A 72,089-nucleotide genomic window follows, 5' to 3' on the forward strand; every position below is an offset into this window, starting at 1 on the left:
AATCCATAATTTAATAAACAAACGTAACACGAATCTAAATACAAACACTACAAAAAACGTAACGAAAACCGAAACAGCCTATACTTGTGTACACTAACACATAGACAGGAACAAGGACACTAAGGACAATCACCCACAAAACACACAAAGAATATGGCTGCCTAAATATGGTTCCCAAACAGAGACAACGAAAACACCTGCCTCTGATTGAGAACCACTCCAGACAGCCATAGACTTTGCTAGATCACCCCACTGGCTACAATCCCAATACATACCAAAACCCCAAGACAAAACACACCACAATACAAAAACCCCATGCCACACCCTGGCCTGACCCAAACATGAAGATAAACACAAAATACTTCGACCAGGGTGTGACACTTTCCTTCTTAATGCGTTTTAGCCAGTCAGTTGTGTTGTTACAAGGTAGTGGTGGTATACAGAAGATAGCCCTATTTGGTAAAATACCAAGTACATATTATGGCAAGAACAGCTCAAATAAGCAAAGAGAAATGACAGTCCATCATTACTTTAAGACATGAAGGTCAGTCAATACTGGACATTTCAAGAACTTTGAAAGTTGTGCAGTCACAAAAACCATCAAGCGCTATGATGAAACTGGCTCTCACGAGAACCGCCACAGGAAAGGAAGACCCAGAGTTACCTCTGCTGCAGAGGATAAGTTCATTAGAGTTACCAGTCTCAGAAATTGCAGCCCACATAAATGCTTCACAGAGTTCAAATAACAGACACATCTCAACATCAAATGTTCAGAGGAGACTGTGTTTTTGTGAGATGCAGAGTGAGTAAATGGATTATCTCCACATGTGTGGTTCCCACCATGAAGCATTGAGGAGGTGGTGTGATGGTGTGGGGGTGCTTTGCTGGTGACACTGCCAGTGATTTATTTAGAGGCACACTTAACCAGCATGGATACCACAGCATTCTGCAGCGATACTCCAACCCATCTGGTTTGCGCTTAGTGGGACTACCATTTGTTTTTCAACAGGACAATGACCCAACACACCTCCAGACTGTGTAAGGGATATTTGATCAAGAAGGAGAGTGATGGAGTGATGCATCAGATGACCTGGCCTCCACAATCACCCGACCTCAACCCAATTGAGATGGTTTGGGATGAGTTGGATGGCAGAGTGAAGGAAAAGCAGCAACAAGTGTTCAGCATATGTGGGAACTCCTTCGTGACTGTTGGAAAAGCATTCCAGGTGAAGCTTGCTGAGAGAATGCCAAGAGTGTGCAAAGTTGTCAAGGCAAAGTGTGGCTACATTGAAGAATCACAAATATAAAATATATCCTGATTTGTTTAACACTTTTTTGGTTACTACATTTTCCATATGTGTTATTTCATAGTTTTAATTTCTTCACTATTATTCTACAATGCAGAACAGAGTAAAAATAAATAAAAACCCTTGAATGAGTAGGTGTGTCCCATCTTTTGACTGGTACTGTATATTGAGGCAGATGGCAGGGAGAGGTGAAGGGAGTGATGATTGAAGGGAGATATCATGCAGCCCACTGGCTCGACCCTCAAGCCTTATATGGACTTCCTGCCCCAAAGAGGCAAGCCTGTGGTTCATTAAGCCATGAAGTGCTTGGGGATAAAAGAGGATATGGGCTGCACAAACAGGGAGAGGACTGTGAGGGAAACATGTGTTATGGGGAGTGTGAGAAGCGAGAGAATTATCTGTGTAATTATCTATTGTGACCTGGACTGTCTGATTACCCCCACGGTGTACCGAACCAGTTTGGCTGTTTTAGGATTACCCCTGGAGAATGGAACGGACAACGAGAATGGATTATGAACTGTGAACTGGTTGCTGAATTCCCCCCTTCCCCACAGTGTGCAAATCTCCCTAATAAATTCCCCATTTGTATTATAGTTGTGCTTTGTGTGGGTCTTTGGTTATTGAGCTTGGTGACGTGGAAACCCTAACCTCTTGAGCCTGCAACAATATATATTATGCCCCCCCCCCCACTTCTAAAACCAAAGTTCCGCCCCTGGAAATGGAGAAGTACTGCCAATCTACATGTATAATTATGTCTGATATGAGTTGCACATATAGGTTGTGCCCTATGATTGACATAAGAGTACATCTTTCTCTACCTCTCCCCCCTCGCTCTGTCTCTCTGTCTCCCTCTCGCTGCCTGCTGAGTAAATCCCTCAACCCCTCGGACAGTCATCCGGACATTGTGTGGAGGAATGGAAAAGAGGCAGGAAGCACTCTCTGCCCCCCTCCCTCCCCCCGGTTGGTCTCTGCAGAATGTAGGTCTCTGCTCGCCTACAGCCATCAGCAGCAATCAGTTCTGCCCCAGTTACTGACGCATCACAGAGACCAAAAACACACACACACACACACACACACACACGCACGCACGCACGCACACACACACACACACACACACACACACACACACACACACACACACACACACACACACACACACACACACACACACACACACACACACACACACACACACACACACACACACACACACACACACACACACACACACAGAGAGAGACAAGCAGCAGACACAAATATATAATCATTAACATCCTGTGCACACATTCATGCACATGGCCTAAACTTATTCATATATCACACATCTAGCAGCGCATAAACTCTCATAGACACACACAGAGACACAACACAATCACTCACACACTAGGAAACTGATGATGCACAGTCAGACAAAACCACAGTGTCAGAGACAATATCATGTGTTCATGTGGACAATATGCATATATATATATATGTATATATATACATATATATACACACACACACACACACACACATATATATATATATATATACACACGTATATATACACTGCTCAAAAAAATAAAGGGAACACAAACAACACAATGTAACTCCAAGTCAATCACAATTCTGTGAAATCAAACTGTCCACTTAGGAAGCAACACTGATTGACAATAAATTCCACATGCTGTTGTGCAAATGGAATAGACAACAGGTGGAAATTATAGGCAATTAGCAAGACACCCCCAATAAAGGAGTGGTTCTGCAGGTGGTGACCACAGACCACTTCTCAGTTCCTATGCTTCCTGGCTGATGTTTTGGTCACTTTTGAATGCTGGCGGTGCTTTCACTCTAGTGGTAGCATAAGACGGAGTCTACAACCCACACAAGTGGCTCAGGTAGTGCAGCTCATCCAGGATGGCACATCAATGCGAGCTGTGGCAAGAATGTTTGCTGTGTCTGTCAGCGTAGTGTCCAGAGCATGGACGCGCTACCAGGAGACAGGCCAATACATCAGGAGACGTGGAGGAGGCCGTAGGAGGGCTAAATGGCCGTCTGCTAAATGGCATATATTATTATTATTATTATTATATTATATTATAGAGAGCAACAACCCAGCAGCAGGACCGCTACCTCCGCCTTTGTGCAAGGAGGAGCAGGAGGAGCACTGCCAGAGCCCTGCAAAATGACCTCCAGCAGGCCACAAATGAGCATGTGTCTGTTCAAACGGTCAGAAACTGACTCCATGAGGGTGATATGAGGGCCCGACGTCCACAGGTGGGGGTTGGGCTTACAGCACAACACCGTGCAGGACGTTTGGCATTTGCTAGAGAACACCAAGATTGGCAAATTCGCCACTGGCGCCCTGCGCTCTTCACAGATGAAAGCAGGTTCACACTGAGCACATGTGACAGACGTGACAGAGTCTGAAGACGCCATGGAGAACGTTCTGCTGCCTGCAACATCCTCCAGCATGACCGGTTTGGCGGTGGGTCAGTCATGGTGTGGGGTGACATTTCTTTGGGGGGTCGCACAGCCCTCCATGTGCTCGCCAGAGGTAGCCTGACTGCCATTAGGTACTGAGATGAGATCTGCTGCCCAATTGATGCAGGTCATACATTTCAGAGTAGTAGATCAATCATTCTAAAGTATAATATAACCATCTGCCTAGGCTTTAGGCTACAAGAACATACTGGAGAATATGCACTCTTTTCCCCAAAAGCATAGAATATTCCGGGCATCTGTGATTTAGCACCATTATTTAAGCAAATCACATTTATTTGAACGCTAGATATTGCGTCACTATCTCCGAGGCTTTGCTCAATGCAAAACACATCACTTTGGCAGATCGAAAGAACTGCTGTTGAACCTCTTAAGTTTGAGCCAGGAACAACACAGTATTTACTAACACTGGCTCTGTACAGCCACCTCATAGGGAGTGTGAGTACTCTTGAGTCAGAGAGACAGGCAGCAGTTTGGGGGGGTCAGTGGACGCAGAGACAACACAAAGAGGGGGAGAAGAGGAGGAAGAGCATTGCAGAGGAACTGCACTCATTAATCTTTCACTTTCATTCACCCTAAATTATTTAACAACCCCCAGTCAGTTGATTTATGTTGCAGTGCAATCTGGGCTCCTTTCTTTGATAAAGCAGCCCCATCCAGCCCTAATCTGGATGGGCCACTCCTGAGGTATCTCTCCTGGGAATCAGCCATCTCAGATGGGATACGCTGCCTGCCTGCCCCCCCCCCTTACTCGCTCTCTCTGTGCCCCCATCTTACTTGAGCAGATTAAAGGGTAAGAGGTGTCAAAGCCACCCCCACACACACACCACATCCTCCCCCAAATTTTGACACATCGTTATATTTTGAGATGGTTATTCGTTCTGATAAATAATATATGTGATGTATATTTTTTACACAGCAGCGCTACACATGTTTAAAACACACACGAGGTCATATCACGTTAACGCAAAGCTCCCAGAGCAAATCCGTCAAATGATATTCTACTCAAGTTCCACATTATTAGACATGTATACTAAACGTGTCGATTCACTCGTCCGCATGCATAAAAACCCATTCTGTCAGTTCTGCAATATCGTAAAACAGATATTCCATATGGCTCTTGTGATTGCGTGTCGACTCGACATACCGTAGGCCTGTCCATGGAGGGAACATGTCATGACCTGTGGTCTGTTCAGATCTCCGTCGGTGGACTGTCCTATGATGTCACGCTCGGCCTTCATACAGTCCTTATTACAGTGAGTTATAGCAGGGGAGACCCCCATCTGTACCAACCTCAACTTATCTTACACATGCATGCACACACACACTGTACAGGCACACACACACACACACACACAAGAATATTAGAATACATAAAATAGGATGAGCATATAGACAGGTTGGTTGCTTAGTAACAAAACTGATGCGTGAGCAGCCAGGTTGGCTCAGATTTTTGACAGCTATATTTTGTCCCCAATGTTGATTGACAACACACTCTAACTACATTTGCACAATAAGCACTTGTCTCTCAAATACAATGTTACAGTTGTTGGTTAGCTAGAGAGTGATTTGTAGCCACATAGCATTGACATGAAATCAGTCAAAATACCTCAAAACAAGACAGGGTATCAAGATCAAGCTACACCTAGCTGAAACTAGCCACTTACGATTTAACACATGCTGCTAGCTATCTGTCCATCCAGTATCACAACATACAGATTACTGCCCCATTGAAGCGTGTGCATTGTTTTCGTGACATTGTCAGGTAATCCATCTATGAGACAGAGAGGACAGAGAGAATAAGATGGTGATGAGAGAGGATGAGAGGGTATCTGGCAGACCAATGCCCACTGCTTTTGTAGGCATTTGAGCAATATTGTCATATTTCTTTTGACATAGTCATTTGAACCGATCCACAATGTTGTAGAAGCTAACATTGTATAACAGCCTCTTTTTTTTTTACCATCCCCTGCAGCATTTTGGGATAGTGTGTGGGTTGTGATGCAGAAACGTGTACAGTTCCAAGAAGGCTGTAGAATTAACAGCAAAAACACCTTGCTCAGATGTCTGCAACGTGGCCTAGATAAATCTCTGCTTCTTGATATCAAATGGGAGCATGGGATCTGATCAAAGTATTCTGAGAGAGAGGGGAAAGGAGAGAGAGCATACAAAAGACAAAGAAGAAATAGAGGGAGAAAGAAATGAAAAGTTGACAGAAAGGGCAGGCAACATCATAAGAGTGAGAGAGAGAGAGGGAGAGAGAGAGAGAGAGGGAGAGAGAGAGGGGGAAAAAAAGGGAGATCTAAAGGGTGATATAGAAAACAACAGGCGAAAGAGTAAAGAGGGCACGTATAGTCCCTGAGCACAACTTTAAAGGAGCTCTCAAGTTTGGAACAAAGCCTCCACCTCCGTCTCTCAGTCCATCACAGCCATGTTAATGAGCCCGGCTTGATGGCCTGTGACATTCCTCCTTGTTCAGTCAACTAAGAAATGAGAACGCAGCAAACCTCCAACCTTGGCCTATCCTCTTCAGTCTTCAGTCTCCCTCTCTCTCTTAGTGTGAGAAAACCTGAAGCATCTCTATGTGTCCACTCAGGAGAGGAGACTCTATTTAGCTTCCTGAGGGCTGGGAGAGGGGACTGCTCTAAGTTGGTCCACAGAAAGAACGTTATTCTCTCAGTGTATCCCAGAGAGGAGTCTAGAGAGGAGGACCCTTTCACTGAATGAAATCCACAGGGAAGTACAGTTTAATTAGTGGAACACATCTATTTCAGAGTAGAGACAGATTATCCCAGGTCTGACTCAAAGCCAAGAAAGATCAGGAGTGGGAGCTGTTTTGTTTAACTTACCAGTATTGCTGTATTCTCATTACCTGCTAATATGGAATGTATAAATCAGGGATCACCAACTAGAGTCAGCCGCAGGCCAATGTTTTCTTCACCGCAGGGTTGGGGGGCTGGAACATAATTGACACACCAGCCTTTGCTTTGGCTCCCCCTCCTGTCCAGCTCAGGCGTTCGGCATGGCCGGCCTTCTAGCTGCTGCTGAACCTACTGCTGGCAAACGCCCTTCACTCATCAACCCCAGGCTTGTCTAGTCATCATTACACAAACATGGTTCTAATCCCCACTCTATCACTGTATGTACAGTTGAAGTTGGAAGTTCACATACACCTTAGCCAAGTACATTTATACTCATTTTGTACACAATTCCTGACATTTAATCCCAGTAAAAATTCACTTTTAGGTCAGTTAGGACCACCACTTTATTTTAAGAATGTGAAATGTCAGAATAATAGTTGAGTGAATGATTTATTTCATCTTTTATTTCTTTCATCACATTCCCAGTGGGTCAGAAGTTTACATACACTCAAATAGTATTTGGTAGCACTGCCTTTCAATTGTTTAACTTGGGTCAAACGTTTCGGGTAGCCTATCCACAAGCATCCCACAAGAAGTTGGGTGAATTTTGGCCCATTCCTTCCGACATTCCTGGTAAACACTGATATGACATTTCCCACTGAAAAGGCATAGGTGAGCCCACGTGGACACCACATATTTAATCTTGAAGTATTTTATCCATCAACTTGATTGATCTGCAGAGCCCACATACCAGGGAAGGCTCAATGATTGACCTTAGGCTTCTCCAGCGTCCTGGTGTCCTTTGCGCAGGTGAAGAGCAGGTTATATGCAGGCATCAACTATCTCCTCCTGGATACACTCAGGGTCAGACTCAAGTCAACGTGACTGTTAGTAAGACAGCATCCAGTATGATGTCACTCCATACACACAATCCCTTCCCGCTAGGGAGTGACTGAGGGTTCCTAACCCTATGTCACGCCCTGATCTGTTTCTCCTGTCTTTGTGCTTGTCTCCACCCCCCCTTCAGGTGTCTCCACCCCCCTCCAGGTGTCTCCACCCCCCTCCAAGTGTCGCCCATCTTCCCCATCATCCCCTCTGTATTTATACCTCTGTTCTCTGTTTGTCTGTTGCCAGTTTGTTTCGTTTTGTCAAGCCGACCAGCAGGTCCCCCTCTGTTCTTGTATCTCGATTGTTCCTGTTTTCTATCTTTTCCCCCCGGTATTGACCATTTCTGCCCGCCCTGAGCCTGCCTGCCGTCCTGTACCTTTGCCCCAGTTCTCTAGATTATCGATCCCTGCCTGCCTTGACCTGTCGTTTGCCTGCCCCTGTTGCTGTAATAAACATTGTTACTTCAACACAGTCTGGATGTTGGTCTTACCTTGATAATAATAATAATAATAATAATAATATATGACATTTAGCAGACGCTTTTATCCAAAGCGACTTACAGTCATGTGTGCATACATTCTACGTATGGTTGGTCCCGGGAATCGAACCCAATACCCTGGCGTTACAAGCGCCATGCTCTACCAACTGAGCTACAGAAGGACGTGATACCCTAACCAGAGACCATGGGAAAGAGGTGACACAGACAAGGACTGAGAAGGCTTTGGCCTGGGACTTAACTAACCTGGCTGCTGTGGCAACTCTATGTTCAAGCCTAGAACACATGGAAGAACCCCTGGAGAAGCAGATGAAAGTAACTTTAGTTTCTAATGGTAAAACGTTTAAATAAAGGTCTCATTAGGAGTTGAAGTCTCTTATTGCACAGTAGAACCTTGAAGCATAACCTCGGCAGAGGCCACAGGCTTTATTTAACTGAGAGAGGTGTGGGCTGCTGACTGTCAGGGGGTGGAGGAGCCTGCCCTTTCCAGTCTCTTCACAATCTCGTTCATCACATTAGTAGTTGGTTCTATGTAAAAAAATAAAGAAGAAAAGTTAGGATAAAGACGGGATGCTCAGGGATAGAAAGATTAAAGCCTGTATGTGGATACATTCGTTAAGGAAATAGAGAAACAGAGAATACTAGAAGCAATGAGTCAAAAAAAGCCACTAAATGCCATTTAAGAATGAGGAATTCAATAAACTTACCAAACTCTCTATCAGAGCCAAAGCCTTCACTAGGAAGAGGAAAAATATGTCCTTAATCAAGAGTTCACATTTCGAGACATGCTGTTTTCCTGTTTACCCGTACACCGTCTCCTATTTCTGCTCAAAGTCACTCTGACCTCAGAGTTCAAATATTTAGCAGGAGTGAGACCTATTTACTGCACTCTGCACCACAGACAATGTAGATAGGTGTTTTTAAAAACTGTCTGGGATGGGATCATCCCCAAATGAACACATCTCATGGAGATACAGACCAATTCAGACAGTGACAGGTTGAAAACAACTGCCTGCAGAGAAGAGCAGTGCTCTGTCAAGGAACCGGTAGCATCTTCTGGGGATGAGAGAGAGAGAGAGAGAGAGAGAGAGAGAGAGAGAGAGAGAGAGAGAGAGAGAGAGAGAGAGAGAGAGAGAGAGAGAGAGAGAGAGAGAGAGAGAGAGAGAGAGAGAGAGAGAGAGAGAGAGAGAGAGAGAGAGAGAGAGAGAGAGCAAGAGAGAGCACCAACAGAGCAAGGTCGACAGGAACATCTTAACATTCCTTGGGAACACAGCATCAACTGGGCAATCAACATCAACGTTCAGAAAACCAAAGTCGTGATCTCCCGAAGAAGTCCAGGAATCAGAGCAGCAGACACTCCTTCAAATGAGGAAATGCCATGGTTGAACATGCCCAGTGGTACAACAACCTGGGACAAAACAAGCATGTGCCTCTGGTGAGTTTGTTCTGGCAGTGTATGCAGTAAAGAAAAAGCCTGCAAAGCATTTTACTCCAGAAAAATAACATTCTCAAACATAAATATAAAATATGAAGAAAAAAAAAACATCTGCAGAATAATCCCGAATGTCTAAAAGACAGAACTCAGAAGATTTCCTTTAATTGGAAATATAAAGAAAAGGCCCCAAAACATCCTTATACTTCAAAGCACTAGAAACCCAAGAGCTGAACCCTGAAAGGAGTCCCATATGTCCGCTGTTAAAAACACTAAACAACCATGTTATCCAAAAACAAAGGGAAATCAATCAAATTGTTACAGAAATGAAAACCTCCTGTTTGACAAAACAAATTGGGATCCTGAAACAAAAGAGAATAAACTACATTTCTATTTGGCCCTCAAAGGAGAATACAAATTGGCATAGAAACTCTACTCAGTCAGAGATCTAAAACCCGAGATAGATCCTGACCAAATACAGGCTCAGTGACCACCAATTGGCTACAGAAAAAGGGAGACACAAAAAGACATTCCTACCCAAAGAGGAGCATCTATGTGGTCACTGCACGACAGGGGAGGAAGAGACAGAGATGCACTTTTTCCTCTACTGTGAGAAATACTCCCAAATTAGATCAACATTTTTTCAAGAAAAAATCTCAATCAATTCCCAACTTCTGTGCATTTACTAATGACATAAAGCTGGGAATTAGTCTGGGTGAGAGAGAAACCACAAATATTACTGCCAGATATGCGTATGATTGCCATAGCCTGAGGGACATCCCATGACCATTATTTCCTTCAAGTGTTTACATTGTATATAACTTACAAGTAATATATGTTTAAAAAGAAATGTTGTTTATTTGTAAGCTATTCTTTCGTTTTCTGTATCTAATCTTTTTCTTTAATTAAATGTATCGACCGAAGATTACACAATACTTACTGTACAACAGCAGTAGTGTTATACCTGTATACATAATTATATGTACTATTATTATTATTACTATTACTTCTACTGAAATGATTTGTATTTCATTAACTTCATTGCATTGTACTGTATTTACTGATATTCTGTACCAGAAAACAAAAGTGTCTTCCAAAAGGATTCTTCTTTTTGGTTCCAGGTAGAACCCTTTTTGGTTCCAGGTAGATCTTGTTTGGGTTCCATGTAGAACCTTCTGTGTAAAGGTTTCTACATGGAACTCAAAAGGGTTCTGCTTGGAACCAAAAAATAGTTATTCCAAGGGTTCTCCTATGGGGACAGCCGAAGAACCCTTTCAGGCACCTTTTTTCTATTAGTGTATACTGCTTTGGAAATATAACAAAATGGATTTTATGCCAATAAAGCAATCTGAATTAGAGAGAGAGAGAGAGAGAGTTAGAGAAATAGAGACTGTTGTCAGATCAGCTCCTTGTGGACAAAGAGAACATGGCTCTGGGTAGATCCATGGGGAAAGTGTCATGTTTTGTCATATATTGTCTTGTCCTTGTGCTTTCCCTTCTGTTCGTTTCCCCCTGCTGGTCTTATTAGGTTTGTTCCCTTTTTCTATCCCTCTCTCTCCCCCTCCCTCTCTCTCTTCTCTCTATCGTTCCGTTCCTGCTCCCAGCTGTTCCTCATTCTCCTAACTCACTCATTTAGTCTTTTCACACCTGTCCCCTATTTTGTCCTCTGATTAGAGTCCCTATTTCTCCCCTTGTTTTCCACTGCGACTTGTATGCTCTAGTCGGCTGGCCCTCACTACATATTCGTCGCCAGACCCACTGGCTCCAGGTCATCTACAAGTCCATGCTAGGTAAAGCTCCGCCTTATCTCAGTTCACTGGTCACGATGGCAACACCCATCCGTAGCATGCGCTCCAGCAGGTGTATCTCACTGATCATCCCTAAAGCCAACACATCATTTGGCCGCCTTTCGTTCCAGTACTCTGCTGCCTGTGACTGGAACGAATTGCAAAAATCGCTGAAGTTGGAGACTTTTATCTCCCATCACCAACTTCAAACATCGGGCATATCCGAGCAGCTAACCGATCGCTGCAGCTGTACATAGTCTATAGGAAAATAGCCCACCCATTTTCACCTACCTCATTCCCATACTGTTTTTTATACTGTTTTTATTTATTTATTTTTCTGCTCTTTTGCACACCAATATCTCTACCTGTACATGACCTGATCATTTATCAATCTGCAATACTGTATTATTCGCCTACCTCCTCATGCCTTTTGCACACATTGTATATAGACTGCCCATTTTTTTTTTCTACTGTGTTATTGACTTGTTAATTGTTTATTCCATGTGTAACTCTGTGTTGTCTGTTCACACTGCTATGCTTTTATCTTGGCCAGGTCGCAGTTGCAAATGAGAACTTGTTCTCAACTAGCCTACCTGGTTAAATAAAGGTGAAATAAAATAAATAAATAAAAAAAAAAACTTCTGTCCTTGTCGGATCCTTGTATGATGTTCGCTGTGCTGTGTCCTTGTCTCGCCCTGTCGTGTCTTGTCTCCTTCAGATGCTGCGTGTGAGCAGGTGTCTTAGTCTGCTACGGTCGGTGCCTTCCCGAAGCAACCTGCAGTCAATGGTCGAGTCTCCAGTCTGTCCTCGTTACTACGAGTGGATTTAAGTTTTTTCCTGTTTTGTTTTCGTCTTGAGTTTTCCAGGATTATTACTTTTGCCATTTACTAAGTCGCTAAGTCGCTAAGTCGCTTTTGGGTCCTCATTCACCTGCATAACAGAAAGATCATTGCATGTGTAATAATGGCTGTGGGCCTAAACACTTAAAAGACACACCCTATCCCCTCAGCCCTCAAATTAGGGCTAGGCATCCTGCTAGCGGGACAACTTCCGGTGAAACTAGAGGGCGCGCAATTCAAATAAATAATCATAAATATTAAGGATATTAAACAATTAGGTACATATAAGTGTCTTACATCGGTTGAAAGCTGAAATTCTTGTTAATCTAACTGCACTGTAGCTATTACAGCGAAAGCATGCCATGCGATTGTTTGAGGACGGCGCCCCACATCAAAATATTTTTCCACTGGCACAGGTTTCATAAATTCACAAACAGCGATTAAATATTCACTTACGTTTTTTAAAATCTTCCTGTGATTTGTCATCCAAAGTGTCCCAGTTATAACATGTAGTGTCGTTTTGTTAGATAAAATCATTCTTTATATCCCAAAAAGTCTGTTTAGTAGGCGCCGTCGATTTGAGTAATCCACTTGTTCAACATGCAGAGAAAGGAATACAAAAATCTACCCCTAAACTTTGTTTCAACAAGTCAAAATACATTTCTATTTACTCCTCAGATACCCTAAAATGTAATCAAACTATAATATTTCTTACAGAAAGAAGTATGTTCAATATGAAACCGATTTTAGCAGCTGCGTCCTGTCTTCATGTTGCGGCGCAAACACGAATTTCCAAAACTGTGTCCTTATATTAAAACTGACATTTCTTATTCCTTTTGAAAGTCACAAGCCTGAAACCTTGAACATAGACTGCTGACACCCTGTGGAACCCATAGGAATTGCATCCTGGGAGCTAATTTTCAGTATGCCTTTATACATGGTCTCTCTCCAAGAAAAACATATGGTTGGTTTTTCTTTGGATTTTCTCCTACCATATCTATTGTGTTATATTCTCCTACATTATTTTAACATTTCTACAAACGTCAGTGTTTTCTTTCCAATGGTAACAATTATATGCATATCCTGGCTTCAGGGCCTGAGCAGCAGGCATTTCACTTTGGGTACGTCATTCAGGCGGAAATTGAGAAAAAAGGGGCTTAGCCCTAAGAAGTTAAGTGGACACTTCTGATGACGTATCATGGCGTCTGATGAGTATACACTTGCAGGTCAAGGGGCGAGGGGAGGAAGGAATGATTTTTAAATGGACCACCCTTGGACCACCCATGTTCGGAAATTTGTCACTCGTTCATTCCGTGATGATTGTGCTTTATATGCGCTACAGTCAATTATGAGTGCATGTCTACTTATATTAAATATATTCAATTATTAATATATGCCTACTGTATGATAGCTAGCAATTGAATTAGCTAACTAACATTAGCCTGAATCGCTGGAACTTCTGAAGAGGAAAATGTTTTATTTCTACAATTTCCATAAGATAACCAAACAAAAACATAGTTATATTTTACAAGATGTGTTCGTGACGTCATGTGTACTAGAAGAACATGTTTTAACTTATTTGCAATCATTTTTACTTATGTTGACTTCTCCATTGATGTTGTTTTTACGTTTTCGCTGACTTTTCCTAGAGGATGAACAATCGTTGCACATTGATTTATGGGGAGTTTCAGGCCCCGGAGTGAACATAATTGTACACTCGCATAGCCGACTAAAATGAGGGCTGAGGGGCTTACGTTGCGAACTTCCCTTGCTTGGCTAATCATTTGGAGCGCCCTCCAAGAACGCGACAAGGATTCCCCAAGGGCATAAGGCGAGGGTAAGTGGCAGAGGGTGTGTCTTTTAAGTGTTTGGACCGCAGCCAATGATTCACAGATATTTTGAGTTTGAATATGTTTCCTGTGCTAACATGGCCATGATGTTTTAATAAGTCCTCTGCATTTCGTGGTAATGTTTCACTTTAAAGGATAGTGAATATTGAATAATTCTCACATTTGCTGGGAAGGTCAATAGGTGGGTCCAAAACACGCAGTTTGTTGCCACACACACGTAACAGTATAGCTTCCATCCCTCTCCTCGCCCCGAACCAGGGACCCTCTACACACATCAACAACAGTCACCCACGAAGCATGACTAAGACGGGAAGAGAGGTGGAGGCCAACCAGCTTTCTGCTGGAGCCAGGATTTCCTTTCAACCCCAGCTACATCATCCCCTCCTTCTCCTCTCATCTCCCTTTCATTCACTTCCTCCCCATCACACTCTCTCTGTCTCTGTATCAGCTCAGAGAGGATGGCGAGGGATGTGACTTCTTTCATAAGAACACCAACACTCATCTGCACCACGAAAGACCAGAAACACTGCTGCTCAGTGCTCAGTTTAACATTCCAACCAGCAGACCCTCGTAGAACAAACACACAGTGTCTCTCATGCGGCCAAGCACTTCCTCTCACCCTGACACACACACATCGTACCACATGCAGCTAGGCCAAGGAAGCAGTACAGTGTCGTCATGACAACTGGCAAGAAAGTGAAGGCCCTCATCAGCATGCATGTCCACGTCTCTGTATCTATATTTCTCTCCCTCTCTCTGCCTCTTGGATTCCTCCATGTACTATGATCCCTCAAGCCTTTAAGAGCCTAATAATATGTCTGTCGGATGAGGACTGAATATTGCTTGTCGATGTTTCTGTGTGTTTAGACATGTGCACTGAAGTGAATTTGAGTGTCCATTATTGCCCATTAGTGTGTGTGTGTGTGTGTGTGTGTGTGTGTGTGTGTGTGTGTGTGTGTGTGTGTGTGTGTGTGTGTGTGTGTGTGTGTGTGTGTGTGTGTGTGTGTGTGTGTGTGTGTGTGTGTGTGTGTGTGTGTGTGTGTGTGTGTAGAGCAGAGCCCCCCCACAACCTGCCCCCTTATTCCCACAATCATTTAATGGACTCTTTTCTCAACTGCAGTGAAACACTAGTGAACTCTGAACCCCTTTGCCCACCACTTCCTACCAGAGCTGAAGTTTGCAAACGAGGAGTTGAGGAGCTGGAATTAGGGGCACTTCCACAACACAGCCATCCTTTCCTTCTACCCTACAGAATGCAAATACCCATTTTGCATACGCATGCATATTTCAAATATGTTTGAGGCGGGAATATAATAAAGATGTACAGTGGTTCTTCTTGTAAACGTAAGGACAGAATTCTATGGTACGTTATTTAAGAGTCAGCCAATGTTGCCATTAATGCTAGTTAGTGCTAGTTTGACCCCCAGAGGGCATCTTTGAGAAGCATTTGACCGTTTTTAATATTGGCTGTACTAAGTGGAATTTCAAACATTTTTTTGTAAGAACATAGTATATGGTATTGATTTTAAGAAATGTAGCTTAATTAATTTGATTAATATTATGGTGTTTCTAGTCCAAGTAAAACAACAAATGACACCCTCAGTGTTTATGTCACTGTACAATGTGACCAGTCGTGAGTAGGCTACAGTTATAAGAGCAGAATAATGCTAACATTTCCACACCCTAATTGTCATCTATCCAATACCCAAATGGAGATTCAGTGAAAATAAAAATCGCATTGATTTATCAAGACCAGTCCCCATGCTTGCCTCAGAGCAGCGTGAAACAGTGCGGAAATAGTTGACCACATGCGGGTAGGCTATTACTTCAAACCCTATTGCTTCTATTTTCAATATGCTTTAACCCCTACTGGATCGGTGTCTCCCCCAAGGGGTGGTTAAGCCAACGTAGGCTAATGTGATTAGCATGAGGTTGTACGTAACATGAACATTTCTCAGGACATAGACATATCTGATATGGGCAGAAAGCTTAAATTTGTGTTAATCTAAATACACTGTCCAATTTACAGTAGCTTTTACAGTGACATGATACCATGCTATTATTTGAGAAGAGTGCACAATGATGAACTTGAAAATTAATGAATTAACCAATTAAGCACATTTGGGCAGTCTTGATACAACATTTTGAACAGATATGCAGTGGTTCATTGGATCAGTCTAAAATGTTGCACATAGTCTGCTGCAATCTAGTGGCTTAAATCAATAATACATTATGGCATTTCAAAGATGATGGTACAAAAAATACATGTTTTTTTATTTGCATTATCTTTTTCCAGATCTAATGTGTTATATTATCCTACATTCCTTTCAAATGGTATCAAGCATACGCATATCCTTGCTTCAGGTCCTGAGCTACAGGCATTTTAGTCGAAAATTTAAAAAAAGGGGTGGAGGCTTAGATGCCACAATGTCACAAATAATTGAACACAAACTATTCTTAAAACTCTGAGAAGGGTAATACAAGGTTATCTGCACTGCATAGACACAGACATTCTTATTGCTATATTCCATGTCTTACTGTGTGTTCCGACTCTCTCTCTCTCTCTCTCTCTCTCTCTCTCTCTCTCTCTCTCTCTCTCTCTCTCTCTCTCTCTCTCTCCCTCTCTCTCTCTCTCTCTCCCTCTCTCTCTCTCTCTCAGCTCTCTCTCTCTCTCAGCTCTCTCTCTCTCTCAGCTCTCTCTCATGCACATGCACATGCACACGCACACGCACATGCACACGCACACACTTGCTGTCTTGACCTCTGAGTGCTCGGCTATGAAAAGCCAACTGGCATTTACTCCTAAGGTGCTGAATGGTTGCACCCTCTATTACCACTGTTTATATTATTTTACCCTGTTGGTCATCTATGAATGTTTGAACAGCTTGAAAAATGATCTAGTCTTTATGGCCATGTACTCTGATAGTCTCCAACCAGTTCGGATTTAAGTATAACTTTTGTATGACTGACGCCTTTAGTGAGAGGTCTGATACTTTAATATTTAGTCATTTCTGCCCTCCGAAATCATATTCATTATATAAATAGGCTCATGTGCACCTTGATGTTTGGGGTGCACCATGCGGCCATGCCTAATGGGGAAAGGGGGGATGGAGCCGGTCGGGCGCAACCCAGGCGTCATGGAGATGTTTCGCTTGATACAGTTATATATGTGTTCCCGTTTATGTAGTGTATCTTATTGCCAGTTTTACTATCGTCCTGGGCTCATAGATTGAGTCAATTCTTCATCAGATGAACCGCAACATGTCGGATAAAACAATTTAATTCATGAATGCATTTTAAGTTTTTAATATTGTGATAGTGAAGAGCAAAATTCCTCTCAAGAGAATTAACATTACAGTTACCCCAACTGGTAGGCTAATCATACAATTATTCAAAATGGTGAGAGAACTGGTGGAGAAAGTTACACCTCCACATACACAAATTATTTTACCGGAATCTCTAAATGAAAAAACTGTCAGATTCATAAAATGTCCTTGTACAGTAGTAGATCTAATTAAATTTAGAGGATTCTAAATTAATATCTAATTGTACACAATTATAATGCAGGGTTAATTTTAAAAAATGTTTTAAAATGTATATGTTTATTAAGTAGTCTTGCTTGTCTCAGAGCAGCGTGAAACGGTGCCATAAAGTTGACCATAAGTTGACCATAAAGTTGACCATTGTTGGAGGGGGATTTTCACACAGTAGCCGGCTATTAAACTATTCGTTGGATAACAGATCGGCAATTTACCAAACAAAACACATGATAAAATTGCAACATTTCTGCAGCCATGTCATACCATAATAAATAATACATTTACTTTGTATAGTGCTTTCATTACAATTTCCAGCGAGAATATTCAAGCCATCGACTCACTGATGGTTGAAGATGATGGGAGATCGGCAAATCCAGTCTGGAATCTGCTGGCATCACAGCACAAGAAACTTGAGTGGACTTATGGAAAGGCTCTGTAAGACATATTATATATATATATATAATTTTATTTAACTAGGCAAGACACAGTTAAGAACAAATTCTTATTTACAATGACGGCCTAGCCCGGCAAAATCCAGATGAAGCTGGGCCAATTGTGTGACGCCCTAGGGGACTCCCAATCATAGTCAGATGTGATACAGCCTGGATTCGAACCAGGGACTATAGTGATATCATTTTGCACTGAGAAGCAGTGCCATATAGTAATGCGCCACTCGGGAGATATGACCAATATGACTAATATACACTGCCGGTCAAACTCTTTAGGACACCTACTCAAGGGTTTGTCTTTATTTTTACTATTTTCTACATTGCAGAATAATAGTGAAGACATTTTAAATGTTTAAACTATTAAATAACACATATGGAATCATGTTGATTTGTTTAACACTTTTTCTGGATACTACATGATTCCATATGTGTTACATCATAGTTTTGATGTCTATAATATTATTCTACAATGTAGAAAATTGTAAAAATAAAGACAAACCCTTGAATGAATAGGTGTCCTAAAGAGTTTGACCGGTAGTGTATATTAATCATATTGGTCATATCTCCCGAGTGGCGCATTCCTCTATGTTACTGCATCTCAGTGCAAAAGGATATCACTATAGTCCCTGGTTCAAATCCAGGCTATAAAGAAAAACCCTTCAATGAGTAGGAGTCCTAACACTTTCAACGGGTAGTGTAAAAAAAAAAATTCTTCTTCAGAACATTAACCATGTGGGTTCTCTTGTTTTGTACTGTTCTGTATTTTTCGACCCAATGACTCATCTGATAAACAAAGAACTTTGCTTAAAGATGTTGATGAAGAAGCCACATTTGCCTCAGGGTTTATCCCAGTTGATATTCTGTGGAACCATGCGTTTTTTTCGGTGCGGCCCATTGTCTAGCCCTTTGTCCACTGATCTCCACGGATGGTTGTTGGCATGGTTGTATGCTCTGCAAAACCACATTCACATTTTTAGTACACAATTATCTATATTATTACACAGTATGCCTACACATTGATAGGCTATATAGATTTTTTTTAAAGAAAATGCACTGAAACCAAAATACCTCAAGTTTTGGTGATCCTCTCAGCTGCGGGTCATTTTCAAGTCCTCTGGTGGTTACAGTCCTAACCCTATTGAATGAATGCATTAATTATAGTCATTTACCATTCTCATTCTCGGACTGGAAACATTGTTGCAGAGTTCACAATCTCATTTTCAAGCCCTTGTTTAAAAATAATGTTTTGGGGATGATTTTGTTTTCAAATAACTGAAAGTGAGCAGTTATAATCTGAATAAAGGGGAAAAGGCCATTCATGGGGTGAGACAATAGGCCCTTTTTATTTTGTCTGGCTTGCCATTCCAAATAAAATGTAATATTTTTTTGCTTTTATAATTTAAACAGGTCGCTCTCCACCTGATTCTCCGCCAATGCAGACTGGCAATCAACCAGAAACACAGCATCTACCGGGATATTCCATTTCCAGCCATACTATTCAAGCCATCGACTCATTGAGGGTTGAAGAAAATGAGCGATCGGCAAAGGCGATCTGGAATCTGTATGCTGCAAAACCAGTTTGGATTTAAGTATAACTTTTGTCTGACTGACGCCTTTAGTGAGAGGTCTGATACTTTAATATTTAATCATTTCTTCCTTCCAAATTCATATTCATTGTATAAATAGGCCCATGTGCACCTGTATATAATACAGTTGCAGCCAACTATATTGGCACCATTGCACGTTTCTTTAATAATTCCCTATTTCTTCCAAAATAAGTAAAAAATATACAAAAAATAAACTTTTGGTCACCACACCTTGTTATTGGATTTTCAACATTGCAGAACCAATTTAATTTTTGTAAACTTAAGTTTAGAATTTTTGTTTAGATAATTAAGAGAAAAGGCATGGACAAAATGATTGACACCCCGGAGCTAGTACTTAGTTGCACCGTCTTTGGCTAAGATGCTTATTGTAGCCATCAATGACCTTGCTGCACCTTTGTAATGGCAAGTTGGCTCCTGAGTGGTGCAGAGGTCTAAGGCACTGCATCTCAGTGCTTGAGGCATCACTACATACACTCTGGTTCAAATCCAGGCTGTACCACAACTGGCTGTGATTGGGAGTCCCATAGGGCAATACACAATTGTCCAGGTTTGGTGAGTGTAGGTTTCATTGTAAATAAGAATTGTTTGCTAACTGAGTTGCATACTTAAATAAAAAATGAATTACAAGAAAAAAATGTGTTTTATTTGTTGGTCACACTAAAAGTAAACTGACCAAAATAAATTAAACATGATTTAAGTTGTCAGTAAATTAAATTCCACAAGGGAATCCAATCAGTAGCATTGTTGTTTATCTTGTTTGTCTGTGGGTTTGGTCATGCTAGTCGTCATGCTGACACTCCCGAAGCACTTGCATTGACACACCACTAGAGGACAATGCTAACTTGCAACGGAACAGTTTCTTCCTTAACGGTTTCTGTTTTCTATCTCAACAGACACCACTAGTCAAATTTCTCTCTCTTGACTTCACAGTCTGCACCTTTAAGACCTCACCTGTGAGGTGGAAAGTGGTGGAGACGTGGAGAGAGCAAAGATGTAGAGAATAAACAGTCATAGCCGTGTCACTCATTTGAAAAGGATATAGAGAGAGAATCAGCCAGTCTGGTGAATCACAGGTGTGGGAGGAACAAAAGACTAGTAATTGTTTTAGAAAATCCAACATCCACTAACGGGCCATCTAACTACAGAGAGGTGATAACAATAATATCTCTCTCTCTCTCTCTCTCTCTCTCTCTCTCTCTCTCTCTCTCTCTCTCTCTCTCTCTCTCTCTCTCTCTCATATAATGGTGTGATTGTGGAGAAGTGTGCCCTGAGGTGGGGGGTGTTCTCAACCGACCGGCCATGTCTGTGTTGGAGAGGAAAGCAGCGAGCCGCCGGCACCTCCACAAATGTCTTCCTAAAGTAGCACAGCTATGGATTATGGAGGCTAAAGCAAATTTCATGCATTTCTACATAGTCTAATATGACCAATGGCCCTTCTAGAAGTCTCTATTTGGAACAACAAAACGTAGGCAAAAAAATGCCAACAATCATCAAGCTAGGTAAGCAAACATTATTAAGTGATTGATAAGACTAAACTACATCAAGAATAATTGAATAATCAATATTATTGTAGTGTCTTAACACTTAGTACTTATTTATGTAATAAGAAAGACTCTGAATACAAGCAATGGAACTGGAGCTTCACATTTACTCAAACAGGTTAGTACCAGAATAACATAGAACAATACTGCGCATGACCAAGGGCGATTCATCCTTAAAGGGGACATCCGTAATTAACAGAACATAACATTCCTTCTCTTATACAATCAGAGTTACTTTTACCAAACCACAACTGAAACATTTCCCAGAACTTGTTGTAGTTATTTTGCATCTTTTAATTTGAACTTGAACAGTTAGTTTTTGTTTGTTTGTTTATAAGTCTAGTCTGTCTGTTTGTTTATAAGTCTAGTCTGTCTGGTGGACGGTGCCTTCGTTCTGGGTAGCGCCTCAGATTGTCTGGAGGCTCCTGAACATCCTCAGTGTGTGCTTGTTCCATTATAGCGTCTGCTATAGCAGCACCTTCATCAACACGTTCCCTTCTTTCAGCCTGGGGTCTCTCTACTGCCCCACCGTCCTCTACAGTTCCCTGTGTGTCACTTTCGGGATCTCTCTGTGCCTGTTCTCTCTCGATTGTTGTGCTGTTTTCTGTGGAATGCATTTGGTTAATGTGACGCCGCCACATTATGTCTGGGCTCACTTGAACCTGGTAAGTTCTGGGTCCCGTTTGTGTGTGTACGGTCCCTCTTGTCCATTTCCCTCCTCTTCTGTAGTCTCGCACCATCACTTCCTGTCCTGTTTGGAGATGGCGCTCCCGGCCACCGGAGAGCATCTTGGCTTGTTTGTTCAGCACTTCATTACGCCTGTTTGGCTTCATGATGTCCAGCTGTGTGCGGAGAGGCCTCCCGAACATCAGTGCGGCTGGGCTTTCATTTGTTGTGGCATGTGGGGTGTTTCGGTAGGAGGCCAGGAACTTGGCCAGTTTTGTTTGCAAAGTCCCTTCGTCTCGTTTTGCTGCACGGAATCCTTGCTTTAGAGTTTGCACAAAGCGTTCTGCCAGCCCATTGGTGGCAGGGTGGTACGGAGCTGAAGTTGAGTGTTTGATTCCATTTACTGACATGAATCTTGTAAACTCATCACTTACAAAAGCTTGCGCGTTGTCACTTACCAGCTGCAGTGGCAAACCGAAGCGTGCAAACGTTGTTCTGAGACACTCTATCGTCTGAGCTGAGGTGGAGGAGTCAGTGCAAAACACCTCTGGCCATTTGGAATGGGCATCCACTATAACCAGAAACATGTGCTTTTCAAAAGGACCAGCGTAGTCCACATGAATTCTCTGCCATGGCTCTGCCATTCCCATGGGTGGACTGGGACAGGAGCAGGCCTGTGAAAGGTTTCCAAACATCCACTACAGTTCTTTGCCATATTTTCTATCTGTTGGTCCAGACCTGGCCACCAGAAGTGGCTCCTTGCGAGCAGCTTCATTTTGACAATTCCAACATGACCTTCATGTAGTTGCTGCAAGACTCGATGTTGGCATTTCTGGGGTATCATGACTCTCATTCCCCACATCAAACATCCCTGGTACGTTGTAATTTCGTTTCTCCGCTGGAAATACGGAGTCAGCTCCTTTCTGCCAGTAGCTGGCCATCCTGACATGGTGTAGGTGTACACTTTTGACAAGGTCACATCTTTCCTTGTCTCATGTTTGATAACTGTGCTTGTGACCGGTAGTGCCTCGAGCTGAGCGGTATGGAACATGTCCACTGCATCCACCCTCCTTTGCCTTTCTCTTGTACATGGCAGTCTGGATAATCCATCTGCATTTGTGTGGAGGGATGACGGCTTAAACTCAATGTCATACATATGACTGGCAAGGAACAGGGCATATCGCTGTAACCTGGCTGCTGTCATTGCTGGAATGCCTTTCTTTGGACTGAAAATGGAAAGCAACGGCTGGTGATCTGTAACCAGTGTGAAACGCTTGCCATATAGGTATGGGTGGAATTTCTTGACGCCCCACACTAGTGCCAGTGCTTCTTTGTCGATTTGTGAGTAGTTTTTCTCTGCATCATTCAATGTTCGTGACGCAAATGCAACTGGCCTCTCTGACCCATCTTTCAGTGTGTGTGAAAGGACTGCCCCTAATCCATAAGGCATCACAAGCCAACTTCACTGGCATTTCAGGGTCGTAATGCATTAGGACCTGTTCAGATGTTATGAGCCGTTTTGCCTCCAGAAATGCATTTTCACATTGCTCTGATTTAGAGGCTGGAGTACTGCTGAAAGGTTTGGGAGGAATCTTCTGTAGTAATTGATCAGTCCCGTGAAAGATCTCACTTCTGTGATATTTTGTGGTCGTGGTGCCTGTACCACTGCCTCGATTTTGTCCTGTGTTTTGTTCAATCCATTACAGTCAATCTCATGTCCACAGAAGACAATCTTGTCTTTGAAGAACTCACACTTCTTTAAGTTTGCCTGTAGACCATACTCTTTCAGTCTTTTCAGGACCTCTTCCAGGTTAGCCAGGTGCTTTTTGTCGGTGCGTCCTGTTATGATCATGTCATCCAGGATACACTGGGTTCCTGGGATTCCTTGCAAAATCTGGTCAATAGTTCGTTGCCAAATGGCTGGGGCTGATGCAATGCCAAACACCAGGCGGTTATACCTGTATAGCCCTTTGTGTGTGTTTATTGTCAGGTACTGTTTGGAACTCTCTTCAACCGGTAGCTGCAGGTAAGCCTGTTTCAGATCGATTTTACTGAAGTGTTTCCCACCAGCTAGTGCAGCAAAGATGTCATCCAGGCGTGGTAGGGGGTATTGGTCCACATGCAACATTGGATTCACAGTTACCTTGAAGTCCCCACACATTCTAACAGACCCGTCTTTCTTCACAATAGGAACTATGGGTGTGGCCCATTCGCTTCTGTCCACTTTCGTCAGGATCCCTGTATCCTGCAAGCGATCGATTTCCGCTTCCACCTTTGGTCTCAGGGAGTATGGAACAGATCTGGCTTTGCAGAATTTTGGGTTTGCATCATCTCTTAGTATAAGTTTTGCTGTGAAGCCTTTTACTGTTCCCATCTGATCACTGAAAACTGTATTGTATTTATTCCACAAGTGTTCCAGTGTTTGGTCTGTGCCTTTCTCTTTGGACTGGAACGTGTGGAGCATTTTCAAGTCACACCAATTCAGCTTTATTTTTGAAAGCCATTCCCTGCCAAATAATGGGGGGCCAGTTCCAGGCACAGCTGAATACAGCTGTAACTGCTGTGTTTGCCCCCCATAACGCACTCTGACCTGCAACGCCCCCATTGGGCTCAATCTCTCTCCTGAGTATGTCTTCAGCAACACATTTGTGTTCTTCAGCTTGATAGCCTTAAAGTGCTCATTGTAGACAGTAGTGGAAATAATAGACACTGCAGATCCTGTGTCCAGCTCCATTTTGAAGGGTTTGCCTTCGATATCTGGTGTCACCCATATTATGCTACTGCTGGGAGAAGTCACTGTGTTTAACTCCATTGTACCAATTAATCGTTCATCTGAATCACTGCCACTGTTCCCTGCTAGTGCATTCACATACCCTTTAATTTTCTCAGTTTTCCTGTTGTGACTGAATTTGGCTTTGCATGCTCTTTGAATGTGCCCCCTTCTACTGCATTTGTGACAAATTTCGTCTTTGAAACGGCAGTCCTCTGCTCTGTGACCATCTCTGTCACACCTGTTGCATTTTTCGGCCACACGGGGGCGTTGTCGACTGCGTGAAAACTTGTGCAGGGAAATTTGTGACAGGTCGGTACTTCTTTTACTTTGCAACTCAAAAGTATCTTTATTTGCGATTTCCATAGCCACAGCAATTTCAACAGCCTTTGCAAATGTGAGCTCTGATTCTGTGAGCAAACGTTTTTGAATGTGTTCATGTTTCAGTCCACAAACAAATCTATCCCTTAATGTGTCATTTAGGTTCTATCTCAACTGGCAATGTTCAGACAGTTTCTTCAACACTGCTACATATGTATTAACACACTCCCCCTCATTCTGATCTCTCTTGTGGAAACGAAAACGTTCCGCGATGAGGAGTGGTTTAGGTGATAGGTGATTTTGCAATATCTCCACAATCTCTGTGAATGTGTTATTTGAGGGCTTCAGAGGGGCAGTCAGATCTCTTAGCAAACTGTATGTTTTTGGGCCAATTAAACTCAACAACGCTGGCACTCTCTTGTTATCAGCAATGTCGTTTGCAATGAAGTACTGTTCCAGTCGTTCAATGTAAGTTGCCCAGTTTTCTTGCGTGTCATCAAACACATCTATTTTCCCGATGCTAGCCATTCTCTTTACCTCCGGCTCCACGGGTCTTTGATCTGCCGCCTCGTTCTCGTCAGCTCTCCCCTCGTCCTCACTGCTTGCTAGCTGTTGTGCTAAAGAGTCAAAATCTTCCTCTCTTCCTACGAACTCCATCTGTATTCGTGATGCACACTGCAGGTAATCATCCTCGTTGCCATTGTAGTGTCTTAACACTTAGTACTTATTTATGTAATAAGAAAGACTCTGAATACAAGCAATGGAACTGGAGCTTCACATTTACTCAAACAGGTTAGTACCAGAATAACATAGAACACTACTGCGCATGACCAAGGGCGCTTCATCCTTAAAGGGGACATCCGTAATTAACAGAACATAACAATTATGTTGCACCTTTAACCAATAGCCTAACAAATCAACACCTCTTTTTTTTTTTAAAGTATGAAGACATTTGATTGTCTTTATTATGACATCCTCTTTATCAAATTTCTGCCAGTCCGTCCAGCCAGCCCGAGCCGCCTGCATGCTCGACCACCACCAGTCTAGTCAATAACCCTACTCTCTCCCAACAACATTTCCTTCCCACTTTTTGAAAAGAAAGTTTAATAAAACCACTCATTTTTTCCGTACTGTATTCAATATACGGCATCCAGACTTCATGAAAGTTGCCCAGTTAACCCTTAATCCTGTAGAAATCTAGTGATACATAACCTTCCCAACCTTCCAATTAATGGCAATGCATTTCTTAACCACTATAAATACTACGTTACACCGTTTCCTTTGATAACAGTCTCCAGTATCAGAATTTCCATACAAACAAAAACAGGGAGAAGGGATAATCTTTGTAGACATGCTGAGATAAAAGAAGAAGAATTGAGCTCAGGTGCATCCTGTTTCCATTGATCATCCTTGAGATGTTTCTACAACTTGATTGGAGTTCACCTGTGGTAAATTCAATTGATTGAACATGATTGTTCAATGATTGTTCAACGTGTTCAATGATTGTTCAAGGTGCTTTTACACCTGCATTGTTTGCTGTTTGGGGTTTTATGCTGGGTTTCTGTACAGCACTTTGAGATATCAGCTGATGTACGAAGGGCTATATAAATAAATTTGATTTGATTTGATTTGATTTGGAAAGGCACACACCTGTCTATATAAGGTCCCATAGTTGACAGTGCATGTCAGAGCAGAAACCAAACCATGAGATCAAAGGAATTGTCTGTAGTGCTCCGAGATAGGATTCTGTCAAGGCACAGATCTGGAGAAGGGTACCAAAAAATGTCTGCAACATTGAAGATCCCCAAGAACACATTGGCCTCCATCATTCTTAAATGGAAGAAGTTTGGAACCACCAAGACTCTTCCTAGAGCTGGCTGCCCAGCCAAACTGAGCAAATGGGGAGAAGGGTCTTGGTCAGGGAGGTGACCAAGAAGCCAATGGTCACTCTGACAGAGCTCCAGAGTTCTGTAACGTAACATAAGGCTGTAACGTAACAAAATGTAGAAAAAGTCAAGGGTTCTGAATACCTTCCGGTTACACTGTAATGTATTGCGCCACTTTTGTTGTAAATAAGAATAGAATATGTTTCTTAACACTTCTACATTAATTTGGATGCTACCATGAATACGGATAATCCTGAAAGAATCACGAATATTGACGAGTGAGAAAGTTACATAGGCATAAATATCATACCACCCCCCCTCCCCCCAAAAATGCTTACCTCCCCTGTTATTGTAATGGTGAGAGGTTAGCATGTCTTGGGGCAAAAATAAAATTTCACAATGTGGGGGATCCCCCATCCCCATATAAATTTGCATCCCTGCATTCAATGTAGACCCACTTGCACGCCTGCTCCCCCTCCCCTCCCTGGCACTCTAGGGCACCAGGCTGCCCATCATTACGCACACCTGTCATCATCATTACGCTCATCAGCGCTCATTGCACTCACCTGGACTCCTTCACTTTGTTGATTGCCCCCTCTATATCTGTCTGTTCCTTAGTTTGTTCCCTGTGCCAGCAGTATTGTTGTATTGTCATTTCGTTACCCCTGTCCAGACGCTGTTCTTGTTTTTGTTATATGTCCGTCTATCCATTAAATGTTCACTCCCTGTACCTCTCATTTCTCAGCGTCTGTCCTTACACCCACACCCTTTCTGAGTGGTTATGATGTTGCTTAGGGGAGGATGTTTCCACCCAGAAAGGAGATAGTGTGGGTTTTCTCTTGCTGCTTATACTTTTAATAGCTTGCACTCTACATGCACAACATTATAGATATACTTTATACTAATAATGAGATTGTCATTTTATTATGTTTTGATAGAAAAACAACAGGCTTAGTTTGATCTTGTCATCTTGTACACTCCATGGCCAAAAGTATTTGGACACACCTTCAAGTAAGTGGATTCGGCTATTTCAGCCACACCCAATGCTGACAGGTGTATAAAATTAAGCACATAGCCATGCAATCTCCATAGACAAACATTGGCAGTAGCATGGCATGTACTGAAGAGCTCAGTGACTTTCAACGTGGCACCGTTCCTACAAGTCAGTTCGTCTAATTTCTGCCCCGCTAGAGCTTCAACTTTAAGTGCTGTTATTGTGAAGTGGAAATGTCAAGAAGCATCAACGGCTCAGCCGTGAAGTGGTAGGCCACACAAGCTCACAGAACGGGACCTCTGAGTGCTGAAGCGTGTAGCGTGGAATAATCGTCTGTCCTCGGTTACAACACCCACTGCCGAGTGCCAAACTTCCTCTGGAAGCAACATCACCATGCGCAATGCCAAGCGTCGCTTGAAGTAAAGCTCACTGCCTTTGGACTCTGGAGCATGTGGAAACACATTCTCTGGAGTGATGAATCACGCTTCACCATCTGGCAGTCCAACGAAAGAATCTGGGTTTGGTGTATGCCAGGAGAACGCTACCTGCCCCAATGGATAGTGGCAACTGTAAAGTTTGGTGGAGGATGAATAATGTTCTGGGGCTTTTTTTCATGGTTCTAACTAGGCCCTTTAATTCCAGTGAAGAGTCATCTTAACCCTGCAGCATACAATGACATTCTAGACGATTCTGTGCTTCCAACTTTGTTCGAACAGTTTGGGGAAGGTCCTTCCTGTTTCATCATGACAATGCCCCAGTGCACAATGCAAGGTCCAGAAAGGGTTTGTCGAGATACGTGTGGAAGAACTTGACAGGACAGCACAGAGCCCTGACCTCAACCCCAAAGAAATACATTTTGAGATTAATTGGAATGCCAACTACGAGCCAGGCTCGCCCAACATTAATGCCCGACCTCACTAACGCTCTTGTGGCTGAATGAAAGCAAATCCCTGCAGAATTGTTACAACATCTAGTGGAAAGCCTTCCCATCAGAGTGGAGGCTGTTATACCAGCAAAGGGAGGACCAAATCCATATTAATGCTCGTAATTTTGGAATGAGATGTTCGACGAGTAGGTGTCCACATTCCTCTGGCCATGTAGTGTATATTGACACCCTTGCCCTTTTCTTAAATAATTTCCTATTTCTCAACATCTTGCTATTGTATTTTCAACATTCCAGAACCATTTATTTTTTAAATCTAAGATTATATTATTTTATTAGGAAATAAAGACAAATGTCATAGACCAAATGATTGACATCCCGCAGCTAGTCCTTGGTTGCACAGCCTTTGGCCAAGATAACTGCCAACAATAGCTTATTGTAGTCATCAATGAGCTTACTGCACCTTTATATGGATAATTTGGCCCACTCTTCAGAAGCAAACAATTATTCAACGTTTGAGGAGTGCCCTCCACCAACGGCTGTTTTCAGCTCTCTCCATATGGATGTGATGTAGATCTGGACACTCCAGAACAGTCCAGTGTTTCTTCTTGAACCGGGGATTGTGATGTGTGTTGGGGGTTATTGTCCTGCTGGAAGACCCAAAACCTTTAACAGAGACTGGGTTGAACAATAAACTCCAAAACACCTTGATCATCTGCTGATTTCACGATGTCTTGCACACATTCAAGAGCCCCAGTACCAGAGGCAGCAAAGCAACCCCACAGCATTATCAAACCATACCCATGTTTGATTGTGGGGAGGGTGTTTTTTTCTTCTGAGTCTTCCTTTGGTCTTTGGTAAACATAGGAAGACCCCACTGCTGAAGGAGACACTTTTCATAAACCCACCTAAACAAGCATAAATCCTATGTAAAATGTTCTGTGGACCAATTAAACAAAATTAGAGCTCTTCGGCAATAGAAACCAGCTGTGTTTATTGAGGAACAAATGAATCAGCCAATGAAAATAACACCCTCCCTACAATCAAAGATGGGGAAGGTTTGATATTAACATGATGTTTCTTTGCGGACTCTGGTACTGGAAGTCCTTGAACTGTAAAACCCACAACCTTAAACAGAAGGTTTTGTGATTTATAATATTGTAATACTGAATTGCTTAAAGGGTAACTTCAGAACTAGATACTTGTGTTTCAGACATAATTATACACTATAGCAGTATTGTTTTATTTTCACGCCGGGAAGGTTCAACCAGTGACATCATCGGTTGATTGAGCCTGCTGTCTAAAAATTTATGGAGTCATGTTTTGCAGCAATTAAATATGTCTGTCCTTGTTCAATAAAGCCATTGGACTTGTCTCAACAATGTCCTCTGCCAGGACATTGCAGGATATCTAGATTGACTCATTTAACCTGCCTTTGTAAAGACTACAGCCGGACGTGAGCGCTATTACCTTGTCAGATTGTGTTCCCATCCTTGATGGTGGGCTTTTCAAAATGGGGGTTGTAATAGTTTCTACAGGTTCACAGGAGCCATGTCTATCCGCGATTGCTAAATAATTACAATGGCTGCTTCTGACTATTCCTTTTTCCAAGAAGAGCTGGACGACAATTCATTTTTATCTGTTCTTTTACATAGGAATAATACAGCAATATTTATTTGAGCTTGAAAACACTGAATAGGAGTTGAGACAGCAAGAAACACTATTACGAGGCCAGCAAGCAGAGGTGGCAGACTAGACCAGATGGACCAGGAGGGCAAATGACCAACGAGTAAGTTATTTTGCTGTTGGTAGCTAGCTAGCAATATGTTCCCTATTCAATAATCACGCGGACTGGAATATGTCCCGGGTTGCCTCTGAGAATAGCATTAACGTATACACGGACATAGTGACTGAGATAATCAGGAAGTGTGTAGGGGATGTTGTTCCACACTGTGACTATTCAAACCTACCCAAACCAAAAACCTTGGATAGATGGCAGCATTCGAGCAAAACTGAAAGCACGAACCACTGCATTTAACCATGGCAAGGTGACTGGGAATATGGTTGAATACAAACAGTGTAGTTATTCCCTCCGTAAAGCAATCAAACTGGCAAAACGTCCGTACAGAGAACAGTCGCAATTCACCGGCTCAGACACAAGACGTATTTGGCAGGTCTACAGACAATCACAGACTACTAAGGGAAAACCAGCCATGTTGTGGACACCGATGTCTTGCTCCTGAACAAGCTAAACACCTTCTTCACTGCCACCTACACAGCCCACACCCAAGGACTGTGGGCTCTCGTTCTCTGTATCCGACTGTGAGTAAGACCTTTACAGACCAGCTGGCTGGAGTGTTTACGCACATGTTCTCTCATGTTCTCTCACTATCCTGTACCCAAGAAAGCAAAGGTAACTGAACTAAATGACCATCGCCCCATAGCACTCACTTCTGTCACCTCAACCTTATCTGACACCCTAGACCCACTTCAAAATGTCTCAGCTCGACCAATTCTGCTATTTTGTGTGTTTTTTTGTGCCACCATCATTTCCGAGGACTGGAAAAAACTTCTGGACATCAGCATTCACTTACCTCGATCTGGACGAAGACTTCTACGTCTATGAGTCTTCGACACGGGAGATACTCCTTACCTCAGATCAGGCCCTAATCCCTGACACTTGAAAGAGGAAATGATGTCGCTATAGAAGTTGCCATGTGGGCATATTGATGAGACTACAGAACCGCACCTACCTTCTGTTCTACTGGTGCATGTGCAATCACTGGGGAACAAACTGTACGAGCTCAATTCAAGAATATCCTATCAACGGGACATTAATAACTTATTTGGGATAGGGGGTGGTATTTTGACATCCGGATGAAAAGTGTACCCAAAGTAAACTGCCTGCTACTCAGAAGCTAGGATATGTATATAATTGGTATATTTGGATAGAAAACACTCTGAAGTTTCTAAAAACTGTTAAAATAATGTCTATGAGTATAACAGAACTTATTTGGTACGCAAAACCCAGAGGGCAAACCATCAAGTAAAATTTTATTTTGAGTTCACTGTGTTTTCAATTGGTTTTCTATGGGAATCTAGATTTCTGAGGCACCTTGTTGCAGTTTCTATGGCTTCCCACTAGATATCAACAGTCTTTAGAAATTGGTTGATGTTTTTCTTTTGAGTAATGAAGAAGTAGCCCTTTCCTTTCTGAGTGTCAAGCCTAGTGGACTGTTTTGTTTGGGGCGTGCGAACTGAAGCTCACTCCACTTTCGTTGTAAGTCTCTCTGGATAAGAGCGTCTGCTAAATGACTTAAATGTAAATGTTTTATTCGCTATTGAACACAGTATATTCTGTCTTCAATGTTATCGATTATTTACATTTCAAAATACCTAAAGTTGGATTAGGAAAGTTGTTTGAAATGTTTGGACCAAGATTACAGTTAATTTATTAGATCATTTGTAGTCATTTTGGGCGAGTTGGAACTGGTGTTTTTCTGAATCAAACGCGCCAAATAAATGGACATTTTGGGTATATAACAACGGAATTTATCGAACAATAGGACCATTTGTGATGTTCATGGGACATATTGGAGTGCCAACAGAAGAAGATCTTCAAAGCTAAGGCATGAATTATATTGTTATTTCTGAGTTTTGTGTCGCGCCTGGCGAAATATGACTGTCGTGTTTGTATGATGGGGTGCTGTCCTCAGATAATTGCATGGTTTGCTTTCGCCGTAAAGCCTTTTTGAAATCTGACACGGTGGCTTGATTAATAAGAAGTTCAGCTGTATTTTGGTGTATTGCACTTGTGATTTTATGAAAGTTAAATATTTATAATAATTTAATTAGAATTTGGTGCTCTGCCATTTCACCGGATGTTGTCAAATCGATCCCGCTAACAAGATTTGGTCCATAAGAAGTTTTAAGAACAGTAATATACTGATATAAAGATCAGACAGAATACCAGGATGCGTGCTCAGAACATGCACTGGCAAGTGCATTCACTACCATTTTCAACTTCTCCGGGACACGATCTGTAATATCAACATGTTTCAAGCAGACCACCATATCCCTGTTCCCATGAACGCCAAGGTAACCTGTCTAAATGACTACAACCCTGTAGCACTCACAATTGTACTCATGAAATGCTTTGAAAGGCTGATCATGGTTCACATCAACACCATCATCCTAGAAACCCTGAACTCACTCCAATTCGCAAACCGTACAAACAGATCCACAGATGATGCATTCTCTATTGCACTACACACTACCCTTTCCCACCTGGACCAAAGGAACACCTACTGTTCATGTGTGAACTGTTCATAGACTACTATCAGCGTTCAACACCATAGTGCCCTCTAAGGTCAACACTAAGCTAAGGTCCCTGGGAATGAACACCTCCCTCTGCAACTGGATCCTGGACTTCCTGATGGGCCGCCCTCAGGTTGGGAGGGTAGGCAACAATACATCCTCCACGCTGACCCTCAACACAGGGGCTCGTCAGGGGTGCGTGCTTAGTCCCCTCCTTTACTCCCTGTTCACCTACGACTCAGTGGGTGCGCACACCATCATCAAGTTTGCCGATGACACAACAATCACCGACGACGATGAGGCAGCTTATCGAGAGGTCGTCAGAGACTTGGCAGTGTGGTGCCAGAACAACAACCTCTCCCTCAACGTGGGCAAGACACATGAGATTATTGTGGACAACAGGAAAAGGAGGGCAGAACACGCCATTCACATCGACAGGGCTGCAGTGGAGTGGGTCGAGAGCACCAAGTTCCTATCATGGTCCAAACAGACCAACACAGTCATGAAGAGGACACGACAATGCCTCTTCAACCTCAGATCCTCAAAAAGTTATACAGAAGCACCATTGAGAGCATCTAGACTGTCTCTATAATCGGTTGGTATGGCATGGGTCTCCTGGTCGCTGCCGGCTGCGTCAGAGCCTGGACTCAAACCCATAATCTCGAGTGGCATAGCTGAATAAAAAGTTATATTGACTATGTCCATCCTAGCTTGCTCATTAATGTCTTAATCAACATTAAGGATTGCCTCTTATCCACTCATCATCCCCTTATGCCATAGTTTGTACATCTCAAATGGAAATGCGGCTGAATGAACTGTTTCACTGCCAGACAAGGCTCCGCTGATAGCCAGGTGTAGCAGTGGTAAGGTGTTGGGATTGCTGTAGGGACTGCAGTTAGGACAGCTTTACGGAGGCCCTAACAGTTTGTGGGCACCGTTTGTTACTGTTATATTGCAATTAATGTATTGTTTAGCATTGTGTTGTCCTTTGTATTGGCTTTGCTGGCATGCATATTTTACAAAATTGAGTTCGTCCCACCAAGATTTACATGCTTAAATCACCACTGTTGCTGGCTCCAGAAAAAAAAAATTACAATCATGTATAATTACAAAAAATACTGGGTTCATATTTGTATCCAGAAAATTGCCTATTTCTGTTATGGTATTTGGTGTTTTCAGACTCCTCGGCACACCGCCTGAAATTTCATTCTGTTTTGGTGGGATGGAGCTTTGTCCTGCACTCTTAGAAAAAAGGGTTCCAAAAGGGTTCTTCCGCTGTCCCCATAGGAGAACCCTTTTTGGTTCAAAGTACAACCCCTGTGTTCCATGTAGAACCCTCTGTAGAAAGAGTTTTACATGGAACCCAAAAGGTTCTACCTGGAACCAAAAGGGTTCTTCAAAGGGTTCTCCTATAGGGACAGCCGAAGAGCCCTTTAAGGTTCCATTGTTCTAAGAGTGTGCTTGGTGACATCAATGGGTGGTAAATTAGTTCATTAACTATTAAGAAAGAAATGACCAAACCTCTCTGACAATAACAGATAGTTTTCAGTTTCTACTCCCTACTCAGATGACTCCTAAGCAGTCCTATTACAATTCTTGCCGGAGTAATTGCTATTTTTGTTTCTTTTTGACCATTTTAATTGAAACCAATCACAGTAAGGTACTTAATTGTGAGCCAGAAATGATTTGATATTGAGATAAAAATGGCTGCATTGGACCTTTAACCACCACATGCAAAACATGACATTTTTCCTCCCTTGATATTGACTTCTCTTCGTCAGAGTACACAGAGCGGTGCGAGTGCGGAGCTTGATAGGGATCAATTCATATGAAAGGTAAGTTGAACACCTTCTGCAACGTGTTTCTGTTAAGTTGACTAACAAAATGTACAGCATGCATACCGCACATGAATATGACACTTTACGTAAGGTTATGTACCACTGAAATATGGCTCACGTGAGTATGTGTCTGTGTAGTTCCACTGCAGCCGGCTAATTAAGGTCTTTCCTGAAATCTGATAATGTGGTCTTCTTCTAATTTACAGTTCCATCTTCATCTAATATGTTTCAAATGTCACAATATGGCTATGGCGTTTTTGTGTTGGTGGTTTCTTTTTTTGTGTTGGTGGTTTATAAAGCAGCCTCTTCCCAACCTGGTGAGTATAGACCAATGTGTAGACTAACTCTAATGTATTGAAATGTCTCTTCACACTCCAAATTCACAATATTCAAATATTGTTTCTTCCCTGGATGTTTAGTAAGTCTTTTAAATAGAACAATTTGTGTCTATTACAGTATTACAGTATAAACAATGGATGTTTAGTCATGCTTATTGGTATTCCAATTGCAAGTGATGCCATTTTGTGCTCAATTTGCTGAATGTTCCAGGTCTATTGTTGATTAACATGACAAATAAAATACCTATATATGCTGTAATGTGTTACTTTGACCTATATTACATGTGCATGTTTTATTTTTTAAAATATGTTTCCTCAATATACATTGACAACAGCTTTCATGGTGGTGGACTATGACACGTTTTGTAGTCCAGTGGTGTTCTTGGCAAACAATTTAGTACTTATTACTAAATGATTAAATACATTACATGAGTGTATATTGTCATCGGGACTGTTTCCTAATTTAATGAGCATGAAAGTATGTTTTGTGTTTAGTTTTGTATTAAGCTGAAGTAAGTCATGGAATACTGTTCAGAGATCGCATCAACTGATTGTTTCAGATTGTATGGGTGTTTGTGAGAAGCCCCAAGGAAAGGATGCAACCGATATGCCACTTTGTGTGGATGAAAAATGTAAGTAAAAGCCTACAACAAAAAAAATTCTAACAGTAGGTTCAACTATTTTTTAACTAGATTTATTGTACCCTGTTTCTCTCGCAAGAGCAAATGAGTTTGTGTTAAGTTTCTTGCCATGCTTCCAGGGCATGAACGCTTCTGCACTTATCAAATATCCAGTCTTACACGGATGTGTACTTTAATAATGGAAATAAGTCACATCCAGCAGTGCATCGATTTACTCTCAAGACAGGTGTCATTTTCATTCACATGGAACACAACCTGCAAACTTCCTGACTTGTCTGGATTTTCAGGTAATTTTGATACAGCAAAGTGCCAATTCTCGAACCTTGATGTCCAGCTGCTGAAAACACTATTACAAATCTGAGGAACACATTTGCATTAATTCATTTCAACTTCGTTCAGGTTATTCTCAAATGTTTGAAACAAACATGGCCCATTTGCCCCGAGAGGAATCGTGTGCAGATGATCTAGTCTTCTACTGTCATTAACCAAAATAAAGCATGTGTTTTTACTCAGTGTATGTTGATTTGACCAATAGCCTGGACTCTGTTCTCTACTTACAGATTGTGCCATCAACATCAAGCTGCCATATGTTGACAACTGCAAAGACAGACATCTAATACAATGTGTGGATCAATGGACCTTTATTAAAATGACAAATCAGTCCACTACTAGTCAGGCAACTACTATTAGAATTGAAAATAAAGTCACAACCAAATCCTCACGCATTGCGAGAGAATGTGATTCTGAAAACGTTGGACTGACTCATGAAAATAATAACCTGACCTCTGTTGATGCATTTGTCAGAAATTGTAAAAGAAAGGCAAAACCAATCATGACTGGTCAGCAGTTACGTTCCATAAAAAAGTGAGTCCACGTATAATTTGAACTGAAATCAGGGCCGGCCCTAGCCTTTTGGGGGACCTAAGCAAAAGTGTGTTGCTTATGTCACCTATGCCTAGGGCCGGCCCTGGCTGAAATGTATTTTTAATGTAATTTGAGCTATGTCAATGTCTGACTGAAAGCTAAACATATTTTCATGGATTCGTTTTGGGCTGAATTATTCAGAAATGTGATTTATTTTTATTTTTATATTCCCTACAACAGCATATTTCACAACATTACCAAGCAGGGACCTCAGAGAGTGATTCTTGACAGCATCAAAGGTTCAGTGACATCACATCAGAAGAACAATTTGCTAATGTTTAGAATGGCTCTACCCTCCACCAATAATGTAAGCATCAACGAAATGGAGTGATGGAGAGAGAGAGAGGTCAAAAGCAAAATGGGGAGATAGTCAGTAATCTTTCTTCATCTCCACCAGGCCACGTTGGAGAAGATGGATGACATTTGGTTGGAGATTCCTACTGAGGCCTTACGTGTTTTCCTGGGAGACACGGCAGAGGAAGTTAACCTGGGAGTATTTTGGTTTGAGAATGACAGCCTGTTCCCGGTAAAACAACTACAACATCTCAGAGATTACTAATGAAACAGTCCTGCACTCATAACACACAGACATATTTCAGGACATCCTGATTTTAACAAAAGCACAGAAAAACATCTGTGGTACTTTCTCATTTAACACCAGTTTATGAATCATGTGGTGACAACACATTTTTATTTATTTATTTCACCTTTATTTAACCAGGTAGGCTAGTTGAGAACAAGTTCTCATTTGTAACTGCGACCTTGCCAAGACAAAGCATAGCAATTCGACACATACAACAACACAGAGTTACACATGGAATAAACAAAACATACAGTCAATAATACAGTAGAACAAAAGAAAACAAAAAGTCTATATACATTGGTACCAACATTATCTGATGGAGTGCACATTTCAATGAAGCCCTTAATCAAACTGCATCGTGACAGCCTGCTACGGAAAGTAGCTCTATGAGCACGTTTACAATTTCTCGGAAAGACCCAGCAACCACTTGTATTGCTGTCATCTGTGTAAAGTTACAATGCAAACTGACTGCCTGATCTCCTACTTCATTCATTCATTGTCATGCTATTAGGCTCGCTACCAGTAACACTATGCTCAAAATACACTACAACACAACTTGTGGACACAACATCAGATAAAAGAGAACAAGTTCACTGAGAAATAAGTGATTGTTGTTGCGTGTTGTTGTGACTCAAACATCGTACCCAGTGCCTATAGAAAAAAATATCCTTGAAAGTATTTGGTTCTGAGGAGAATTGTAGTCCTCTTTGACATTTCTTATTAACTTGTATAGAGCATGTATATCCTCTCTTCTGATCCCTACTAGGTGGAGGAGAACAACACTGAGCTCCTAAACAGTCGAGTGGTATCCGTCGATGTGGGAGAGGACATCTCAGGCCTCAGTAACTATCTTAAGATCACGTTCCACTTCCAGAATGCATCAGTGGTTAGTGAGCAGTGCATACCTACATCACAATCAACCGTCACACTCTCTTTTTTAAATATTTGTTATGTTTTTGTACTGTCACCTGTCAAAAAACTAGCAATCACTTTACATCTCCAATAATTCATGTTTATGATATGGTGTGGATTGGAATAGGAGAAGGGTCTAATCAGGTTCTATTCTCTCTGATAGGAAAACAAATCACTAGCATGTGTGTTCTGGGATCTGGAAAATGGTAGTATTATTTATTAACTAAACGAAATAGTTTTATGATGCACAATATACAACCAAATGAAATGTTGAAAATGTTTTACTGTATCTCTTTGTTACACAGATACTGTTGCACATTGGAATTCCTCTGGATGTGTCACTGAGACAAAGGAAAATGAAACAGTGTGCTCTTGTAACCACCTTTCATTCTTCGCTGTACTTATGGTGAGAAATAACTTCTTAACCTAACTCTTAAAATATGTTGTGACCTCACTTTAACTTTCTTTTGATCAATTGATTAAGGGCTTGATTCAAACTGTATTACGGAAGATCTGCGTAGCACCACTGAGAGTTCAGTGCAATGTTCCCACGTTCGCGGAGACTGCATTCACGCTAAGTGACTTGTTTGTCCGCTCAATCGGAAATTACCTTTCATTTTCAATTGTGCAGTACCACGATACGGATGAATTTCAACCCAAAATGAAACACTCAACCAACGTGTGATCTAGCCACTGTGTGTTTTGTTGACTGCAGTCTCCGGTCAGTGGCTCCAGTGCCAGTCTGAGCTCCTCCTCTGTGTGGTTGCTGACGTTGTTGTCCAGGGTGGGCTGTGGAATATCCCTCTGTTTCCTGGGTCTGGCTCTCCTCATCCACCTCAGGTCAGATTATACTGAAAACGAATACTTACAGTATGTCTACAACATGCAAACAACGAGCCACCACACACAATGCCACTCAAACAGAACATCCTCATTGGAAAAACTCTTTTTACATCAGCAGTTGTCACGCACTGCTTTTACAGACACATGACCCCAAAGAGGAAGCAGAATGAAGCTAGAGAGGAACTGCCTTAACAATGAGCTTTGCTATGTTGTTGATTTTGAAAATAGATTTCAATCTCTTCTTCCCCCAGAAGGGGAAAATCTGATGATTCCCTGTGCATCCACATCCACCTGTGTGTGGCGCTGCTGTGCCTCAACCTAACCTTCCTCATCAACGACAGCCTAGCCTCTCTTGGTGTCCATGGCCTGTGTGTTGCTACGGCAGCAGCCACCCACTACTCTCTGCTGTGCACCCTCACATGGTTCTCCCTGGAAGGCTTCCACCTCTATCTGCTCATCATCCGGGTCTTCAACATCCACGTCAAGAGATACCTCCTCAAACTGGGCCTGGTAGGATGGGGTGAGTGCAGTAAGTCAATGGGGAGGACAAGTATGACTGGACTTTACCTGATCAATGAGAAGTGAAACTGTTTCACCAAGTTGCACATGGTATTGTCCAGCTTGATCAGCTCCTAGCTGGAGGTATCTCTGGATCCTTCCAGCTTTCATCACTTTAAGGAATCAACGATGTCTCTTGGTGTTTGACTCAACGGGGGAACCACATCTCTTTCAGGAATACCTGGCATAGTAGTTACCATAATTGTTGCTTGTGGCAAATATGGAGAATACAGAATATACCAGCAAGACGGTGGTGCTATTCAAATGTAAGTTATATCATGATATTGATAATGATGTGTTTTCAAATCCCCAAAGACTCCCTTACTCTCTGTAAAACATTTACTGAATGTGTCCCTGTCTGTGTATGTATGTGATTGTGTCTGTGACTCTCTCCGTCCGTCCGTCCGTCCATGCGTAGGTGCTGGCTGACTGACTCTGCTCTGACCACGGTGTCCTTCTCGTACTTCGTGCTGACATTCGCGGTGAACATGCTGTGCTTTGGGTGTGTGACAGTGAAGGTGGTGAGGGTCCACCGTCAGAGTCCTGTCCTGAGGGAGAGGGGTATGAACAGGGGGACAGTACTCAGTCTGCTGGGTCTGGCCTGGCTCCTGGGGGTCTCCTGGGGGGTCCTGCTCTTCCAGTTTGGACCCCTGAGGGAGACAGCCTTCTACATCTTCTGCACCATCAACTCTCTCCATGGTGAGATAAGATACAGCCCTTATTCTCATTCACATCAGGTGCACACATTCATACACAGTAGTTCTGTGTACAGGAGCACAATCTCATGAAAAGTCAATGATAAAAATCTCATCATGGTAAATGTTACTGCTGATAATGCAATAGTACATACACTACAGGTCAAAAGTTTTAGAACACCTACTCATTCAAGGGTTTTTCTTTAATTTTTACTATTTTCTACATTGTAGACATCAAAACTATGAATTAACACTTGGAATCATGTAGTAACCAAGAAAGTGTTAAACAAATCTAAATATATTTGAGATTCTTCAAAAAGCCACCCTTTGCCTTGATGACAGCTTTGCACACTCTTGGCATTCTCTCAACCAGCTTCATGAGGTACTCACCTGGAATGCATTTCAATTAAAAGGTGTGCCTTCTTAAATGGTACATTTGTGGAATTTCTTTCTTAATGTTTTTGAGCCAATCAGTTGTGTTGTGAGAAGGAAGGGAGGTATACAGAAGATAGCCCTATTTGGTAAAATACTAAATCCGTATTATGGCAAGAAGAACTCAGATAAGAAAATAGAAATGACAATCCATCATTACTTTAAGACATGAAGGTCAGTCAATACAGATATTTACAAGAACTTTGAAAGTTTCTTCAAATGCAGTCATAAAAACCATCAAGCACTATGATGAACTGGCTCTTATAAGGACCGCCACATGAATGGAAGACCCAGAGTTACCTCTGCTGCAGGCGTTAAGTTCATTAGAGTTGCCAGCCTTAGAAATTGCAGCCCAAATAAATGCTTCACGGAGTTCAAGTAACAGACCCATTTCAACATCAACCGTTCAGAGGAGACTGTGTGAATCAGGCCTTCATGGTTGAATTGCTGCAAAGAAACCACTACTAAAGGACACCAATAATAAGAAGAGACTTGCTTGGGCCAAGAAACATGAGCAATGGACATTAGATCAGTGGAAATTTGTCCTTTGGTCTGGAGTCCAAAGTGGAGATTTTTGGTTCCAACCGCCATGTCTTTGTGAGACGCAGTGTGGGTGAACGGATGATCTCCGCATGTGTATTTCCCAACGTGAAGCATGGAGTTTGACTTCCGGCACCGACAGAGATGGCCGCCTCGCTTCGCGTTCCTAGGAAACTATGCAGTTTACCCTCCAAGCTCGTCATCAAGCTCGAGACCCTGGGTCTCGACCCCGCCCTGTGCAACTGGGTACTGGACTTCCTGACGGGCCGCTCCCAGGTGGTGAGGGTAGGCAACAACATCTCCTCCCCGCTGATCCTCAACACTGGGGCCCCACAAGGGTGCGTTCTGAGCCCTCTCCTGTACTCCCTGTTCACCCACGACTGCGTGGCCACGCACGCCTCCAACTCAATCATCAAGTTTGCGGAGGGCCCTCGGAGTTTGTGAGGGCCCTCGGAGTGTGGTGTCAGGAAAATAACCTCACACTCAACGTCATCAAAACTAAGGAGATGATTGTGGACTGCAGGAAACAGCAGAGGGAACACCTCCCTATCCACATCGATGGAACAGTAGTGGAGAGGGTAGCAAGTTTTAAGTTCCTCGGCATACACATCACAGACAAACTGAATTGGTCCACTCACACAGACAGCATCGTGAAGAAGGCGCAGCAGTGCCTCTTCAACCTCAGGAGGCTGAAGAAATTCGGCTTGTCACCAAAAGCACTCACAAACTTCTACAGATGCACAATCGAGAGCATCCTGGGGGGCTGTATCACCGCCTGGTACGGCAACTGCTCCGCCCTCAACCGTAAGGCTCTCCAGAGGGTTGTGAGGTCTGCACAACGCATCACCGGGGGCAAACTACCTGCCCTCCAGGACACCTACACCACCCGATGTTACAGGAAGGCCATAAAGATCATCAAGGACAACAACCACCCGAGCCACTGCCTGTTCACCCCGCTATCATCCAGAAGGCGAGGTCAGTACAGGTGCATCAAAGCTGGGACCGAGAGACTGAAAAACAGCTTCTATCTCAAGGCCATCAGACTGTTAAACAGCCACCACTAACATTGAGTGGCTGCTGCCAACACACTGACACTGACTCAACTCCAGCCACTTTAATAATGGGAATTGATGGGAAATGATGTAAATATATCACTAGCCACTTTAAACAATGCTACCTTATATAATGTTACTTACCCTACATTATTCATCTCATATGCATACGTATATACTGTACTCGATATCATTGACTGCATCCTTATGTAATACATGTATCACTAGCCACTTTAACTATGCCACTTTGTTTACATACCCATCTCATATGTATATACTGTACTCGACACCATCTACTGTATCTTGCCTATGCTGCTCTGTACCATCACTCATTCATATATCCTTATGTACATATTCTTTATCCCCTTACACTGTGTATAAGACAGTAGTTTTGGAATTGTTAGTTAGATTACTTGTTGGTTATTACTGCATTGTAGGAACTAGAAGCACAAGCATTTCGCTACACTCGCATTAACATCTGCTAACCATGTGTATGTGACAAATAACATTTGATTTGATTTTGATTTGATTTGGAGGAGGAGGTGTTATGGTGACACTGTCTGTAATTTATTTAGAATTCAAGGCACACTTAACTAGCATGGCTACCACAGATTTCTGCAGCAATGTGCCATCCAATCTGGTTTGGGCTTTGTGGGACTATCATTTGTTTTTCAACAGGACAATGACTCAACTCCCTTCAGGCTGTGTAAGGGCAATTTGACCAAGAAGGAAAGTGATGGAGTGCTGCATCAGATGACCTGGCATCCACAATCTCCAGACCTCAACCAAATTGAGATGGTTTGGGATGAGTCAGACTGCAGAATGAAGGAAAAACAGCCAATATGTGCTCAGTAACTCCTTCAAGACTGTTGGAAAAACATTCCAGGTGAAGCTGGTTGAGAGAATGCCAGGAGTGTGCAAAGCTGTCATCAAGGCAAGGGGTGGCTATTTGAAGAATCTCAAACATAAAATACATTTTGATTTGTTTAACACTTTTTTAGTTACTAAATGATTCCATATGTGTTATTACATAGTTTTGATGTCTTCACTATTATTATACAATGTAGAAAATAGTACAAATAAAGAAAAACCCTTGAATGAGAAGGTGTTCCAAAACTTTTGACTGATAATGTCGATCTAGGACTATGATGGATGCAAAACATATTTACATTGGTGTAAGTAAAAACATGCCTTTATAAAACACTGTAGGTAATGTCCTGGTTGTGGCATTGACACCAGATGACCAAACCAGTCAAATAACGTTGTCAATGGTCAGGGACCTACAGCTACACCAATGTGTCTCACTATTGTATACAAACACAGACTTATCCAAGAGCAGCTCTTGTAATTCAGTAAAAATGTTTATTGCACCCTACAGGCCTCTTCCTCTTTCTACGCTATTGGGCTTTAACTCGGCCAGAGAAGGCATCTATCTCCAAGGCAACCACTGTATCTTCTTGAACTGAGATGCAACCAGCCTTATAGGCCAGTCCCTGACTAACACGGTTAAACCTTTTACTACCAATACCACTGCATTACCACAGAAGCACAATATTTAGTATGTTGGTTTATAACATTCACTATAGGCAAACCTAGGTTTCCAGGTTTGCTCGTAAACTTACTGTGCTCATAATACTTTTTTTTCAGAGTTGTGCTGTTTATTGCTCTTTGTGTGCATATTGTTGTATTTTGTGACATATCTTCCATGCATATTCAGTGTTGATGTGTATAGTCCTAGGCAAACAGGGAACACATCTGTTAGGTTCAAATGAGTTTCATCTCTGAAAATAATCAAATACGTTTGGATACCCAATCGATCACTCACCGTCGTACACGAGGGTAAGATGATGTGGTCGACTGTGAATTGGTGCCTTTCTGTGTCTTTGACTGTTATCAAAAACCCTCTGAAAGATATGCCCTTTTTTAGTCCATCTAACATTTTGGAGAATTTTAATTCCCTTTTGGTTTTTGCAGAAAAGGCGTACAGTATATAACCTCCTAGCCTATGGGCTACCTGAGAGAACATTAGGCCTACAAGTAGATAGTACCTTAGCATAACACCATATTTGCAGGGATGGGAAAACATTGTTTAGAAATGAAATTATTTAGATTGTGTAAACTTTATTCTTTGTTTAAATAATTCGTGTAAATAATTATTCCATAAGAATTTGAAAGGGGGAGATGCCCCACAAGCCTCTGGGGTTTTCTACCTCTTCTGCACATGCTGTTTTTGTTCTCCTTTTACATTGTGATCAGATTGTTTTGTATTTTCTTGTGCCATTTAAAAAAAAGAGGAAATAGATATCTTAGAGGCCCTACTGTGTCATTGATATTGAGGGGGTTCTATTGAAACCTATGACTACTTTCTCCCCTCCCAAACATCGAAGTCATTGTGGAAATATACTGCTGCCTTTTGGAAGACGAGGTTCAGTGTGAAAAAGGTTCAGTGTGAACAGAATAAAAGAATGAAGAAACCCAAACTGAGCAAAAAGGAGCTACAATCTCTGAAAAAAGCTACAGACAGAAGCAACCATTCCAATTCGACAGGCGAATCTCGTACACAATTGATTGTGATGAACTGTCTTTTGCTGGTCATCATTCTCCCGTCGACATTCAGAAAGTATTTATACCTTTTGACTTATTTTACATTTTGTTGTGTTACATCCTGAATTCAAAATGTATTAAATGTGGGGGACAAATTCACCCATCTACCAAATAATGAGTGTAAAAAAATGTCTTTAAAACATTTTGCAAATGTTTCGAAAATGAAATACAAAAATATCTCATTTACACAGGTGTGCAACATTGCTACACATTCTAATATGACCCGTGGTCCTTCTAGCAGTCTCGAAGGACAAAATGCCCACAGTCATCTAGCTACAGTAGGTAAGAGATTAATATGTTTATTTGATTGATAAGACTGAACTAGATCAAAGGTAATTCAATAATCAAGACTGCGTTGTACCTTTTAACCAAAAGCTTAACAAATGAACAACTCGCAACCCTCCTGCTTTGTTCCGGTCGAATTGGATTCATTTGCAAGTTGTCTCTCTGAAAAATATAGTTAATATAATCTGATTGTCACAAGGTTCCATGACTTTGTCCACGTGGGGCATCTGAACACACCAAATGCATTTTGATGATTTTCATAACATGTTGAGTGTTTTATTATCTTTACACCTGTGGTGTTCCTGGTCAAAAATGACCGGTCATTAGAAATGAATGGGTGAGATTACAATTAGTGTATAAACTTGATTTCAGGCACATGCCCATTCATCAGATGGACACACTTCCCCTCCTAGACCCCCACATGCAATTGTGTTTGAGCGCACACACACACACACACACACACACACACACACACACACACACACACACACACACACACACACACACACACACACACACACACACACACACACACACACACACACACACACACACACACACACACACACACACACACACACACACACACACACACACACACACACCTCACCTTTCCCAGTAGAATCTTTCCCCCACAGGAACCACACCTGTTGGCATTCTCACAAACAATCACAACATTGTTTCAATAATATATAGAGGTATATAAAACCTTTTTGAGGTCTTGCTCACAATTCATTCTGTGGAATCACAATGACCAAATTATATACTATATTTGAGGCTCTTGATCATATCTTTGATCATGACACTGGTGAGGAGGAGAGTCCTTGTTAAGCTTTGACACAAAGTAGTCTGTGATAAATAGCACAATATGTTTCATCTGAGTACTTGTTATAGTCAAAATAATCCACACATTATGCTTTTTTTAACGGATAAACGAGTTGAGCTCAGGTCGTTGAGGCCTACAGGCCATAAATAGCAAATAGAAGTACATAAATTGTAATGTTCACAAGAACGTAAGATAAAAAGATCTAACACAACATTGGGTGATTCATATATGTATTATTAGTGATTTTATAATCAGCTATAATGGGGCAGTCAGTTTGAACCGGGAACACACAATTAATGAACATGACACGAACACAACAGGAGGGTTAAGACATCCTCTATTTCAAATTTCAGTCAGACCACCCAGCCAGCCCGAGCCGCCCGACCCACACCAGTCTAGTCAATAACTAAACTCTTGCCCCAACACAATTTCCTTCCCACCTTTTTTTTCCCCAGGGAAAGTTTTGGAAACAAAAGTTTTAAAAAATAATTTAAAAAACGATTTTTGTCATACTGTATTCCACATAAGGCATTCAGACCTTATGAACGTTTCCCAGTACACCTTAATTATGGAATAAAACAAATCCAGTGATGTGTACCTTGACATTCCTGCCATCCATTGTGACGGTGTGGGAGGATAATCAACCTTCCACTTATTGGCAATGCATTTCTAGGCAGCTATAAATGCTAGTTTACACAGTTTCTTCTGATAACAGTCTCCAGTATCAACATTTCAGCACAAATGAAAAACAGGGAGAAGGGAGAATCTGTAGACATGCTGAGATAAAAGAACATCCTCTTTGCCAGAATTCAGCCAGCCTTCAGCCAGCCTTCAGTCAGCCTTCACAAGACCATAAAATATACAAATAGAAGGAGCTCAAAAAGTATTGGGACAGAGACCATTTTTGTTGTTTTGGCTCTACTCCAGCACTTTTGAAATTATATAATCAGCATGAGATTAAAGTGCAGACTGTCAGCTTTAATTTGAGGCTATTTTCATCCGTATCGGGTTTTAGAAATTACAGCACTTTTGTACATAGTCCTCTTATTTCAGGGGACAAACAATATTGGGAAATTCACTTATACACTACCTGACCAAAAGTATGTGGACACCAGCTCATCGAATATCTCATTTCAAAATCATGGGCATCAATATGGAGTTGGTAGCCCCTTTGCTGCTATAACAGCCTCCACTCTTCTGAGAAGGATTTCCACTAGATATTGGAACATTGCTGCAGGGACTTGTTTCCATTCAGCCACAAGAACATTAGTGAGGTTGATCACTGATGTTGAGTGAATAGGCCTGGTTCGAATTTGGCGTTCCAATTCATCCCAAAGGTGTTCCATGATGATGTTGATATCAGGGCTCTGTACAGGCCAGTCAAGTTCTTCCACACCAATCTCAACAAGCCATTTCTGTATGGGCTTCACTTTGTGCACAGGGGCATTGTCATGCTGAAACAGGAAAGGGAAAGGGCCCCAAACCACGAATAACAGCCCTAGACAATTATTCCTCCTCCACCACACTTTACAGTTGTCACTATGAATTCGGGCAGGTAGCGTTCTCCAGGCATCCGCCAAAACCTGATTCGTCCATCGGACTGCCAGATGATAAAGCCTGATTCATCACTCCAGTGAACACGTTTCAATTGCTCCAGAGTCCAATAGAGGCTAAATTTACCCCACTACTGGCGACACTTGGCATTGCACATGGTTGATTTAGGCTTGTGTGTGGCTGCTTGACCATGGAAACCCAATTCATGAAGCTCCTGACAAACAGTTATTGAGCTGATGGTGCTTCCAGAGGCAGTTTGGACATTTCCACTTCACAATAACAGCTCTAGCAGGGTAGAAATTTGACGAACTGACTTGTTGGAAAGGTGGCATCCTATGATGGTGCCACTTTGAAAGGAACTGAGCTTTTCAGTAAGGTCATTATATGCCAATGTTTGTCTATGGAGATTGCATTGCTGTGTGCCCCGATTTTATACACCTGTCAGCAACAGGTGTGGCTGATATATCCGAATCCACTAATTTGAAGGGGTATCCACATACTTTTGTATAATTAGTGTACCTTAAACAGATGATAGCTGAAGAGATCCAGAGACCCCTCCAGCTCAGGGCCGTAACTATACTTGAAAAAAGATAAACGCAATTTGTAAATTGTTGGTCCCATGTTTTATGAGCTGAAATAAAATTCCTAGACATTTTACATTGGCAGAAAAAGCTTATTTCTGTTAGTATTTCTTCTTTGCTAAAATAATCCATCCACCTGACATGTGTGGCATATCAACAAGCTGATTAAACAGCATGATCATTACACAGGTGCACCTTGTGCTGGGGACAATAAAAGGCCACTTTAAAATGTGCCATGTGTTCATTTTTCTACCATTAGCCGCCACCAATGTTGTGTTAGAGAATTTGGCAGTACGTCCAACCGGCCTCACAACCGCAAATCACATGTAACCACGCCAGCCCAGGAACTCCACATCTGGCTTCTTCACCTGCGGGATCGTCTGAGACCAGCCACCCGGACAGCTGATGAAACTGAGGAGTACTTCTATCTGTAATAAAGCCCTTTGTTGGGAAATACTCATTCTGAATGGCCCCTGCCCAGTCATGTGAAATCCACAGATTTGCCTAATTTAATTATTTCAATTGACTGATTTCCTTATATGAACTGTAACGCAGTATATTTTTGTATAGGTACTGTGCATGATGTTTGAGTCGCAACAACAAGCATTTAAATTTCTCAGTAAACGTAATCTCTTTTATCTGAAGTTGTGTCCACATGTTGTGTTGTACTGTCTTTTGATCATAGTATGACTGGTAGCTAGCCTAGTAACAGATCTTCCCTTTAGCAATCTTCTCTGTTGTGTTTTTTGTCATGGCAAAAATACTGTGACAATGAATGAATGACGAAGTGGGAGAGCAGGCCAAAGCTTGGGAAAGCATTTTCAGTTTGATTATAGAAACTTTAGGCAAGGATTTAAGGACTAATAAGGACATTGAAAGTCTGTCGGAATTATTTTCCCGGTCAAGGATGGATTACTTCTAATTGTTGGAGTGACACAGACGACAGGCTTATTACTTTATAAGTTGTTTCCCTTCAAGATAAACGCTACAAATGTCGGCTCAATCGGATATTACCTTAAAATTTGAACCCGGATCTTCTGCAATACTTCAGCGTTACGGATTGAATCCAGCTGTAAAACCTAGATTCAGGGCTGGATTCAGTTGGTATCGCCCAAGATTATCTGTCACAGCCTAGTTCGGTGATACAGATTGAATCCAGCCAGGAATCTAGCCCTAAACCAGGGGTTAAATTAAAATAAATATTTGATTATGTTCCTAAGTGTGGAAAAAATATTTAGAGAAACCTAATTTACAACTGAACAGCTATAGGAGTCTGGAGTCATAGGAGTCTGGAGTCATAGGAGTCTGCAAAAGACCTGAGACTGGGACAGAGATTTGTCTTCCAACAAGACAATGATCCAAAACATAAAGCAAAATCTACAATGGAATGGTTAAAAAATAAACATATCCAGGTGTTAGAATGGCCAAGTCAAAGTCCAGACCTGAATCCAATCGAGAATCTGTGGAAAGAACTGAAAACTGCTGTTCACAAATGCTCTCCATCCAACCTCACTGAGCTCTAGCTGTTTTGCAAGGAGGAATGGGAAAAAATTTCAGTCTCTCGATGTGCAAAACTGATAGAGACATACCCCAAGCGACTTACAGCTGTAATCGCAGCAAAAGGTGGCGCTACAAAGTATTAACTTAAGGGGGCTGAATAATTTTGCACGCCCAATTCTTCAGTTTTTGATTTGTTAAAAAAGTTTGAAATATCCAATAAATGTCGTTCCACTTCATGATTGTGTCCCACTTGTTGTTGATTCTTCACAAAAAATGCAGTTTTATATCTTTATGTTTGAGGCCTGAAATGTGGCAAAAGGTCGCAAAGTTCAAGGGGGGCGAATACTTTTGCAAGGCACTGTATTTCATTACAACAGCACATTTCACAACATTACCAAGCAGGGACCTCAGAAATAGGATCCTAGACAGCATCAAAGGCTCAGTGACATCACATCAGAAGAACAATTTGCCGAACTTTAGAATGGCTCTACCCTCCACCAATAATGTAAGCAACGAATGATAGTCAGTTATCACCTGTATAACTCTTTCTCCATCTCCACAAGGCCACATTAGAGGAGATGGATGACATTTGGTTGGAGATTCCTACTGAGGCCTTACGTGTTTTCCTGGGAGACACTGCAGAGGAAGTTAACCTGGGAGTATTTTGGTTTGAGCATCACAGCATGTTCCCGGTAAAACAACAGTAACAACTACAACATCTCAGAGATTACTAATGAAACAGTGCTGCACTTATAACATACATTTACATATTTCAGGACATCCTCATTTCAAACAAAGCACAGAAAAACATCCATTACACCACTGTGTCACTACTGTATTCAAGCAGACGTACAATCTTTAGAGAGCAGCTCTTGTAATTCAGACTGCATCCCTAGCCTAATTCAGACTGCATCCCTAGCCTAATTCAGACTGCATCCCACTTCTCTGATCCTCAACACAGGGGCCCAACAAAGGTGCATGTTCAGCCACCTCCTGTAATCCCTGTTCAACCATGACTTTGTGGCCAGACACGCCTCCAACTTAATCATTAAAGTTAGCAGACGACAGAACAGTAGTAGGCCTGATTACCAACAATGACGAGACAGCCTACAGCGAGGTGGTGAGGAACCTGGGAGTGTGGTGCCAGGAAAATAGCCTCTCATTCAACGTCAACAAACAAAGGAGCTCATTGTGGACTTCAGGAAACAGCAGAGGGAGCACGCCCCTATACACATCAATGGGATCGCAGTGGAGAAGGTGGAAAGCTTCAAGTTCCTCTGCGAACACATCACTGATGATCTGAAAGGGTACACCCACACAGACAGTGTGGCGAAGAAGGCGCCACAGCGCCTCATCAACCTCAGGAGGCTGAAGAAATTTGGCTTGGCACCTTAAAACCCTTTAATAGATGCACAATTGATAGCATCCTGTCGGGCTGTATCACCGCCTGGTATGGCAACTGCACTGCCAACAACCGCAGGGCTCTCCAGAGAGTGGTACGGTTCGCCCAACGCATCATCATACCTACATGTACATATTACCTCAATCAGCCGGACTAACCAGTGTCTGTATGTAGCCTCGCTAATTTTATAGCCTCGCTCCTGTATATAGCCTGTCATTTTACTGTTGTATTATTTCTTTACTTACCTATTGTTCACCTAATACCTTTTTTGCACTATTGGTTAGAGCCTGTAAGTAAGCATTTCACTGTAAGGTCTACACCTGTTGTATTTGGCGCACGTGACAAATAAACTTGATTTGATTTGAAACTACCTGCCCTCTAGGACACCTACAGCACCCGATGTCACAGGAAGGCAAAAAGATCATCAAGGACATCAACCATCCGAGCAACTGCCTGTTCACCCTGCTATCATCCAAAAGTACAGGTGCATCAACGCTGGGGCTGAGAGACAAAATAAAAGCTTCTGTCAAGGCCATTAGACTGTTAAATAGCCATAACTTCCACCTGGTTAATCAACCCTGCACCTTAGAGGCTGCTGCCCTATACACATAGACTTGTAATCACTCGCACTTGAATAATGGAACACTAGTCACTTTAATAATTTTTACATACTGCTTTACACATCTCATATGTACAGTGGGGCAAAAAAGTATTTAGTCAGCCACCAATTGTGCAAGTTCTCCCACTTAAAAAAGATGAGAGAGGCCTTTAATGTTCATCATAGGTACACTTCAACTATGACAGACAAAATGAGAAATAGAATCCAGAAAATCACATTGTAGGATTTTTAATGAATTTATTTGCAAATGATGATGGAAAATAAGTATTTGGTCAATAACAAAAGTTTATCTCAATACTGTGTTATATACCCTTTGTTGACAATGACAGAGGTCAAACATTTTCTGTAAGTCTTCACAAGGTTTTCACACACTGTTGCTGGTATTTTGGGAAAGATGATGGTGTTGCCATCAGACGGTCCAGGGATATGTGTGACTAGGGACGATGAGGGACAGGAAGTGGTTGAAGGAGACCAGCCAGAGCTTGTCGAGGAGTCTTATTCTACACACAGTTTGTGCAGGTGGCAACAAACACGGTGACATCAGGGATCATGGTAGGCCACTAAAAGTGCTAGGAGGCTGGTAACCCAGACTACTCTGAAACGGAGATAACCCGGTAGCAGACGAAGGAAGCGAGTTGTGAGCGTATTCTGCCCAGGGGAGCTGTTCTGCCCAAGACGCAGGGTTTCTGAAAGAAAGGCTGCGTAGTATGCGACCAATCGTCTGATTGGCCCTCTCTGCTTGACCGTTAGACTGGGGATGAAACCCGGAAGAGAGACTGACGGACGCACCAATCAAACGACAGAACTCCCTCCAAAACTGTGACGTGAATTGCGGGCCTCTGTCTGAAACGGCGTCTAATGGGAGGCCATGAATTCTGAACACATTCTCGATGATGATTTGTGCCGTCTCCTTAGCGGAAGGAAGTTTAGCGAGGGGAATGAAATGTGCCGCCTTAGAGAACCTATCGACAACCATAAGAATCACAGTCTTCCCCGCAGACAAAGGCAGACCGGTAATGAAGTCTAGGGCGATGTGAGACCATGGTCGAGAAGAAATGGGAAGCGGTCTGAGACGACCGGCAGGAGGAGAGTTACCTGACTTAGTCTGCGCGCAGTCCGAACAAGCAGCCACGAAATGGCGCGTGTCACGCTCCTGAGTAGGCCACCAAAAGCGCTGGCGAATAGAAGCAAGAGTACCTCGAACGCCGGGATGACCAGCTAACTTGGCAGAGTGAGCCCACTGAAGAACAGCCAGACGAGTAGAAACAGGAACGAAAAGAAGGTTACTAGGACAAGCGCGCGGCGACGCAGTGTGCGTGAGTGCTTGCTTAACCTGTCTTTCAATTCCCCAGACTGTCAACCCGACAACACGCCCATAAGGAAGAATCCCCTCGGGATCAGTAGAAGCCACAGAAGAACTAAAAAGACGGGATAAGGCATCAGGCTTGGTGTTCTTACTACCCGGACGGTAAGAAATCACAAACTCGAAACGAGCGAAAAACAACGCCCAACGAGCTTGACGAGCATTAAGTCGTTTGGCAGAACGGATGTACTCAAGATTCTTATGGTCTGTCCAAACGACAAAGGAACGGTCGCCCCCTCCAACCACTGTCGCCATTCGCCTAGGGCTAAGCGGATGGCGAGCAGTTCGCGGTTACCCACATCATAGTTGCGTTCAGATGGCGACAGGCGATGAGAAAAATAAGCGCAAGGATGAACCTTATCGTCAGACTGGAAGCGCTGGGATAGAATGGCTCCCACGCCTACCTCTGAAGCGTCAACCTCGACAATGAATTGTCTAGTGACGTCAGGAGTAACGAGGATAGGAGCGGACGTAAAACGTTCTTTTAGAAGATCAAAAGCTCCCTGGGCGGAACCGGACCACTTAAAACACGTCTTGACAGAAGTAAGAGCTGTGAGAGGGGCAGCAACTTGACCGAAATTACGAATGAAACGCCGATAGAAATTAGCGAAACCTAGAAAGCGCTGCAACTCGACACGTGACCTTGGAACGGGCCACTCACTGACAGCTTGGACCTTAGCGGAATCCATCTGAATGCCTTCAGCGGAAATAACAGAACCGAGAAAAGTAACGGAGGAGACATGAAAAGAGCACTTCTCAGCCTTCACGTAGAGACAATTCTCTAAAAGGCGCTGGAGTACACGTCGAACGTGCTGAACATGAATCTCGAGTGACGGTGAAAAAATCAGGATATCGTCAAGGTAGACAAAAACAAAGATGTTCAACATGTCTCTCAGAACATCCTTAACTAATGCCTGAAAAACAGCTGGCGCATTGGCGAGACCAAACGGCAGAACCCGGTACTCAAAATGCCCTAACGGAGTGTTAAACGCCGTTTTCCACTCGTCCCCCTCTCTGATGCGCACGAGATGGTAAGCGTTACGAAGGTCCAACTTAGTAAAGCACCTGGCTCCCTGCAGAATCTCGAAGGCTGATGACATAAGGGGAAGCGGATAACGATTCTTAACCGTTATGTCATTCAGCCCTCGATAATCTACGCAGGGGCGCAGAGTACCGTCCTTCTTCTTAACAAAAAAAAAACCCACCCCGGCCGGAGAGGAAGAAGGCACTACGGTACCGGCGTCAAGAGACACAGACAAATAATCCTAGAGAGCCTTACGTTCGGGAGCCGACAGAGAGTATAGTCTACCCCGAGGAGGAGTGGTCCCCGGAAGGAGATCAATACTACAATCATACGACCGGTGAGGAGGAAGGGAGTTGGCTCGGGACCGACTGAAGACCGTGCGCAGATCATGATATTCCTCCGGCACTCCTGTCAAATCGCCAGGTTCCTCCTGAGAAGTGGGGACAGAAGAAACGGGAGGGATAGCAGACATTAAACACTTCACATGACAAGAAACGTTCCAGGATAGGATAGAATTACTAGACCAATTAATAGAAGGATTATGACATACTAGCCAGGGATGACCCAAAACAATAGGTGTAAAAGGTGAACGAAAAATCAAAAAAGAAATAGTCTCACTGTGGTTACCAGATACTGTGAGGGTTAAAGGTAGTGTCTCATATCTGATACTGGGGAGATGACTACCATCTAAGGCGAACATGGGCGTAGGCTTGTCTAACTCTCTGAAAGGAATGTCATGTTTCCGAGCCCATGCTTCGTCCATAAAACAACCCTCAGCCCCAGAGTCTATCAAGGCACTGCATGTAGCACCCGAACCGGTCCAGCGTAGATGGACCGACATAGTAGTACAGGATCTAGATGGAGAGACCTGAGTAGTAGCGCTCACCAGTAGCCCGCTTACTGATGAGCTCTGGCTTTTACTGGACATGAATTGACAAAATGTCCAGCAAGTCCACAATAGAGGCACAGGCGGTTGGTGATCCTCCGTTCCCTCTCCTTAGTCGAGATGCGAATACCTCCCAGCTGCATGGGCTCAGTCTCAGAGCCAGAGGAGGGAGATGGTTGCGATGCGGAGCAGGGAAACACCGTTAACGCGAGCTCTCTTCCACGAGCTTGGTGACGAAGATCTACCCGTCGTTCTATGCGGATGGCGAGAGCAATCAAAGAGTCCACACTGGAAGGAACCTCCCGGGAGAGAATCTCGTCTTTAACCACTGCGTGGAGTCCCTCCAGAAAACGAGCGAGCAGCGCCGGCTCGTTCCAGTCACTAGAGGCAGCAAGAGTGCGAAACTCTATAGAGTAATCCGTTATGGATCGATCACCTTGGCATAGGGAAGCCAGGGCCCTAGAAGCCTCCCTACCAAAAACTGAACGGTCAAAAACCCGAATCATCTCCTCTTTAAAGTTCTGGTAATTGTTAGAACAATCAGCCCTTGCCTCCCAGATAGCTGTGCCCCACTCTCGAGCCCGGCCAGTAAGGAGTGATATGACGTAAGCAACCCGAGCTCTCTCTCTATAGTATGTGTTGGGTTGGAGAGAGAACACAATATCACACTGGGTGAGAAAGGAGCGGCACTCCGTGGGCTGCCCGGAGTAACAAGGTGGGTTATTAACCCTAGGTTCCGGAGGCTCGGCAGACCAGGAAGTAACAGGTGGCACGAGACGAAGACTCTGGAACTGTCCAGAGAGGTCGGAAACCTGAGCGGCCAGGTTCTCCACGGCATGACGAGCAGCAGACAATTCCTGCTCGTGTCTGCCGAGCATGGCTCCTTGGATCTTGACGGCAGTGTTACGAGCGTCTGTAGTCGCTGGGTCCATTCTTTGGTCGGATCCTTCTGTTATGCAGGTGAATGAGGACCCAAAAGCGACTTGGCGAAAACAGAGTCTTTATTCCAGTAAAGGAAATATGCAATACTCCTAGACAAATCGGAGCGGTAAACAAAGCATAAAAAACAATTCCACTCGTAATGACGAGGACCGACTGGAGACTCGACCATAAACTGTAGGTTGCCTCGGGAAGGCACTGACCGTAGCAGACTCAGACACCTGCTCACCACGCAGCATCTGAGGGAAACACGACACGACAGGGCGAGACAAAGACACAGCACGGTGAACAATATACAAGGATCCGACAGGACAGAAACGGAAGACAAGGGGAGAAATAGGGACTCTAATCAGAGGAAAAGATAGGGAACAGGTGTGGAAAGACTAAATGATTGATTAGGGGAATAGGAACAGCTGGGAGCAGGAACGGAACGATAGAGAGAAGAGAGAGAGGGAGGAAGAGAGAAAAAAAGGAACGAACCTAAAAAGACCAGCAGGGGGAAAACGAACAGAAGGGAAAGCAAAATGACAAGACAATATAAGACAAAACATGACATATCATTGGAATATTGACCCTAAGAGACTACATTTAAAAATCAAATCAAATCCAATTTTATTTGTCACATACACATGGTTAGCAGATGTTAGTGCGAGTGTAGCGAAATGCTTGTGCTTCTAGTTCCGACAATGCAGTAATAACTAACAAGTAATCTAGCTAACAATTCCAAAACTACTACCTTATAGACACAAGTGTAAGGGGATAAAGAATATGTACATAAGATATATGAATGAGTGATGGTACAGAGCGGCATAGGCAAGATACAGTAGATGGTATTGAGTGCAGTATATACATATGAGATGAGTATGTAAACAAAGTGGCATAGTTAAAGTGGCATAGTTAAAGTGGCTAGTGATACATGTATTACATAAGGATGCAGTCGATGATATAGAGTACAGTATATACGTATACATATGAGATTAATAATGTAGGGTATGTAAACATTCACCAGGTGGTCGCTTGGTGTCCTCCGTTGCAATTATTGCGTAATCTCCAGCTGCAAGTACTTTTCCGTTTGCTACTGAGGAGAAATCCAACTGCCACGAAGGATTTATCATCGAATAGATATGTGAAAAACACCTTGAGGATGATTCTAAACAACGTTTGCCATGTTTCTGTCGATATTATGGAGTTAATTTGGAAAAAAGTTTGGCGTTGTAGTGAATGAATTTTCGTTTTTTTTTCTTAGCCAAACGTGATGAACAAAACGGAGCGATTTCTCCTACACAAATATTATTTTTGGAAAAACTGAACATTTGCTATCTAACTGAGAGTCTCTTTGCTATCTAACTGAGAGTCTCCTCATTGAAAACGTCCAAAGTTCTTCAAAGGTAAATTATTTTATTTGAATGCTTTTCTTGGTTTGTGAAAATGTTGCCTGCTGAATGCTAGGCTTAATGCTATGCTAGGCTATCAATACTCTTGCACAAATGCTTGTGTAGCTTTGGTTGAAAAGCATATTTTGAAAATCTGAGATGACAGTATTGTTAACAAAAGGCTAAGCTTGTGTTACAATATATTTATTTCATTTCATTTGCGATTTTCATGAATGGAAAAAGTTGCGTTATAGTTTAAGTATTTTTCTGTCGATTTCTCAGCCAAGCAGGATGAACAAACGTGACGTTTTTCACCTACAAAAATATTATTTTGGGAAAAAAGGAACATTTGCTATCTAACTGGGAGTCTCCTGAGTGAAAGCATCTGAAGTTCTTCAAAGGTAAATGATTTAATTTGGTTGCTTTTCTTATTTTTGTGAATATGTTACCCGCTATCAGCACAGCGTAGCATAGCATTATGCCATGCTAAACTTACACAAATGCTTGTCTAGCGTTGGCTGTAACGCATATTTTGAAAACCTGAGATGACAGTGTTGTTAACAAAAGGCTAAGCTTGTGTTTGAATATATTTATTTCATTTCATTTGCGATTTTCATGAATAGGAAACGTTGCGTTATGGTAATGTGCTTGAGGCGATGATTACGCTCCCGGATATGGGATTGCTCGTCGCTAGAGGTTAAGACACTTGACGGAGCAGAGAAATTCCAGGTTCTTGTAAACCCTTGTCGTGGAAATTTCCTCTATTTACCAAATCATGGGAGCAAACCACACACACAAGTCAGAGTTAGTTATAAAAGTCCATCTTTAATTATATGAGCTCTATCACAATACTGTGACTCTCAGATAAATTCAGTGTCTCTCAATGAATTCTCTGAGAGCCCCCTTACAATGCAACTGAGTTCCTTTAATAGCAAAGACACACATAGTCAGACAGCATAGACATAATTCATCATTCAGCTTTGTCTCCTTTCTCAAACCCCAGAACCATAAACCAATCCTCCATATCAACAGGCATATATCAAATTGTCATTTAGATACAACCAACTCTGAATACAACCAATCCTGGACAAGCTCACGGAGAGGAGAGTGAGGCTATAGGTTAAGATAAAAGGGAGCATGGGAATGATTCCAGACACTGCCACCCTCCTTTTCCCACTAGAAAAAGGTAGGGAGCAAAAGATATGTTTACACATGATGACACTTTGACCTCTCCCCTCTCCGCGGCCCATGCAACTTAGTCTTGACATAGAACAGATAACTGCAACCTCGCCACAGTATTATACAAAAATACCATTCTGATGAGAAGTAACTTACACACATTTGATGAATATAAAACATCTTACATATGTTACCAACAATTTCTGAATCTTCCACGACACCCTCCCCACAATGAAAGGATGTTCCGCCGCCTCCAACCAGTGCCTCCACTCCTCCAACTCCATCTTCACCGCGAGAAGCTCACAATTCCCCACATCGTAATTCCTCTCCGTGGCGTTAAGGTGATGGGAGAAAAAGCACAGGGATGGAGATGACATCCAGGGCAGAACACTGGACAGAACAGGACAGCCCCCACTCTGACTTCCAAAGCATCAGCCTTCACCACGAACTGACAGGACGGGTCAGGATGAACTAATATGAGAGCTGTGGTGAAGCATTGCTTGAGGTCCAGGAACGCCTGGTCAGCACCTGGGACCATGTGAACGGAACCTTGGGGTAGGTGAGTGCAGACAGGGGGGAAGCCAGGGTGCTGTAACCCCGGATAAATTGGCGATAAAAATGGGCAAATCCCAGGAAGCGTTGTAGCTGCACTCTGGACATAGGTTAGGTGCCAATCCACCACCACTCTCACCTTTCCGGGGTCCATCTGTACATTCCCCTCAGCGATGATGTAACCGAGGAAGGGGATGGTGGAGAGATTATTTTTTCACAAAAAGCTGGTTCTCCAGGAGGTGCTGGAGAACCTGTCGGACATGGAGCACATGTTCTTGGGCTGAACGGGAGAAAACAAGGATATCGTTGAGGTAGACGAAGATGAACAGGTTCACCATTTCGCGGAGAACGTCATTAACCAGGGCCTGGAACTCAGCTGGAGCGTTGTTAAGACCAAATGGCATGACCAGATATTCTTAGTGACCACTGGCCATGTTGAAGGCAGTCTTCCACTCGTCCCCTTCCCGTATCCACACCAGGAGGTAGGCGCTCCGCAGGTCTAACTTAGAGGAAATGGTGGCCCCCTGGAGCGGCTCGTAGGCTGAGAGTGGGTTTTAACCATGATGTCATTGAGGCCTGCAGCCATGGTGTCATGTTTTGTCATTAATTATCATGTCTTGTCCCTGTGCTTCCCCTTCTATTCGTTTCCCTCTGCTGGTCTTATTAGGTTCTTTCCCTCTTTCTATCCCTCTCTCTCCCCCTCCCTCTCTCACTCTCTCGCTCTCTCTTCTCTCTATCGTTCCGTTCCTGCTCCCAGCTGTTCCTATTCCCCTAATCAATCATTTAGTCTTCCCACACCTGTTCCCGATCCTTTTCCCTGATTAGAGTCCCTATTTCTCTCCTTGTTTTCCGTACCTGCCCTGTCGGATCCTTGTCTATATTCACCGTGCTGTGTCTATGTTTTGCCCTGTCGTGTCGTGTTTCCCTCAGATGCTGCGTGGTGAGCAGGTGTCTGAGTCTGCTAGGTTCAAGTGCCTTCCCGAGGCAACCTGCAGTTCTTGATCAAGTCTCCAGTCTGTTCTCGTCTTTACGAGTAGTATTATGCCTTTTGTTTTGTTAAGTATCTTACTGGATTAAAAACTCTGTTTTCGCCAAGTCGCTTTTGGGTCCTCATTCACCTGCATAACAGAAGGATCCGACCAAGGAATGGACCCAGCGACTACAGAAGCTCGTAACACTGCCGTCAAGATCCAAGGAGCCATGCTCGGCAGACACGAGCAGGAATTGTCTGTTGCTCGCCATGCCGTGGAGAACCTGGCCGCTCAGGTTTCCGACCTCTCTGGACAGTTCCAGAGTCTTCGTCTCGTGCCACCTGTTACTTCCTGGCCTGCCGAGCCTCCGGAACCTAGGGTTAATAACCCACCTTGCTACTCCGGGCAGCCCACGGAGTGCCGCTCCTTTCTCACCCAGTGTGATATTGTGTTCTCTCTCCAACCCAACACATACTCTAGCGAGAGAGCTCGGGTTGCTTACGTCATTTCACTCCTTACTGGCCGGGCCCGAGAGTGGGGCACAGCTATCTGGGAGGCAAGGGCTGATTGTTCTAACAATTACCAGAACTTTAAAGAGGAGATGATTCGGGTTTTTGACCGTTCAGTTTTTGGTGGGGAGGCTTCTAGGGCCCTGGCTTCCCTATGCCAAGGTGATCGATCCATAACGGATTACTCTATAGAGTTTCGTACTCTTGCTGCCTCTAGTGACTGGAACGAGCCGGCGCTGCTCGCTCGTTTGCTGGAGGGACTCCACACAGTGGTCAAAGATGAGATTCTCTCTCGGGAGGTTCCTTCCAGTGTGGACTCTTTGATTGCTCTCGCCATCCGCATAGAACGACGGGTAGATCTTCGTCACCAAGCTCGTGGAAGAGAGATCGCGTCAACGGTGTTTCCCTGCTCCGCATCGCAACCATCTCCCTCCTCTGGCTCTGAGACTGAGCCCATGCAGCTGGGAGGTATTCGCATCTCGACCAAGGAGAGGGAACGGAGGATCACCAACCGCCTGTGCCTCTATTGCGGATTTGATGGACATTTTGTCAATTCATGTCCAGTAAAGGCCAGAGCTCATCAGTAAGCGGAGGGCTACTGGTGAGCGCTACTACTCAGGTCTCTTCATCTAGATCCTGTACTACTATGTCGGTCCATCTACGCTGGACCGGTTCGGGTGCTACATGCAGTGCCTTGATTGACTCTGGGGCTGAGGGTTGTTTCATGGACGAAGCATGGGTTCGGAAACATAACATTCCTTTCAGACAGTTAGACAAGCCTACGCCCATGTTTGCCTTAGATGGTAGTCATCTTCCCAGTATCAGATTTGAGACACTACCTTTAACTCTCACAGTATCTGGTAACCACAGTGAGACTATTTCTTTTTTGATTTTTCGTTCACCTTTTACACCTGTTGTTTTGGGTCATCCCTGGCTAGTATGTCATAATCCTTCTATTAATTGGTCTTGTAATTCTATCCTATCCTGGAACGTATCTTGTCATGTGAAGTGCTTAAATTCTGCCATCCCTCCCATTTCTTCTGTCCCCACTTCTCAGGAGGAACCTGGCGATTTGACAGGAGTGCCGGAGGAATATCATGATCTGCGCACGGTCTTCAGTCGGTCCCGAGCCAACTCCCTTCCTCCTCACCGGTCGTATGATTGTAGTATTGATCTCCTTCCGGGGACCACTCCTCCTCGGGGTAGACTATACTCTCTGTCGGCTCCCGAACGTAAGGCTCTCGAGGATTATTTATCTGTGTCTCTTGACGCCGGTACCATTGTGCCTTCTTCCTCTCCGGCCGGGGCGGGGTTCTTTTTTGTTAAGAAGAAGGACGGTACTCTGCGCCCCTGCGTGGATTATCTAGGGCTGAATGACATAACGGTTAAGAATCGTTATCCGCTTCCCCTTATGTCATCAGCCTTCGAGATTCTGCAGGGAGCCAGGTGCTTTACTAAGTTGGACCTTCGTAACGCTTACCATCTCGTGCGCATCAGAGAGGGGGACGAGTGGAAAACGGCGTTTAACACTCCGTTAGGGCATTTTGAGTACCGGGTTCTGCCGTTTGGTCTCGCCAATGCGCCAGCTGTTTTTCAGGCATTAGTTAATGATGTTCTGAGAGACATGCTGAACATCTTTGTTTTTGTCTATCTTGACGATATCCTGATTTTTTCACCGTCACTCGAGATTCATGTTCAGCACGTTCAACGTGTTCTACAGCGCCTTTTAGAGAATTGTCTCTACGTAAAGGCTGAGAAGTGCTCTTTTCATGTCTCCTCCGTTACTTTTCTCGGTTCCGTTATTTCCGCTGAAGGCATTCAGATGGATTCCGCTAAGGTCCAAGCTGTCAGTGATTGGCCCGTTCCAAGGTCACGTGTCGAGTTGCAGCGCTTTTTAGGTTTCGCTAATTTCTATCGGCGTTTCATTCGTAATTTCGGTCAAGTTGCTGCCCCTCTCACAGCTCTTACTTCTGTCAAGACGTGTTTTAAGTGGTCCGGTTCCGCCCAGGGAGCTTTTGATCTTCTAAAAGAACGTTTTACGTCCGCTCCTATCCTCGTTACTCCTGACGTCACTAGACAATTCATTGTCGAGGTTGACGCTTCAGAGGTAGGCGTGGGAGCCATTCTTTCCCAGCGCTTCCAGTCTGACGATAAGGTTCATCCTTGCGCTTATTTTTCTCATCGCCTGTCGCCATCTGAGCGCAACTATGATGTGGGTAACCGTGAACTGCTCGCCATCCGCTTAGCCCTAGGCGAATGGCGACAGTGGTTGGAGGGGGCGACCGTTCCTTTTGTCGTTTGGACAGACCATAAGAACCTTGAGTACATCCGTTCTGCCAAACGACTTAATGCCCGTCAAGCTCGTTGGGCGTTGTTTTTTGCTCGTTTCGAGTTTGTGATTTCTTACCGTCCGGGTAGCAAAAACACCAAGCCTGATGCCTTATCCCGTCTGTTTAGTTCTTCTGTGGCTTCTACTGATCCCGAGGGGATTCTTCCTTATGGGCGTGTTGTCGGGTTAACAGTCTGGGGAATTGAAAGACAGGTTAAGCAAGCACTCACGCACACTGCGTCGCCGCGCGCTTGTCCTAGTAACCTCCTTTTCGTTCCTGTTTCCACTCGTCTGGCTGTTCTTCAGTGGGCTCACTCTGCCAAGTTAGCTGGTCATCCCGGTGTTCGAGGCACTCTTGCGTCTATTCGCCAGCGCTTTTGGTGGCCGACTCAGGAGCGTGACACGCGCCGTTTCGTGGCTGCTTGTTCGGACTGCGCGCAGACTAAGTCGGGTAACTCTCCTCCTGCCGGTCGTTTCAGACCGCTCCCCATTCCTTCTCGACCATGGTCTCACATCGCCCTAGACTTCATTACCGGTCTGCCTTTGTCTGCGGGGAAGACTGTGATTCTTACGGTTGTCGATAGGTTCTCTAAGGCGGCACATTTCATTCCCCTCGCTAAACTTCCTTCCGCTAAGGAGACGGCACAAATCATCATCGAGAATGTGTTCAGAGTTCATGGCCTCCCGTTAGACGCCGTTTCAGACAGAGGTCCGCAATTCACGTCACAGTTTTGGAGGGAGTTCTGTCGTTTGATTGGTGCATCCGTCAGTCTCTCTTCCGGGTTTCATCCCCAGTCTAACGGTCAAGCAGAGAGGGCCAATCAGACGATTGGTCGCATACTACGCAGCCTTTCTTTCAGAAACCCTGCGTCTTGGGCAGAACAGCTCCCCTGGGCAGAATACGCTCACAACTCGCTTCCTTCGTCTGCTACCGGGTTATCTCCGTTTCAGAGTAGTCTGGGTTACCAGCCTCCTCTGTTCTCATCCCAGCTTGCCGAGTCCAGCGTTCCCTCCGCTCAAGCGTTTGTCCAACGTTGTGAGCGCACCTGGAGGAGGGTGAGGTCTGCACTTTGTCGTTACAGGGCACAGACTGTTAGAGCCGCCAATAAACGCAGGATTAAGAGTCCAAGGTATTGTTGCGGCCAGAGAGTGTGGCTTTCCACTCGCAACCTTCCTCTTACGACAGCTTCTCGTAAGTTGACTCCGCGGTTCATTGGTCCGTTCCGTGTCTCCCAGGTCGTCAATCCTGTCGCTGTGCGACTGCTTCTTCCGCGACATCTTCGTCGCGTCCATCCTGTCTTCCATGTCTCCTGTGTCAAGCCCTTTCTTCACACCCCCGTTCGTCTTCCCTCCCCCCCTCCCGTCCTTGTCGAGAGCGCACCTATTTACAAGGTACGTAAGATCATGGACATGCGTTCTCGGGGACGGGGTCACCAATACTTAGTGGATTGGGAGGGTTACGGTCCTGAGGAGAGGAGTTGGGTTCCGTCTCGGGACGTGCTGGACCGTTCGCTTATTGATGATTTCCTCCGTTGCCGCCAGGGTTCCTCCTCGAGTGCGCCAGGAGGCGCTCGGTGAGTGGGGGGGTACTGTCATGTTTTGTCATTAATTATCATGTCTTGTCCCTGTGCTTCCCCTTCTATTCGTTTCCCTCTGCTGGTCTTATTAGGTTCTTTCCCTCTTTCTATCCCTCTCTCTCCCCCTCCCTCTCTCACTCTCTCGCTCTCTCTTCTCTCTATCGTTCCGTTCCTGCTCCCAGCTGTTCCTATTCCCCTAATCAATCATTTAGTCTTCCCACACCTGTTCCCGATCCTTTTCCCTGATTAGAGTCCCTATTTCTCTCCTTGTTTTCCGTACCTGCCCTGTCGGATCCTTGTCTATATTCACCGTGCTGTGTCTATGTTTTGCCCTGTCGTGTCGTGTTTCCCTCAGATGCTGCGTGGTGAGCAGGTGTCTGAGTCTGCTAGGTTCAAGTGCCTTCCCGAGGCAACCTGCAGTTCTTGATCAAGTCTCCAGTCTGTTCTCGTCTTTACGAGTAGTATTATGCCTTTTGTTTTGTTAAGTATCTTACTGGATTAAAAACTCTGTTTTCGCCAAGTCGCTTTTGGGTCCTCATTCACCTGCATAACACATGGAGTCCTCGATGTAGGTCTCCATAGCTTTAGTCTCCGTACCTGACAGTGAATACAGTCGACCCCGGGGTGGTGTGGTGCCTGGGAGAAGGTCAATCCTGCAGTCATAGGAGGAGGCAAAGTGGCCTGGAACTTACTGAAAACCTCCCGGAGGTCCTGGTAATCTGCGAGAATGGCAGAGAGGTCCGGGCAACTTCCGAGCCTACAGGAAGACATCCTGGGGCAGGCTGCACAGACTTCAGGCAATGGGTGTGGCAGAATGGGCCCCAGCCCGTGATGGCACCAGCAGTCCAGTCGATGATGGGATTGTGTCGCTGGAGGCAAGAGAATCCCAATACCACGGGAATCTGAGACTTAATCACCATGAATTGAATAGCCTTGTTTTGATTCCCTGACACTCGTAGGTTGATGGGAGTGGTATTGTGGGTGATCCTGCCTATAGAGCGCTCGTCCAGCACTCTAACGTCAATGGGAATGGAGTGGGGATGCCCAGCTCGGATGCCAGGGTGGCGACCATAAAACTCTCATCGGCCTCAGAGTCGATGAGTACCCGGAGAGATTTTGACTGGTTCCCCCACAGCAGGATGGCATGGAGAAGGGTGAGAGAAATGGGAGCGGGAAAGTTCTCCGTATGGCCCACCAGAGTACGCACCCCTACTGGTGAGCCTGGTATTTTACATTTACATTACATTTAAGTCATTTAGCAGACGCTCTTATCCAGAGCGACTTACAAATTGGTGCATTCACCTTATGACATCCAGTAGAACAGTCACTTTTCAATAGTGCATCTAAATCTTAAAGGGGGGGGGGGTGAGAAGGATTAATTATCCTATCCTATCCTAGTGGACATGAGGACCCGAAATGACCAGTAATCCCGCAATACATGCAGCTCCTCTGCGTAAACATTCGGCTGGAGACAACCTAGCTCTGCCTAGTTGCATTGTCTCAAGAAGAGGCGAATCGGCAGACTTCGGAAACTCTCAGGGGAACTCGGGTAGCCTCGGATTCTCTAGGAAATGGAGATATCGGGGACTTCCGGGATCAGACCACTCCTTCCTACATTCACGTAGCCGTCCATCGATCCGGATGGTCAAGGCAATGAGCGAGTCAAGATCCGCCGGTAATTCCTGGGCTGCTAGCTCATCCTTAACGTCCTCCGATAATCCTTGCAGGAACATGCCGAACAGTGATTCCCGGGTTCCAGGCACTCTCAGCTGCCAATGTGCGGAAATCCACCTCATATTCTGCCACGCTACGGGAGTCTTGCCGAAGCTGGAGTATCTCCCGGGCAGCCTGCTGACAGCCAGGTTACTGAGGGTCTGGAAGGTTATCGTTGTGGTAGGCTGCCTAACAGACAACCCACGGAATTGCTCAAGCAACGTATCCAATGCACGGTCATGGCATTCGGCTAAGGTCTGGAAACATTACATAAGACCACAAATCAACTCCTTGTGCCTTCCAATGGTGGCTGTTGGGAGGAGACGTCGTTGCGGAGCTGGTCCGAGTCTGCTGGGTCCATCAAGGCCAGTTTGTTCTATCATGGCTCAGGATAAGACACAGACAGTTATGCGATTAGCTTGAGATTGCTCAATGCCACACAGCCAGGTCAATCAAGGTGTGGATGGAGGTCCACCAGATCAAGACCCTGTCATCTCCAGACCTAGACCCTGTCATCTCCAGACCTGAACCCCATTGAAAACCTCTGGAATGTGATCAAGAGGAAGATGGAAGGAAGATTGAATTTTTGCGTCAGGAGTGGCATAAAGTCACCCAACGTCAATGTGAAAGACTGTTGGAGAGCATGCCAAGACGCATGAAAGCTGTGATTGAAAAATCAGGGTTATTCCACCAACTATTGATTTCTGAACTCTTCCTAAGTTAAAACATTAGTATTGTGTTGTTTAAAATTAATATGAACTTAATATCTTTGCATTATTCGAGGTCTGACAACACTGCATTTTTGGTATTTTGACCAGTTGTCATTTTCTGCCAATAAATGCTCTAAATTGCAATATCTTTATTTGGAATTTGGGAGAAATGTTGTCAGTAGTTTATAGAATAAAACAAAAAATGTAATTTTACCCAAACATATACATATATATAGTAAAACCAGCAAAACTGATAATTTTGCAGTGGTCTTAATTTTTTCCAGATCTAGCCTATTTTTTTATTTTATTTATTTTATTTCACCTGGGCTCATGACACACATGGGCTCATTTTAAACCTGAGTACTTTTACCCCTCTCAAACATTGGAATCAGTATGCTGAAACATACTGCTGCCTTGTGTGAAGACTCTGTAAAGGTTTGGTGTGAACAGAATAAAAGTATCAGAACCAAGGTAAGACCCAGATGCAGACTGTCGAAGTTACAATATTTATTGTAGCAACAGGGGCAGGGAAAGACAGGTCAAGGAAACAAGGGGTCGATAATCCAGAGTATGGGGGCAAAGTTACAGGACGGCAGGCAGGCTCAGGGTAGGCAGAGGTCAGTAATCTAGAGGGTTGCTGAGGTACAGATTAGCAGGCAGGCTCAGGGTAAAGGACAGGCAGAGGGGTCAGGCAGGCGTGCTCAGAGTCAGGACAGGCAAAGGTCAAAACCAGGAGAACAAGAAAAGAGAGACTGGAGGAACCGCAGGCACAGAGAACACAAACCGCTGGTTGACTCGAACAAACAAGACAAACTGGCACAGACAGCCAGAAAACACAGGTATAAATACACAGTGGATTATGGGGAAGATTGGTGACACCTGGAGGGGGGTGGAGACAATCCCAAGGACAGATGAAACAGGTCAGGGCATGATAAAAAGAATGAAGAAAAGAGGAGCTACAGTCTCTGACAAAAACGACAGTCAGACCCTACCATTGCAGTTCGACAGGCAAATTAAATTGGGGAAACCGTGATTTTTAACACAGTTGATCATGTTTCTGAATGCAAAATGTTATTGTCAAACTAATACTTCTAAATGCCACTGCTCTCTTACCCCACCTCTACCTCCAATGAACAGATCAGATAGACATTGTCAGGGGCGGGTGTTCTTGTCAGGGGCGTATTTATTTATTTATTTTTTTGTGTAAAATTTCTATAAACATGTTTTCACTTTGTCATCTTGGGGTATTTTGTGTAAATCAATTTAATCAATTTTGAATGCAGGCTGTAACACAACAAAATGTGGAATAAGTCAAAGGGTATGAATACTTTCTGAAGGTGTCACGCCTTGGTCAATATGTTTTTGTGTTTTCGTTATATATTTTGGTCAGGCCAGGGTGTGACATTGGTTTATGTGTTGGGTTCGTATTGGGGTTTTATTAGCATTAGGATCGTGTATGATTAGGGGTGTGTCTAGTTAGGCTTGGCTGCCTGAGGCGGTTCTCAATTGGAGTCAGGTGATTCTCGTTGTCTCGGATTGGGAACCATATTTAGGTAGCCTGAGTTCACTTTGTAATTCATGGGTGATTGTTCCTGTCTCTGTGTTGTAGTCACCAGATAGGCTGTAATTAGTTTCACGTTCCGTTCTGTTGTTTTTGTATTTAGTATTCAGTTATTTCATGTACCGCGATTTATTTCATTAAAGTCATGAGTAACCTACACGCTGCATTTCGGTCCGACTCTCTTTCTTCAACAGACGAACGCCGTTACAGAAGGGACTGTATATACATGGAGTATACCAAACATTAAGAACACCTGCCTAATATTGAGTTGCACCTGTCTCTTACCCTTCATCTACACTGACTGAAGTTTAACAACTGACATCAATAAGGGATCTTAGCTTTCACCTGGATTCAGCAAGTCAGTCTTTATCAGGGAGAGAGCAGGTGTTCTTAATGTTTTGTATACTCTATATTTCATCTTGTGTTGTGTGCTTGTTCTTTTAGCAGGTACTGCAGGAATGTTTACAAATGGCATGCCCATCTTTTTGTGAGAAATTACACTGGTCACTCAAAACATTTATAAAGTGTTCATAAGCACCTCCTCTTAGAATATGAATTAGACCGTTTGAGGAGGTTTGCATCCTTAGCAACCTGCCTTAGTTTGAATACAGTACCAACATACTGTAGCTACTGTAGAAGCTAAACGCCATCTGCTGGAAAACATGGTAGAGCATGGGTGGAATAGGCATTGTGGTGCTTATGTGAATTTCCTTTCTTTTTCGGCTTCAGACTAATGCCTATTCTCACTTAAAACTTTAATTGTTTTTACTTTATGTTTTTTACACCGGAAGGTGATTATGCAAAAGTATTATACAACATTATAATACAGCATAACACAGCAATAAAAGTAAACAATAATGACAAATGGAAACAGGAATAATGTAGTTCATATTTATTTAATATTAACAGCTGATTTTCCAGAGGGAAGCGAAAAACCAGGATCCCAATTAAGCCAATATGGAGTAAACGTTTTTTTAGTCAAATGTTTCCCTAATCTCTTTTAAGACATTCAAGTAAGCTCCTGGAAAATACTTAAACAATCAACATTGTTAGGTTCTAATTTTCAGAGTAAAAAGACAACGGACACTATGAAAGATTAAACCAAGTTTATTCTTCCCAGAGGGTCAATACAGCTGCATCAGACAAAGATGTTGTTCACACAAGCACTGATATTGAACCTTTTCTCCCAGGCTGAGTCTCCTCCTACACATCTGAACCAACATTGTATCTTCACTGCTAGGCAGAAAACTAAGTAATACAGCCGTAAATTTTTCTTCCTCCCTTAACGTGACCTGACCCCCTTCATCATTAATCCTTGGCTCTCTCCCCTTACCAATGCCTGCCACATGTGAGCGCTTTCCCTGCACTCAGCACATTCCAAGCTTAATTGCTCACACTATATGCCTTCCTCCTACATATAACTGTTAACTTCTGATGTAGACCCTCTAAACCTAAGCATTCAATATTTCAAAACCTGATAATTAACCCTATCCCAAGTTTAGGAGTTAGTACCCAGAATCCATCAGTCCCCCGTTTTGAACACTTCACCCCATACGGTTCAACATGAAATAAACTTACAAATTACTTATAAATGGACAAACAATGATAATAAAACATGAACACAAAATAAACATAATTAACATTCACAGTGAGGTTTACACACTCAGAGGCTTATGGCATCGGTTTTATGATCACACCATACATAATCTTATTTTAATTTCTCATAGAACCGTGAAAATAACGTGTCACGTGATCTGTTGACTTCTTCCAGATCAACATTCTCCTTCTGGTTCCTAAGAGAGTGACAGCACAAGACTTAAAAATCCAAAAAGAAACACAAAATGTAACAGCATTAATAACGTGTTAAGATACGAAGAATTATACATGCATGGTAACCCAAAGTTTGATAACATGACAATTCCCACTCTCTCTTAGCCTGACTATACCTTCAGAATACTTTTCTGCTGCGTTTGGCAAAAAGGAAAGCCCTAAAAAGCCTCCTCATGCTTTCACCCAGTCTTCCCCATCAGACCAGCGGATCCAAGAGGTGTTCCCAAGCCATGTCATTCTCACTTTGCTCCTCATCTCCTTCTTTGCCACCTGATAGGCACATCACCCGATAGGCAAGTGCGTAGCCCTAATCAACGCAACTTCCTCGCTACAACCTCAGCACTGTATATGCTTTCACATCAATGCCCTCAAAATGTTGTTTAGAGTACAATTACCCCAACATCTATCCTTTCATATGATGCATTGATCCAATGAAGCCACTAACACAACACAAGTATTATGTTTAAAGTGGCTCCTAGACCCAACCCATCTGCATGTCTACAGTGGAATCTAGTCTTTCTTTCTCTCTTTAGCTCTGCTTCTTCTGACATGGCATCTTCAAGCTCACCCATTATGCAGCTGGACCTCACTTCACGTGAGAACTGTGAACCCCCCGAGGAGAGACATGGAGATCTTTACCACTGCAGGTGCTGATAGGAGTACTGTGTGTAGACCAGACAAATGCTTGTCCCAACACCCCCACCTGGTGTATCTTGATGTACACTCAATCTCCAGAATCCAGCCCGTGCCCTCGGTTATCTCCTACTCCTCATGTGCTGCTTTCACCTGAGGATATACACACTGCAACGCATGTGTCATTTCCTTACAACATAGACTCCCCCTTTATGGCCAAATCCCTGAATTGTGACATTTGAACAACAGCCCACAGTACTCCCATCGGTTTCCCAGTTACCAGCTACCAAGCCGTGTGGTATGAGTCGTCATAAACTGATATCCCAACAATGCTACTAAAGTAACCCCTGCTACTATTGACACTGCCCATGACTCATACCTCAAACTCCCTCATTTACACCGCAGTCCAATTTCATGCTGTTACTGTAGCCTCCTTTAATTACTGTCCCTACAGCGACTGTCGTGAGTAACTACATCATGGAATCTGTCAAGTGTTCACAGGCTATTAGAAATTGGGAAAGAGATTAATGAAGTTGGAAGAAAATTCAACCTAACAAAACGCTGAGTCACAGGTTTCTTGAAAGTTGACAATAATGTCTGAAATGCCAACACTATCTCTGCTACTTGCACCACGATCTGGGTATGTGTAACGTTCAATTTAACTTCATATTAGTCACTATATTGTGCACAGATAGCTGTCCTCCATCTCCTACGAGCTATCTCCTGTAACAATATACATAGTCTCTGGGAATGATACCACTCTACCACCACAACCTTAATTTACCTCAGTCACATTCCATCCCACTTAACAACGCTATGTAAACCCTTGCTGCGACTACAACTGGGGAAAGAACCGTGCACCCGTTACATTATATACCCATGTGATGCTGGTCTCCATGCCCTCTCCTTCATTTTCATCTTTGGGTGTTATCACAAAAAAAAGAAAAGATTATGAGCCTTGAATGCAGATAATTGTACCGTATCATCCAGCATTCTCTATGTATTGATGCGATTTAACATTACAATACTGATGGCATGGTAAAAACAAAGACAACGAAAAAACCTTCATGCTTGACCCAAGCTATCATCCAGTGAGGTCTCCAATTACCTCCCTGTCGGAGGGCACTTAAAGAAAAGGTTTCTAGAGCATCACTAGGCCTAATAAATTTGAGCAGTGCTCCCACCGCTCGCTGTATCCGAATCATAATTACAGCATTTTATCAATTCTAAATTCGGAATGACAGTCCTTAGCTTCTCAACCTAGTACACATCATCCCAGTTAGAATGTACATTTAT

At 43.3% G+C, this 72,089-nt stretch overlaps 1 protein-coding gene across 1 annotated transcript; it reads left to right on the forward strand.

Annotated features, from left to right (window-relative positions):
* The first annotated feature begins 34,698 nt into the window (after positions 1–34,698).
* On the forward strand, positions 34,699–44,989 carry LOC124033164 (adhesion G protein-coupled receptor G3-like). The gene is made up of 15 exons (XM_046345124.1): positions 34,699–34,752; positions 34,962–35,072; positions 35,654–35,725; positions 35,854–36,021; positions 36,295–36,598; positions 36,839–36,965; positions 37,056–37,184; positions 38,008–38,127; positions 38,317–38,359; positions 38,459–38,559; positions 38,869–38,993; positions 39,248–39,516; positions 39,730–39,820; positions 39,973–40,253; positions 43,652–44,989. The coding sequence occupies exons 1-15, from the start codon at positions 34,746–34,748 to the stop codon at positions 43,732–43,734; spliced, it is 2,031 nt and encodes a 676-aa protein (XP_046201080.1). The 5' UTR covers positions 34,699–34,745; the 3' UTR covers positions 43,735–44,989.
* The last annotated feature ends 27,100 nt before the right edge of the window (positions 44,990–72,089 follow it).

Source organism: Oncorhynchus gorbuscha, linkage group LG04, assembly GCF_021184085.1.
Source record: "Oncorhynchus gorbuscha isolate QuinsamMale2020 ecotype Even-year linkage group LG04, OgorEven_v1.0, whole genome shotgun sequence".
Classification (NCBI taxonomy): Eukaryota; Metazoa; Chordata; class Actinopteri; order Salmoniformes; family Salmonidae; genus Oncorhynchus; species Oncorhynchus gorbuscha.

Bases quoted from the DNA above. Each gene is read 5' to 3' on its own strand.
- LOC124033164 (XM_046345124.1), top strand. The intron at 35,073-35,653 runs GTGAGTATAGAC...TGATTGTTTCAG, and splicing joins AGCAGCCTCTTCCCAACCTG to ATTGTATGGGTGTTTGTGAG. The intron at 40,254-43,651 runs GTGAGATAAGAT...TGCACCCTACAG, and splicing joins CACCATCAACTCTCTCCATG to GCCTCTTCCTCTTTCTACGC.